Source organism: Oncorhynchus keta, chromosome 31, assembly GCF_023373465.1.
Source record: "Oncorhynchus keta strain PuntledgeMale-10-30-2019 chromosome 31, Oket_V2, whole genome shotgun sequence".
Lineage (NCBI taxonomy): Eukaryota > Metazoa > Chordata > Actinopteri > Salmoniformes > Salmonidae > Oncorhynchus > Oncorhynchus keta.
Genome location: NC_068451.1, coordinates 1,035,790 through 1,107,878, shown reverse-complemented (window position 1 = coordinate 1,107,878; position 72,089 = coordinate 1,035,790). Strand labels below are relative to the sequence as shown.

The 72,089-nt window shown below is 43.9% G+C and overlaps 1 protein-coding gene across 1 annotated transcript; it reads right to left on the bottom strand.

Moving 5' to 3' along the window:
- Nucleotides 1-32,371: 32,371 nt before the first annotated feature.
- LOC127914228 (piggyBac transposable element-derived protein 4-like) lies at nt 32,372-50,076 on the bottom strand. Its single transcript, XM_052489077.1, has 3 exons — nt 49,497-50,076; nt 48,887-49,054; nt 32,372-32,538 (listed from the first exon to the last, which is right to left on the bottom strand). The coding sequence occupies exons 1-3, from the start codon at nt 50,074-50,076 to the stop codon at nt 32,372-32,374; spliced, it is 915 nt and encodes a 304-aa protein (XP_052345037.1).
- Nucleotides 50,077-72,089: the final 22,013 nt, after the last annotated feature.

The following is a 72,089-nucleotide window of genomic DNA, read 5'->3' as shown; positions in this document are numbered from 1 at the left end:
CAGCAATAACCTCAACCAAACATTTTCTGTAGTTGCGATCAGACCTGCACAACGGTCAGGAGGGATTTTGGACCATTCCTCTTTACAAAACTGTTTCAGTTCCACAATATTATTGGGAGGTCTAGTGTGAACCGCTCTCTTGAGGTCATGCCACAGCATCTCGATCAAGTTGAGGTCAGGACTGACTGGGCCACTACAGAAGGCGTATTTTCTTCTGTTCAAGCCATTCTGTTGTTGATTTACTTTTGTATTTTGGGTTGTTGTCCTGTTGCATCACCTAACTTCTGTTGTGCTTCAATTGGCGGACAGAAAGCCTTACATTTTCCTACAAAATGTCTTGATAAACTTGGGAATAGATTTTTTCCATTGTAGATAGCAAGCTGTCCAGGCTCTGAGGAAGCAAAGCAGCCCCGAACCATGATGCCCCCTCCACCATAGTTTACAGTTGGGATGAGGTTTTGATGTTGGTGTGCTGTGCCTTTTTTTCTCCACACATTGTTTTGTGTGTTCCTTCCAAACAACACAACTTTAGTTTAATCTGTCCACAGAATATTTTGCCAATTGCGCTGTGGAACATCCAGGTGCTCCTTTGCGAACTCCAGACATGCGGCAATGTTTTTTTGGCAGCAGTAGCTTCTCCATGGTGTCCTCCCATGAACACCATTCTTGTTTAGTGATTGACGTATTGTAGACTTGTCAACAGAAATGTTAGCATCTTCCAGAGATTTCTGTAAGTCTTTAGCTGACTCTCTAGGATTCTGCTGAACCTCATTGAGCATTCTGCGCTGTGCTCTTTGCAGTCATCTTTGCAGGATGGCCACTTCTAGGGAGAGTAGCAACAGTGCTGACATTTCTCCATTTATAGACAACTTGTCTTACCGTGGACTGACTTTTAGAGAAACTTTTATAACCCTTTCTAGCTTTATGCAAGGCAACAATTCTTAGTCTTAGGTCTTCTGACATCTATTTTGTTAGAGGCATAGTTCACATCAGGCAATGCTTCTTGTGAATAGCAAACTCACATTTTGTGAGTGTTTTTATGGGCAAGGGCAGCTCTAATCAAAATCTCCAATCTTGTCTCATTGATTTGACTCCAGGTTAGTTGACTCCTGACTCCAGTTAACTTTTGGAGAAGTCATTAGCCTAGGCGTGCACATACTTTTTCCAACCTACACTGTGAATGTTTAAATGATGTATTCAATATAGACAAGAATAACCAAATCATTCGTGTGTTATTAGTTTAAGCACACTGTTTGTCTATTGTTGTGGCTTAGATGAAGATCAGATCAAATGTTAGGTCAAATACTGTATATGCAGAAATCCAGGCAATTCCAAAGGGTTCACATACTTTTTCTTGCCACTGTAGATGGGGTTTATACATGCTCTGATCCCTTCAATTTAATGTATATTGTTAAAAAACCAGATGGGTAAATAGATAAGAGGATAAAGAGGATAACGGATATTAATTTGATCCAGTTTGCTACAGCAGGAAAATATTCCTGCAGCAAGTTGAAATGTGAATTAATATGTGGATTATAATTCATGGACATTTTTGAAGGAGTTGAAACATTTTTCGTTAGGGCAAAACAATTCTGACATTTCGAAGTAGAAATTACAAACCTTAGAAGCCTTTAAAATACCTTGAATACACTACAAGTTTGCATTTCCTGCAGGAGAATTCTCAGCAACAAAAGAGTGATCAAATTAAGATTATACATCTGTACCCTCGGCCGCCGCCACCGGCCGCCCCCACTGCTTGTGTTGCGTGCTCAGTTGTAAGTATTACTGTCCGCCCCAGTACCATGGTGAAACAAAAACAATAACAAAGGTGATGGGGCCAACATTAAAAACTTATGGCTGCAATCCCATTAACGGGATCGATATGACAACAGCCAGTGAAAGTGCAGGGCGCCAAATTCAAAACAACAGAAATCTCATAATTAAAATTACTCAAACATACATGTATCTTATACCGTTTTAAAGGTAATCTTGTTACTCCCACCACAGTGTCCGATTTCAAATATGCTTTACAGCGAAAGCACCACGAATGATTATGTAAACACAGCCATTTTTCCAGCCAGAGATAAGAGTCACAAAAAGCACAAATAGAGATAAAAAATTTATCACTAACCTTTGATGATCTTCATCAGATGACACTCATAGGACTTCATGTTACACAATACATGTGCTTTGTTTGATAAAGTTCATATTTATATAAAAAAAATCTGAGTTTACATTGGCCTGTTACGTTCACTAATTCCAAAAACATCCAGTAATTTTGCATAGACACATCGATTCAACAGAAATACTCATCATAAATGTAGATGGAATTATTGATATACCTCTCCTTAATGCAACCGCTGTGTCAGATATTTTAAAAACTTTATGGAAAAAAGGAAGCCATGAAATAATCTGAGACGGCGCTCAGAACAATAATCAAATTAGCCGCCATGTTGGAGTCAACACTCCCAGGAATCCTAGTTCCACAATAAATGCTTGATTTGTTAATGTCCGTTACTTATGTCCAAGTAGCTACTTTTGTTAGCGCGTTAGGTATACAAATCCAAACGCTCGTGCAGGTCAAGCATTACTTCGGACAAAAACTTTAAAAAGTGATATTACAGGTCGAAGAATCATTTCAAACTAAGTATAGAATCAATCACCAGTTAAGCATTAGGGGGCACTAATTAACATTTTTGGATGAAAAACGTTCCCGTTTTAAACAAGATATTTCGTCATGAAAAAATGCTCGACTTATGCATGTAATTGACAGCTTTGGATAGAAAACACTCTGACGTTTCCAAAACTGCAAAGATATTGTCTGTGAGTGCAACAGAACTGATGTTACAGGCGAAACCCAGATAAAAATCCAACCAGGAAGTGCCGCATTCTTTGAAACCGCCTCATGCCAATGATTCCTTATATGGCTGTGAATGAGCTACGAATGAGCTTACGTTTTCCACGTATTCCCCAAGGTGTCTACAGCATTGTGACGTCTTTTTACACATTTCCATTGAATAATAGCCGTAAGGGACCATATATAGCAAGTGGTCACATGGTGTCTCCCGCAGAAAATCTTGCGTAAAATACTGAGGTAGCCATTTTTCCAATCGCTTTTTATGAGAAACCAATTGACTCGACGGATATATTATCGAAATATATATGTTAAAAACACCTTGAGGATGGATCCTAAACAATGTTTGCCATGTTTCTGTCGATATTATGGAGCTAATTTTTAAAAAAGTTCAGCATTGTAGTGGTAGCATTTTCCGGTCGATTTCTCAGCCAAGCATGTTAAACAAACGGGAGCTATTTCGCCTACAAAAATAATATTTTTTGAAAAAAGGAACATTTGCTATCTAACTGGCAGTCTCCTGAGTGAAAACATCCGAAGTTCTTCAAAGGTAAATGATTTAATTTGGTTGCTTTTCTTATTTTTGTGAAAATGTTGCCTGCTGCCAGCAGAGCCTAGCATAGCATTATGCCATGATAAACTTACACAAATGCTTGTCTAGCGTTGGCTGTAACGCATATTTTGAAAATCTGAGATGACAGTGTGATTAACAAAAGGCTAAGCTTGTGTTTGAATATATTTCATTCATTTCATTTGCGATTTTCATGAATAGGAAAACTTTCTAAGGGTATTTATGTCCACTGCATTATGCTAATTAGTTTGAGGCTATGATTACGATCCCAGATTGCTAGTCGCAAGAAGTTAAGATGTTTTTATCATAAATCTTCAATAAAGTTCCATCCGGAGAATTTCTTTGTGTCTAGACGAGCAACAGAACGCAGGTCGATATCATGTGGAATGCGCGTGACCAGGAAATGGCTCTCTGCCAAGTAACCTGACTCATTCAGCTCTTATTCAGTCCCACAACACAGTAGAAGCCTCATTCAAGTTTCTAAAGACGGTTGACATCTCGTGGAAGCCCTAGAAAATGCAACTTCATTCATAGCCCACTATGAATTCAATAGGGCCTGGGTTGATAATCGACCAACCTCGGATTTCTCACTTCCTGTTTTGGATTTCTTCTCAGGTTTTTGCCTGCCATGTGAGTTCTGTTATACTCACAGACATCATTTAAACAGTTTTAGAAACTTCAGAGTGTTTTCTATCCACTAATACTAATAATATGCATATATTAGCAACTGAGACTGAGGAGCAGGCCGGTTACTCTGGGCACCTTTCATCCAAGCTACTCAATACTGCCCCTGCAGCCATGAGAAGTTACTAAATACAGAGCACACAACACAAGCAGTGGGTTGGCCGCGGGTAGTGGATTCCTACTTTAAGCCATGCGAAAATATCCTGGAATTTCACTGAATGTCTCACTGGATGTTAACTACTATGCAGTAGAGTATTTTGGTGCAGGCTAAATACGTTCACCTACCATTACTGAAAGTCTTTTAAAAATGTTTTATTACAATACACTATCAATTTTTCCTGAATTAACAGTACTTGACCACTAACACAAATTGTGCAACTTCCCTCGAAAGGAGACATATTTGTGCTTATTGACTAGAACTTTTTTATGCAATTATTACTTCATGTTTGTGGTAATGGCATGCTCTAGTTGTTTGCCCTTTGGGCAGAAAGTAAAACCCATCATCTAACAGCAGTCATCCTACAATCAACTACAAATGGAACTGTCAATCTTTCCTCCCATAACCATTCTGTACAATATGTCAACTCTGAGTATGTCTCTACTAGCACACATACAGTGCCTTCAGAAGGTATTCACATCCCTTGACTTTTTCCACTTTTTGTTTTGTTAGCCTCACATGAGATTTTGAGTCACTGGACTACACACAAGACTCCTTAATGTCAAAGTAATTAAAGATGAAAAGCTGGAAGGTCTTGAGACAGTAAGTATCCAACCCCTTTGTTATGGTATGCCTACATACGTTAATGGACTCACTTTGTGTGCAATAATAGTGTTTAACATGATTTTGTAATCACTACCTCATCTCTCCACACATGGTTGACAGGGGTCCCTCAGTCGAGCAGTGCATATCAAACACAGATTCAACCAAAAAGACCAGGGATGTTTTCCAATGCCTCACAAATAAGGGTAGATGTGCTATTGGTAGTTGGGTAAAAACAAATAGAGGAATTCAATATGTGGTGAAGTTATTAATACACTTTGGATGTTGTATCAATACCAGCAAGGAAGGAAACCACTCAGGGACTTCACCATAAGGCCAATGGTGACTTTAAAACAGTTACAGAGTTTAATGGCTGTGATAGGAGAAAACTGAGGATGGATCAACAACATTGTAGTTACTCCACAATACTAACCTAAATCACAGAGTGAAAAGAAGGAAGCCAAAACATGCATCCTATTTTAAAACGGCAAGGACTAGGCAGTTTTAACAAATAAAAATAAATGGAATAGAGCGAAGCACAGGCAAAATCCTGAAGGAAAACCTGGTTCAGTTTGCTTTCCAACAGGCTCTAGGAGACAAATTCACCTTCCAGCAGGACAATAAACTAAAACACAAGGCCAAATATACACTGGAGTTGCTTAACAAGACATGAAAGGTTCCTTAGTGGCCTAGTTACAGTTTGGGCTTAAATCGGTGTGAAAATCTATGGCAAGACTTCAAAACTGCTATCTAGCAATGATCAAAAACCAATTTGATAGAACTTGGAGAATCTTTAAAAGAATAACGTGCAAATATTGTACAATACATGTATGCAAAGCTCTCAGAGAATTAGCCAGAAAGATTCACAGCTGTAATTGCTGCCAAAGGTGAGTCTTACATGTATTGAATAAGGGGTGTGAATACTTATGTCAATTAGTTATCTCTGTATGTCATTTTCACTAAATGGCCAAACAATTCTAAAGACATGTTTTCACTTTGTCATTATGGGGTATTGTGTGTAGATAGATGAAGATGCAATACAAAAAAAGCTAATGCACACTCACCCACACATGACACAAACACACTGTTCATCACAAAAAGGTTGCACAGAAGCTGTCATCCTCTACACAAAGGTGTGTTTGTCCTGCCCTATAGTATGACATAGATGGTTTGTAGAGAAAAGCATTAGAATCCCTCCTAATTCTACTTTTCAATACCCAGAGTGTCACTTCATGGGAATACAGTTCGCTTTTGATTCAGCATCTTCCTGTATGTAAGGATGTCTTCACTGAGTCATATGATGCAATACAAAAGCCAATTACTTTGACAGGCCTAGTTCTGCCATAACACCTTTAATGTACAGTATGTGTGTGTGCGTGTGTGTGCATGTATGTGTGTGAATTAGCTGTGCCTAACGGAGTGCTGAGTCACCATTGCAGCATGGTAACGAGGCGTCTGGAAACCTGACGTCACACTACCCCTCGCTCTCCCTAGCGACACGGAACGTTTGTTCTTACGTAACATACGCAAGGACACGCTTCTACAGCACTCTCACACGTGTGTTGACGTGGGAGTGTGTGTGTTTGCGTGTGGATGTCTGTGATAGTATTTGCATTTATGTTTTCCTCCTAAACACGTGGGTAATTCTTAGAATCAAAACTGTGGTGGTCAGCCATCTGCAAGAGTTCAAGAGAGCATCTCGCTAAACATAAAACAATCAAGCTTTCAGCTGATTTTTAAGGAGCTCACCTATGAATCTTCTGGGTGAGCTACATACCAAATATTGAAATGGCAAAACACAATGAATAAAAAACAAAAGACCAACAATGACACACACGCACATTCATATGCACACACACAACCACATGTCCTGACACTCTCCTCACATCCCAAGCCCAGACTCCCAGTCCATAATCCCTATGGAAAGCTCTCCACAGAGTAAAGGAGATGCTGGGGAAGGAAGAGAAAGAAGAAAGCCTATGCATTCCACATACTAAGCCAGCGAGAGGGGAAGTCGTGAAGGAATCCAAGAGCAAACATTTTGGAGTTTGTTTGCTGTTGACATTAGGCCCACTGTGTGTTTGGCCCCTGCTCTGCGCCTGGACTGTTTCCTGTCCAGCTGACTCGTGCAAACAGCAAGGGTCTTCTCTCCCCCCATCCCTCCATACTCAGTTCCATCCTTCTGTCTCTGCAAAAAGACACAAGCGTTGTGAATTTGTAATATGTTCAAAATAATTTGTCACACTAATCAAATAAATTACTTTTTGAATGAAGTGTGAACAAGAAACACACTTTCTCACATAAAGAAAAAGCCCTGGAAGCATACAGTAACATATGCATGAAAAGTATTATAAGCAAGGTCTAATTTTCAGGTCAAATGAGCACAACAATATTGACCCATTCTCTCTCGGGCCCACGCTAACCCAGTAAGCCGTTGTGTTTGGCCCTATCTCCTACTCGCTGCAGAGCTCTCTGTTGTCACCCTCATACGGCTCAATCTCTTGCTACTCCACACCTTGCTTTCATTAGTAATTGGGTCGGAAACAGATCGCAGGGCCTGACGTGTGTGTGCCTGTGTGCCCTGGAGGGGGGTTGTGGAGGGTGGGGCGGTGTGTGTGTGTGGTGCATGCGGGCACATCCGGCACCAGCCAGAGAAACGTGACCGACACAGGGCTGCTTACGCAGGTCTTTACCTCCTGTCTACTCCTCTGGAGGCTCAGTAACAGGTGAGGCTTTGAAGTGCCCCCAGTCGGATGTCAATGTGTTTCTCGTTACACATACAGCAAATTTTAATTGCCAGTCAGACACACACCACAAAGTGACCAATAAACAAGGTTTTGGTACCAGGGGACAGTTTGGGGTCACTCCAGTTTATGCCTGTCCGCATACAGTCTGGACTCTGCGGAGTGTCGCCATGGTAACTCTGACAACATCGGGCCGATCCCTTATTTCCGGTGTACACCAGTGAATCCGTTAAATGATGAAGTCATAAATGTCAGAAAATGTCAGCAGGACTAAAAACATGTTTATGCTAGCAGGAAGGGGGTTATGTAAGAGCACCCCATTTACAGTGCTGTTGTGTGTTGTCTAAGCGGTCGCCCTGGACAATGGCTCCTCTTGAAACATTTAGGATGTTCCAGGCCTTTCCATCCCATCCCCAAGCCCCTGTCCCTCCTTCCTTACCCCCCTGTATCCATACCACCCAGCCCTAAAGCAGCTGGAACCCCTGATCTCTAACCAAGCCTTTGAGCTGCCACCTCCTCTCAGAGGCACTATTGATGATGATGGTGTAGGTAGTGACAAACATTTGGGGACAAATAAGTGGACTGTAACAGGACTTGTTACGTCACATTGCTAGCCAATGTACAGCATGCATGAACACAAACACAGTCACACACACAAACACACCCCAGGCACAGACAAATTAATGGATAAACACGCTCACAAAAAGTAACTGCGAGCAAAAACCCCACAAAGCTCTTTCCAAACTCAAGTCTCTCCTCATTCCACCATTAAACTCCACACATACACACAAAACAAGCACGCAAGCATGCACACACAATCCCTCTCCCCCTCTTATCTGTCAAACAACATATCTCCATTGAGCCCCACCTGGCTATGTACTTATCTGGCTTCCTTTGTAACTATTAGGGTCAGGGCCATCTCATGGCTGTTGTTTTGTCTTGGCCTGGCCTAAGTGATGCTGGCTCATCTATCCCTCTTTCAGAGAAGCCAGTCAGGGCCCTGGCCCCTGTGGCCCCTATACATGTAGCCCCTGGCAAGGATAAAGAGAGAGGGGTCGTGAGTGTCGGTAGTATCCCCTCACAGGGCACGTCCTGGGACATAATTCACAGCTTTGTCCAGGGTTTAACTGGTCCTGTAATTAACCCTCCCCTTCTCTTCACTGCGCCGCAGGCTGTTGAGGACCAAAATGTAACAAAAGTCCACACAACCAAAGCACTGTCAACGGACGGTGTCACCCCTCTGAAAGACATTCCAGTGACCTGATAGACACAAAATGACAAAGAGTATGCCTTCAATCGGCAGGCAACATACACACAATGGACAAAACAAATACCACACACAAGGCAAGCACACATGCCAACAAACATGTCTTTAACACATGGACAGATAGACATACTTATCCATGTGGAGAGTATATAGGTTCTCAGAGTCTGTGTGTGTGTGTGTGTGTGTGTGTGTGTGTGTGTGTGTGTGTGTGTGTGTGTGTGTGTGTGTGTGTGTGTGTGTGTGTGTGTGTGTGTGTGTGTGTGTGTGTGTGTGTGTGTGTGTGTGTGTGTGTGTGTGTGTGTGTGTGTGTGCAAAAAAGTTCTGCACTCAACAATTGACCATTTTGCATTGTAGATCATGATGAAATTGTGCTTACACAACAATTAAGAAGCCATAAGGTTGAGTTGCTGGTTTGGCTCTCCATCCGACGGAGGACTCCAGCTGTATGTCTTAGCATGGGCTAGCTAGCCTGAGTACCAGTCTGTTTGTACCATCATGCCAACTCCTTGTCGTGCCAAACAAAACTTGCCAATGACAGCAATGGTGTTGTCAATAGCACAAATATATCTGGAACATTCCCAAAACTCTCGCCAAACTTTAATGTTCAGGGTAGGCCACAGACATTGCAAGGAGGCCTTACTAACTTTTGAGGGTAAGAATGCCCACTGGGCACATACTGGTTGAATCAACATTGTTTACACGTAATTTAATAATGTAATTTAGTAATTGAATGGTGTTTACATAATGTTTATAATGTTTACATATTTTGCATTACTCATCTCATATGTATATACTGTATTATATCCTATTCTACTGTATCTTAGCCTATTCCACACTGACATTGCTTGTCCAAATATTTATATATGCTTAATTCCATTCCTTTCCTTTAGATTGTGTGTGTTGATAGATATTACTTGTTAGGGTGGGGGTGTCTGGGGAGACGGGGTCTTTTTCACTGGACCCCCCAAAACACCCCCTTGGTTCACACCAGGACACCATTTACAATAGGGTTCAAGAGGTCAAGGGTCACACAGGGTCATATGCTTAATGGCTATGCTGTTACTCCAACCCTCAACAACTCAGCAAATCTGTACATAGACTGGGGAGAAGAAAGTGTCAGAGAGAGAGAGAGAAAGAGAGACGGGAGGAGTGAGAGGGGATTGATACAATTTGGTTGGATTAATGTAACATATGGAATTGTTTTAAGATGGTTAAGCTATTAGAATTAGAATTTTAGGACCCCTTTTAGTATCCTCTCCCCCCAGAAAATTGGGGGCATAAAATATTGAATTTGGTCTTTATTACTATAGCCCATATAAACGCATTGAATAACACATTCATAAATGGAAAAAAAGACAGTAAAACAAAAATTCATAAGGAATAAGGTTAAGTTTCTGTCCTATATCTAGAAGATATAAGAAAGCTCAGGAAATATGACGTTTTTTGGGGGGCACATATTCAACCCCTTATTTTTGTTGGCACAAAACTACCTCCGTACTTCCATTCATTTGTATGAGATACCTTCAGACGAGTCCTGTGGCACTTGTGGAAGTCGTAGAGGCCAAAGACGCTACAGAGGATTCCGTGAGAAGACCGATTTTCGGGATGACTCATGGTCTGACAAACACCCCTGTAGCTCGGCCATCTTCCACTGCAGATGCGGAAGGCCGACATAGGCAGATGCGGTGGATTGAGAAAATGCCCAGGCAAAACAAACTGGGATCTCTAGCTTGAACTGATGCATTTTGAAAAAGCCACATCAGTGTTAATTACAGTAGTGATCATTTATTTAACTACACTATCATGTCACAATTTGTATTTTCCTAAGAAAGACCGGGCAAGACAGAAAGAGAAAAACAGACAGCAAGAGAGAGGTATCTTAAGACACAGATGGAAAGAGTTTGGCTCTTCAGGCCTCCAGCTGTGCTGTAGATGCTGTTGGAGAGTTGGGTCGATTGAAGCCAGCCAGGCCACCCTCTGTCTCTCTGTCTGCATGTGGGTCTGTCTGTCAGACTGGGAGGTTCCAGTAGGTTCCCTGCGGGTCTAGTTGTTCTGGATTATGGTGTTCCAGCGAGCTAATCTTCTTGGCTAGCTGACATGTGAGCCATGTTCCTCTGTGGGACATTTCACAGAGAGGGATACCACTGACCCAAGACACTGAACCCCTGCCATTACGCAACAAACCCTAGCCCACTGGCCAGCCGGTCAGGATGTAGCAGGCTCCTGTCCCAGTACTGCTACCGCTCGTTAAGCCTGTTTATTAGACAACAAATCTCAGCGCTATCTCTGCTCTCTGTAATTCACCCTAGTAACAGGACAAACAAGGGCACCAATACAGTGGCGATCTGGAGTATGAACTTAGTCAAACTGAGTCCAACAACAGTAATACCTATTACGAGACCTGAGTGTGTGTGGATTGTGTCATCAATGTTGTCATCATGTGGGTGGACCCTGATTTATAGTTGCAAGCAATGGAAAGTGTGAAAAGAGACTTGAATCTCTTGGGCCAAAGAGTCATGTTATATTCATCCAGACACAGACGCAAACTGAGTGAGAGAGCACATTGTGCACACACACACTCTCTCTCTCTTTCTCTTCCACAGCTTCTAAGGTGTTGCATAACTCTCTCTAAACACACTCTCACTTTCACTTTAACTTTCACACACACACACACACACACACACACACACACACACACACACACACACACACACACACACACACACACACACACACACACACACACACTCACACTCACACACACACACACACACACACACACACACACACACACACACACACACACACACACACACACACACACACACAAACACACACTAACACACACTAACACAGGCTTCTCTGGCCCCAGCGGTTCCCTGATTAGTGAGTGTGACGTAGGAGGGGTGTAATGGGAAAGGCTGTGAGTCACAGCTGGTGGGAGAATCACTCTCTCTGGCCTAGGCCTGCGGACAGGATCCCCTCATCCGGTGGACCAGCTGCCAGGCTTCATTGGAAACATTAGTCAGTCTGCTGTAGGCAGTATACACTGCTGTTCCAATCTGGTCTAGTGGGAGATTAGAGCTTTGTAGCCATACAGATCACAGGGAGGGTCTCACCACAGAGACCCTCCTCTTCCCCTCATCACACACACAGGGGTGATTCTTAACAAACGTATGCAGACTCACGCTGGCTTGCGTAGATGAGTACACCTGCTCAGAGATTTGTATCTGTTGCAGTGGATAGTGTTGGATGTCAACATGATAACATAGTCGTATACAATATAAATTCCCTCCCACACTTATTGTAAAGTATTGTTAAGTGTTTCATGATTCAGCTCCTAGACAGTCAGTGGGTGGTCTGGACCTAGTGGGGAGTGTAAAGCTCTCACAGTCTGACTTCAGAATTCAACTTTTATCCACGTTCTCCAAATGTCACATTTCTACGTTGCTCCAAATGTCAAGTTTTTGTTGCTCTTGTATCGTTCCCATTTCTCCAAGTTAAGGGTTAATAAGGAACTCATTCCAAATGATTGAGGTAAGAGTAAAGGTTTGGAATAGTGTTACAATATATATATATATTCCACCTCCCCCGTACAAAACACGCTAGCAAAGACCAAGCCTACTTACTTGATGGTAATATCGCTCACTGTTGCCCCTAGTGGCTGCTTTTGAAAGCATTTCCTTTCCTCAGGACATGGATAGACGTCCAATTTCGACATCAATCTTGAACGACCTGGCTGGTGGGTCATTCCATGTAATTTCATCAAGCAATGACACCCACCATCTCAGATTGTTCTGAAATCGTTTCTGTAGTTAGAAACAGATACGATTAGCATTCCTGAAACATTATCGGAATCTTCTTTTTTGTGCTTTTTGAGTTGGAATGACACACAAGGCAAGCACACATGCCAACAAACATCTTTATGAGTCTTTAACACATGGACAGATAGACATACTTATCCACGTGGAGAGTATATAGGTTCTCAGAGTTTGTGTGTGTGTGTGTGTGTGTGTGTGTGTGTGTGTGTGTGTGTGTGTGTGTGTGTGTGTGTGTGTGTGTGTGTGTGTGTGTGTGTGTGTGTGTGTGTGTGTGTGTGTGTGTGTGTGTGTGTGTGTGTGAGAGAGAGAGAGAAAGAGGGTGCAAGAGAAAAGAACAAGGAACAGAGAAAGAGGGAGAGAGGGAGGATTGTTCTGACTACAAAATATTGAAATCACACAACTGAGGTGTAATTGATCAGGGTGAAAGGGGATGGCAAAACATAGATGAGGGAGGGACGACGAGGGTGACCCAGTTGACAAAGAATGTTCTTCTTCTTTATTCCTCCTCTACCCTGGTTCCCTCTCACCCAGTGGTCTCAGCTGTTGTTTCACATTGTGAGGTGTTTGGTTGGGTTACTAGTTAGGATGTTTATGAGGGGTTGGAGGGCAATGGTTCAGAGAGTTCACATTGAGTTAAGTTGTGTCTCAAAGGGTCAAAATGCCGATACACATTTAGCTCCCGGAACAGACTTAGAGTACAGAAACCAATGTCCTAGAACCACTTCAGCATAACAAGTAAACATGATAGTGACCTTGTGCAAGTACTCAACCATTCACCCAGTCCCAGCTTCACTATTCTGAGAGAAGTGAGACCACATGGTACCTTTACAAAGATATAAGGAATAGCCAACACTTGTCCAACAACAGCAAACAATTTGTCAATGGGGACATGTTGGTAGAATTAGCTAGTCATGCTAGAGTACCTTGCCTTTATCCTCATCTTACACTAGGAAGGGATAATCGCTCAATGTTTGTGGAATAAAATGAAATGGAACGGCTTGAGTTAATTTGGCACCTAGTGGAAGAAAGGCATGTGTTTCCAGGCGTTGTGTGTGTGCGTGCATGTAATATATAATAATATATGCCATTTAGCTGACGCTTTTATCCAAAGCGACTTACAGTCATGTGTGCATACATTCTACGTATGGGTGGTCCCGGGAATCGAACCCACTGCCCTGGCGTTACAAGCGCCATGCTCTACCAACTGAGCCACAGAAGGACCACGTGTCTGTGTGTCTGTGTCTGTATCTGTGTGACTGTAAGTATTCTGAAGCCCAGTAAGTTCAGAGGTTACAAGTCTCCCCCTGCCATACGCAGACAAGACCTCAGGATCAGTTTGTCTAATTGTTTAAACTGTAATGACCTAGCTGAGTCTAGTTTATAGTCCCTCATTGTCAGAGTTATCTGGGGTGAACACTGTTTATTCACCGGGCCCTGATACCGAATGCCGTGATCAGCCCCCTAAGCAGTCAGTGCAACCAAACACTCATAATGTTACTGTATTCCCTCTCCAAGCATAAATACCATGCATTCCAACACCCTCAATGGCCCATTCCACCAGTCCACAAATCCAGTTGAGTGAAATATGCAAATACCTTGTCTTCCGCCTTCTCATCTCACCTACACAGACAGACTGATGATGATCTATACTCTGTTAGAGTTTATGAGGAAAGTAGGTGTGGCTCCAGTGTACACGAGGGGGAAATTATGTGTGTGTGTGTGTGTGTGTGTGTGTGTGTGTGTGTGTGTGTGTGTGTGTGTGTGTGTGTGTGTGTGTGTGTGTGTGTGTGTGTGTGTGAGTGCTGTGTATGTGTGTGAGAGAGTGTTGTGTATGTGTGAGAGTGTTGTGCATGTGTGTATGCGTGTGCATGTGTGTAAATGGACAGAGGTCTGCCGGGGCACTAAAGAAACGCCTCAAGTGCCACAGCAAGACCCTCCTGAAACGGTGTGACATCCAGCCCTCAAACATGGAGAGCCTGCTTCTCAGCGCTAACTGTGTGTGCACAAGCAGCTTATCCCACATGAAAAAATACTATAGTTTTGTATGGTATAAATACTCTATTATTACTTTATTTATATACTATAGTATTCACTGTAGTGTTTATGCAGACTTTACTGTAGCATTAACGCAGTGTTCTTGCTTTTGTTTTTGCGCAAACATTTCCGTAAATAAAATGATCTTACTCATAGAATGATTTTCAGCTTTCCACCATGAAACATCAGATTTTATTATTATTATTATTATATTTATAGGTACAACTCATTAATTGTGTACATGATTGTCATTGCACAGTAGAGTAATATGGATAAATATTATTATTTACAAAGTTATCAAAGTACACATACATTTATTTTTAGGCCTACCATATATACGTATATACAGTGATCAAATATAGTAAATACTATATATAGTACAATATGATAATATTACTTATGGGACAGTCTATTGCAATGTAGTACAAAATTATATAGTACAGTAAGTGTTATTACAGTTTTTCTTAATCACCTACAAGCATTTTTTAGACCAATGTAGTCGATTTTCAGAAGTCTGCCAAACAGTAAATGCATTTTTTTTTTTAACTAGTTGCCTTTTTAAAAAAAAAATACAATCATCAAAACTATATTAAAATATCAAAATTGCAAATACATTCATCAAGAACATTCAAAAGAACTTGATTGCCTGCAGTGAGATTAACGCAACCTGACTTAACGCTTGAATCCAAGCAGACAAAAAAGAAAGTTAGTCTGTATTTTAAAAATCCCAGTAGAACAATACATTTTCTTTGCGGTCACTAAATCATGATGATCAAAATTGTAAGTACAACTATCCAAAGGGGCAGAATGATGGGCATTTGATTATTGCTATTCTGCTATAGATATTTCAACACAGATCACGAAATTGCTTGTATGCTATTGATAAAAACTGTAATGACTGAAAGTTACTACAGTTTGTAGTGTATTTTACGGTATACTACAAAATTCTATAGTAAACACTACACGATCAAGATATACTACAGTGTATAGTGTAGTATTCTACACCATAATACTGTTTCTATAGTAAACTGTAGCATTTTTTATGTGGGATCTGTCAGACACTTTCTAATGGGACTCGCACAGTATTAACTACTAAGCTACAAGGATAATAGACAAAATATGTTGAAGCTATTGTTAATTATCATGATTAAAGGGATAGTTCTGGATTTACAGTACTTCCCCAGAGTCAGTATACTGTTTGTATGTCTCTGCATCCAGTATGAAGGAACTTACAGGTAGTTTCGGGAGCCAATGCTATCTTAGCACAAAGATTGGATGTCTTCGGGATCACTTCCAGTCTTTGCCCTAATGCTAGTTATGAACTGCTTGTCAAGAGGTATACTTAACTTTCTCACGTACAAAGAAAAAGGTTCATACAATTTGTCACCTGCAGGAAAATAAATATTGACCTCTGAATCAAAGGAAAGAATACTGGGTTGACAATATTCCAACAAGTTACAAGCACAGCAAAAATGATTTCCATCTAGGATCGTTTTGACATACCAACCTCTGGTTGGCTTTCTGGCTTTCAACATGTGGGACATCTTTCGTAATCTTCTGGTGAAAAATTAATCTACTTGGCTACCTGGGGCGGCAGGTAGCCTACTGGTTAGAGTGTTGGACTAGTAACTGCAAAGTTGCAAGATCAAATCCTGAGCTGACAAGGTAAAAATCTGCTGTTCTACCCCCTGAACAAGGCAGTTAACCCACTGTTCCTTGGCTGTCGTTGAAAATAATAATTTGTTCTTAACTGACTTGCCAGGTAAAATAAAAAATCTAGGGGCTTATGTGCAATCCTCTCTTATCATCTATAAAATATCGATTTGTGACACCTCACCCCCATTGTTTCTACAAATCATGTCTGTTTTTGGGCTAACTGTTTCTAGAATTATGAATTGGGCTAAGAGGAGTTGAATGTATACAATTATAACAACTACCATACATGGAAATCACATCCTCTACCTTTTCCATCTCTTCCTCCTCTTCCTTCCCTTCTCACCCATCATATTTTAGTGGTGGCCATTAGTGTCAGTAATGTAAACCCAGTGTTGGGTAGCTGTGGGGCTTGGGCTGTCTCTGTCCAATCCTCCTCACCCACACACAAACACAATGAAGTCTCCACTCAGCAGGCTCCATAAACATCCCAGGTGTGTAAACATGCCTCATCATGGTCCCCAGAGCACCCCAGGAGACACTGGGGCCTGCCCCGCCATGCAGTTGGGCAAAGCCTGCTTCCTTCTGTCCTCCCTAATCCAACCCATCCCATCCTGGATGGCACTCACCCTTACCCCAGATGGCCCACACATTAGCTCTCCCTGGAGTGGACCATGGTGGCTTGATGGGTCATGGTGATAGTGTTGTTGCTCTCATTGACCATGAATCATTGCCTTCTTGACCATCCCGCTACTATTATTTATTTAACCTTTGTTTATAGTTTTTTACAATCACTTTGGCACTAGTTTCACTTTGGCACTAACCTTGTGGTTATTTTTTAAACTCTAGACACAAAATTTATAACAGTCATCACTTGTAACACAGGCTGTCCAATGTTCAAAACATTGCCTTGTGCATTCATATCTTTAAATAAACCTTCCACTTGCAGACTCATTGGTTTAAATAACTAATTTATCATGAAATACCACAGGAACATTCATTTAGATCACCCACACACAAGATACCGATAGTTTCACTGTGTAAATATTGTAGTACAACATTTGTGATACGTGTTTCATTATGATACTACACATAAATTCATCACTGCAAAAGTACTAAGAGAAAACTACAGACACAGTGGAATCATTGAACAAAATTCTGACATTTATTGATGAGATACAAAGATGGGTTTCTTTGAATCAAATGAAAAATAATTAGCTATTAAAAAGAAAAAAACGACAGTAAAACGTCAACAGCAGTGTTCCTCACCTGGCTTTCTGTAAAAAGCTAAACAAAGGTTTGATTACTGTACTTCTATATTTCCATCAACCCTGTCTTGTGAATTTGGCCACAGGTTCTCATCCACATCACAATGGATGTTTTCGTTTGCCAAACAACTTGGGAAGAGTCTTTGTGCATGGCGAATCCAGGCCTAACACCGGTCTGCCGTGATGTCATTGCATGAGTCATCCATGGCCTGGAGAAGGTCATATACCTTCCACCTGCATATGAAGAAAAATTCCTCAATCGGGTTAAGGAAAGGAGAGTATGATGGTAAGTACAGGGTGGCAAATTGTGGATGGGCCTGAAACCATGCTTACACCATTTGAGCATGGTGGAACCTGACATTATACTACACAATCGCATAGGTCATGCCATCAGCTCTACAGACCTAATTTAGCTCATCAAGGAAGGTTACAAAAAGAACTGCATTATATGATCCGATACGAGGTCTGCGTCCCACCACCGCACACATGGTAATGTTGGCACCACGTTGTCTCGGTACTTGGTTTCCCGCTGGCCAAGGAAATTCCGACCTCTCCTCCTTGTCTTGGCCAGGTTGAAGGTTGAAGGTTGAAGGTTTTCATCAGCACCCAGCTCCATCACCCGCTAAAAATACATTTTGGAAAGAGAATTACTGATTACAATGATGTAGAATTTTGGGGAAATATTTCACAACATCAACACAACATCTTGAAGCTGAACTTACCTGAACATACTCAGTCCTCAGTTGCTTCACTCTGTCTGCATATCTTTCAAAAGGCACACTGTATAGCTGTTTAAGAGACATCTGGTGCCTTTTCAGCATGAGCGCAATAATTTTCTAACTTATGGCTTCCACATTGTTTAACATGTCGTCATTGTCCAAGATGTGCTGCAGAATTTCTGTAAGGCAAAAATCATTTCTGGCCCGAACCAAATTGACCACAGCCTGCTCTTGTTGTCAGTCAGAATTTTGCCTCTGCCTCCCCTATTTGGCCTAGGATCAATTCTGCAGAGAAAATTACAGTAAGAACACATTTAGTCACATCACCTACTCTGTGGTACACATTGGCACGCAGCATACAGTCATTTGACAATTGAGAATAGCCTAATGTTTAGTGCATGCTGAAGATGAACCGGATCTCATTGTGGAAAGTTCTGATGATTGAGGCCATGATTGATCTTCTGAGGTTTGGTTGAATCATTGTAGCCGCCTCAGTCATTGTCATGCCATGATTTACGACATGGTCTACAACTATTTCTCAGATTTCATTGGACACTCTTTGCTGTTGCTGCCGCTGTCTTGGTTCGTGGCCTTGTCCTCTACCTCTCAAACGAGGCCCACAACCACTTCTCAGAAGGGGTGCTTGTCCCCTACCATTCCTTTCACCACCACATCTTCCTGGTCTTCCTCCTCCCACTGCTTGACCTGGATCACCTGCCAGCTCCACGTTATCACTATGTTGTTGTAGGTAGATACCACTCATTTCACTATATACTCGTACCACAATGTGAAATCAATCATCAGTAACGAGTTGGCAGTATTGGAAAAGCAATTACAAGGGCCTGCATACATACACTCACTAGACACTTTATTAGGTACACCTGCGTGTTCACGCAAATAGCCGGGCTCCTTTCGAACAGCGAATCATGTGGCTGCCTGTGGCTGCCTGAATCCCAATATATATAGTATATAGAGTAGAGCACTTTAGTTGTTGTTCGACCAAACATTAGAATGGGAAAGATGCGTAATCTAAGCAATTCTGACCGTGGTATGATTGTTGGTGCCACACATGCCGATCCAGCATCTCAGAAACAGCTGCCTTCCTGGGATTTTTATGCACTATAGTCTCTAGAGTTTACAGAGAATGGTGCGATAAACAGAACACATTCAGTGAGCGGCAGTTCTGTGGGCAAAAACACCTTGTTTAATGAGAGAGGTCAGAGGAGAATGTCCAGACTCATTCAAGCTAACAGAAAGGCCATAAATGCTCAAATAATCGCTGTTTAAAACAGTGGTGTGCAGAAGGGCATCCCTTAACGTACAATACTGTGAATAATTCAGGCTGTGGAGGCAAAAGGGGGTCCTACCTAGCACTAGATAGGTGTACCTAATAAAGTGGCCGGTGAGTGTACAGTAATGTCAAATCTGAGAACATGGTCTGGAAAAGTGATTACATGGGACCATAGAAACAGTGTCTGATAAAGAATGATGATGAAATAATACATCCATAGATAATGTAGTCCAATTGGTTCATGTTCCACAGTAATTGCTGTCAATGGATCTCGTTATCCTGAAGCTTTCATGATCTATGTGTGGAATATTGTTTGTCAGTCTCCATAAAACTATGCATTAAGAGTAATGCAATAGTTACTTATCATTTTGAGCAGTTGGAACAATTGATAGTTAGATCATTGTAATGAAATTAATAGACAGTCATCTCAGATGTAATGAGTGAATTGCATTTTGAAATGGTAATACTTTGATGTTAAACCTGTTAATGGTACAGGTTCCCCAGGGGGGCTCAACTGTAATGTTGGCGCACAGAATGCAAAAATATTCTTGGAAATATTTAACCTCCACACATTAACAAGTCCAATAGCTCAAATGAAAGATAAACACCTTGTTCATCTACCCAGCGTGTCAGATTTCTAAAAGGTTTTACGGCGAAAACATAGCACATATTTATGTCAAACCACCACAAAGACACAGACGATATACAGCCATTTTGTCGAACAAAAGATGCAAACACAAACGCAGGATTAAAAGAAAAATAATTCACTAACCTTTTGAAAATCTTCATCAGATGACAGTAATAGGACATGTTACACAGTACATTTATGTTTTTTTCAATAATATGCCATTTATATACATAAATCTCTGTTTACATTGACGCCATGTTCAGAAAAGGCTCGAAAATGTCCGGAGAAATTATAGATAGCTACACCAGATAACAGAAATAAACATCATAAACTTTGACTAAATATACATGTTCTACATATAGTTAGAAAGATACACTGCTTCTTAATGCAACCGCTGTGCCACATTTATTTTTAACGTTACAGAATTAGTTCACTATGCAATAATCTGAGACGGCGGTCAGACGTAAGCAATATTTCTCTGCTATGTTGGAGTCAACAGAAATACAAAATTACAACATAAATATTCCCTTACCTTTGATGGTCTTCGATCAGAATGTAGTGGAAGGAGTCATACTTACCTAATATATCATTTTGTTTCAGTTCGTGTGTCCTTATAGTAGCATATGCTACGACTTTCAGCTGAAATGCATCCAAAATGACTTCTGGTCCCGAACAGTTGCGCATCAAAACTTCAAAATTACATATTATATGTCGACTAAACTGGTCAACTAAGTGCAGAATCAAGCTTTAGGATGTTATAAATGTACAAACCAATTCTCAATTCAACTGGACAATCATACTCCTTCTCAGGCATTCTGGAACAAAGGAAAGCCTGTTCCCAAAGCGCGCTCTAACGCCCATGTATTTTCTCGCGACACCCACTCTTTCGCCTCCCAAAGGGTCAAAGCTTGCGGGATTTGCACAATTAAACGCTCTACCGAATGAGGACATCTAGTGGAAGACATAGAAAGTGTCTCCAGATCCATAGCTGGTTGGGAAGGGTGGGGGCGATGACGTCAAAGTTGCCCCAACTTTCAGTATTCCAAAACTAGTTTGGGAGATGGCCTGCCCTGTGAGTTCTGCTATACTTACAGACATAATTCTAACGGTTTTAGAAGCTTTAGAGTGTTTTCAATCCAATAATAATTATTATATGCATATATTAGTCATTTTGGACAGATTTTTTTTCAGTTTACTATGGGCACGCAATTCATCCAAAGGCGGCAGTATTATCCCTAACCTTAAGTTGTGTCATTTTGAACAGGTGATTTTAGTTCAATGAAGGTTCTGAAATTAGTGCCAAATTGATTGTAAAAAAATTGTAACTAGGCAAGTCAGTTAAGAATAAATTCTTATTTATATTGACAGCCTTGCCCAGCAAATTGTGCACCGCCCTATGCTACACTCAATCAGATGCAGGCTGGATTTGAACCAGGTACTGCAGTGACACCTCTTACACTGAGATGTAGTGTCTTAGACCACTCGGGAGCCCTAAATTTTGAGGTCACAGAGGTGAGGGGTCATAAACCCAGACCTGTCAGTGAACACTCACACCCAGACACCAATAAATGTAAGATAGTCTGGCCACTGTCTGGAGGACATGACACAACACACTACCACAGGATACCTTCATTCAGACAGACTGATGAGTTTAACGTGTAACTGCACTCCAGTGCTCAGGGATGGGCAGCGTAAGGTAGATACATAAAGATGGCTGGTCTACACTTACCTTACTGCATAGTGTTTTATGGCAGCTGACAAACACATCTGAAATCTTAATAGTTTGGGAAAATCTCCATCAAAGTAGTGAGAAATGGAGCCTTTAAATTAATGACAGACGAAGAAGTAACATTTCAGATGGGGAAATTCTGCAGGATATCACATCAATTATGTCTGAAGTCTGAGTCAGCAATTTCCTTCGTGGGGTTAAATAACAAAGAGGGGTAATAAAAAATAGTTTCCCAGTGGTAGGCTGCACCTTGATACTACTTCCCTTGGGCAGAAGACTGACCAGTGAGGTCATTTCCTATTCCCCTGTGAGTGAACTCTCTTTCTACAAAGTATTTGATTGGTTAATGTTTGAAAAAGTAGTCTTCTCCTTCTCTGTGATTGGTGTGTTACAGCTTCTGCCTCGCAGGCCTGTACACTGATTGCATTGAATTCAACTTTTCACGCGAGATCCAAATATCTCTAACTCTGGCATGAGGTTTTTCATGCGTGTGATGTCAGAATGCTCTCACTGTTACAAAATGTGATTGTTACGCAACAGGACAGTTAGCCGCGCTGCCCTTAAACCAAGGCACGCTGCCTACTAATTATCTATAGGCTATGTTTCAACTCGTCAATTTCTAATTATTTTCTAACAAGTTTTATGTTCTAACAACAGTTTGAATTGAGGTGTGTTCCGCCTCCTCGTTAATTCGCATAAGAAGTAGCCCATTTCACTGTTGCGGACAGACTTCCCCCTTCGACAAGAGCCCAAGCACTTCCCAAGTGTTTCCCAGATCAAGTATGAAGATATTGTGCATCTCTAGTCAAAAAAGGCACAAATGTTTTCCCCCAGCACACTTCCTGGCTGGGGCCTGCATTGCCTTCATGGTGTTTTCTTACAAATTGAACTTGGGACATGTGTGCATTCCTATCAAAGTAAGTGGCTTATTTTCTGTATCTCGTGTTGTCGCTTCTGCTGTAACACACCATATGGATGTATGGATCATAATGAATTTACTGTTTTATTCACATGTTTTCAAGTACATAGATTGTAATGGACACATCATGTAAAATACTTTTTTGAATGTTGTACTGATTATGATGAGCTAATGCAAAGCTATTTGCCGGCTATGTGTGGCACCATGTTTGTTGACATCATACAATGCATTCTGGTTGTCACGTAAGTGTCTGTCAGACCAAAGATGTTTATAACAAGGGATAGTTCACTCGACTGACTTTTGGTGCTCTGTGAAGTCTGAAATATACTAGGCAAAATCATGACGTCAATGATCTTCAGGTCAGAAAGTCAGAGCTCTAGAAGGAGGCCAGAGTTCCCGTGTTGGAATTCTGAATTGGATGACCGTTCAAAACCATTTTTCCTAGTCAGAGATCGTTTTTTCCTTGAGTTCCTAGTTGTCTTGAATGCACTGAAGTCAGTAGCCTGTGATTTCTCAGTTCCCAGTTGTTTTGAACGCAGCATCAGATTGTTACTTTGGTACCTCAGGGTTGCCAGCTCAGATCCCCCTTCCCAGGGGTTGTTTTTATTTAGCGGATAAACTTATTTTGTGTTGCCCCATTTATAAATCCCCCATCATAGTAATATTTCCTGCATCATATCCCCCCACAATACCTTCCCCCATTTCTATCCCACATGGACTTGAAAACCCCCCACAAATGAAACCCCACTAAAATGTTTTCATTCCATATTAGCTTTCACACAAATGGTTAGGCTAGGCAGTAGGCTTGTATTTGGTGTGATGATCTGTGAGGTGAAAACATTTTATTTGCTTTGTGAATTTTCAAAAATGGTAAATGACTTGTCAAGTAATGTTCTCCGGTTCTTGTATATACCATAACAAGACATCAATTAATTGTAATAAACTGAAAAGTGACTACACTAAGTTCATATTTTCAGGTAATGAGAACAGCCATCTTTTACTTATTTGCATTTTATAGTGAATGGCATTCTGGGATTAGGATGTTTTTGCCAAATCAAACTGTAACGGTCGTCGTTGTCAGGACCCGGTTACGAACCCGGGTCTCCGGAGTGAGAAACAGTCACTTAACCAACTGAGCCACGAATAGTTGGCAGAACCCAGAAGATGAGGCAGACACAGCAGTACTTGAGACGGTGTATTTAATGAAGTAAAACGTGAAGTTCTTCAGGAAAACATGTAACTCCACAACCTCAAAAGGAATTCCACAAGAACAAAGGTAATCCTCCAAGACAAAAAGGTAAATCCACAAGGTGGAAGGTATAGCACAAAAAGCCTAAAAAAATACTCAAAAACAAACAAGAACAAAAAACAGAATTCCACAAGAGCGACCACCGGGATCAACAAGAGTTCACAGAGTACTAGGGCTGGGTGCTAACATACAAACACAGAACAAAGGACTGAGGAAAACAAAGGGTTTAAATACAATCAGGGGAAACGAGGCACAGGTGCAAATAATAATGGGGATCAAGGGAAAACAAAAGGTCAAAAGGCACAATGGGGGCCTCTAGTGACCAAAAACCGGAACTACCCTGGCCAAATCCTGACAGAATCCCCCCCCCTAGGAACGGCTCCTGACGTTCCTACCAGCTCTCTCAGGGTGGAGGGCCCTGAACTGACAAATGAGGTCAGGGTCCAGTATGTCTTTGGCAGGAACCCAGGAGCGCTCCTCGGGACCGTAGCCTTCCCAGTCCACCAGATACTGCCAGGACCGCTGCACCCGGCGGGAATCCAGTATCCGATGGACGGTATAAGCCGGCTGGCCTCCAATGACACGAGGCGGAGGGGGAGGTCTGTCTGCCGGGACAAGGGGAGAAAAAACAACAGGTTTTAATAAGGAAATGTGAAATGTGGGATTAATCTTAAGGGATCTGGGTAAGTGTAGGCGATAAGATACTGGGTTAACTCTCCTGGCAACCTTAAAGGGACCGATGTATTTTGGGACAGCTTGCGAGACTCCACCCGTAGTGGTAAGTCTCTTGTGGAGAGCCAGACTCTCTGGCCGGGCGCAGGGTAGGCCCGGGATGGCGACGTCTGTTGGCTTGTTGTTGGTACCTCTGTGAGGAACGCATAAGATTAAGACGGGTCTTCCTCCACATAAGCCGACAGCGTCTGACGAACTTCAAGGCTGAAGGCACTCTGACTTCTGCCTCCTGGTCCGGGAACAATGGAGGGGCATAGCCAAACTGACACTCATGCGGGGACATACCAGTGGAGGAGGAGCGCATGGTGTTGTGCGCGTATTCGGCCCAAACAATGAAGGACGACCATGTGGACGGGTTGTTACGAGTCATACATCGGAGGGTGGTTTCCAGCTCTTGATTCATCCTCTCTGTTTGGCCATTGGACTCCGGATGGTACCCTGAAGATAGACTGGCAGAAGCCCCCATGAGTTGGCAGAAGGCCTTCCAAAACCTTGAGGCGAACTGGGGACCTCTGTCAGAAACCATATCTTGAGGAATGCCGAAGACTCGGGACACATGATTAATTACCAACTCAGCCGTTTCCTTGGCAGAAGGTAACTTAGTCAGAGGGACGAACCTGGCCGCCTTTGAAAACCTGTCGATTATGACTAGGATAGTAGTATTGCCATGGGATGGAGGAAGGCCAGTAATAAAGTCCAACGAGATATGGGACCAGGGTCTGTGGGGAACAGGTAAAGGGTGAAGGAGTCCTTGCGGGCGGAGGTGAGAAGATTTGCCCTGGCAGCACACGGGGCAGGCATTGACGAAAGTGGCAACGTCTTCTCTTATGGTAGGCCACCAGAACTTATGCTGGATGAACTCCAAGGTGCGACCTACGCCCGGGTGACAGGTGAGGCGAGAGGAGTGCCCCCACAGAAGGACCTGAGTCCTCACTGCCTTGGGGACAAACAACCGATTGGCAGGACCTCCTTTCGGGTCCGGTTCAATAGCTTGAGCTCGTCTCACGGTATCCTCAACTTGCCACGATCTTAGCAGCAGGAAGGACAGGCATGCCCGTGTCATCTCGAATGGCAGGAGCGTAGACTCGGGACAGGGCATCCGGTTTGAGATTCTTCGACCCGGGCCGATAGGTGAGGATAAACTGGAATCGATTGAAGAAAAGAGACCATCTAGCTTGTCTAGAGTTCAACCGCTTCGCCTGCTGGATATACTCCAGATTTTTGTGGTCCTTAAGCACTTGAAACGGGTGAGAAGCCCCTCGAGCCAGTGTCTCCATTCCTTCAATGCCATCTTAACCGCTAGGAGTTCACGATCCCCCACATCGTAGTTCCTCTCAGCCGGGGTAAGCCGGTGTGAGAAGAAAGCGCACGGATGAAGCTTCTTGTCTTCACCCCTCTGAGACAGGACAGCTCCAACACCAACCTCTGAGGCGTCTACCTCCACCACAAACGGTTCATCCGTAGTCTGTAGTATCAGGATGGGAGCAGAGAGGACGCGCTGCTTGAGTCCTTGGAAGGCCGTCTCAGCTTCTCTTCCCCACAAAAACCTTGCATTGCCACCCTTGGTTAAAGCTGAGAGGGGCTGCCACCAAGCTGAAGTTCTTGATGAACTTGCGGTAAAAGTTAGTGAAGCCCAGGAAACGCTGAACTTCCTTAACGGATTTGGGGGTGGGCCAATCCGCTTACCTTCCTGGGGTCCATTTGGACTCATTTACATTTACATTTACATTTAAGTCATTTAGCAGACGCTCTTATCCAGAGCGACTTACAAATTGGTGCATTCACCTTATGACATCCAGTGGAACAGCCACTTTACAATAGTGCATCTAAATCTTTTAAGGGGGTGAGAAGGGTTACTTTATCCTAGCCTAGGTATTCCTTAAAGAGGTGGGGTTTCAGGTGTCTCCGGAAGGTGGTGATTGACTCCGCTGTCCTGGCGTCGTGAGGGGTTTGTTCCACCATTGGGGGCCAGAGCAGCGAACAGTTTTGACTGGGCTGAGCGGGAACTGTACTTCCTCAGTGGTAGGGAGGCGAGCAGGCCAGAGGTGGATGAACGCAGTGCCCTTGTTTGGGTGTAGGGCCTGATAAGAGCCTGGAGGTACTGAGGTGCCGTTCCCCTCACAGCTCCGTAGGCAAGCACCATGGTCTTGTAGCGGATGCGAGCTTCAACTGGAAGCCAGTGGAGAGAGCGGAGGAGCGGGGGTGACGTGAGAGAACTTGGGAAGGTTGAACACCAGACGGGCTGCGGCGTTCTGGATGAGTTGTAGGGGTTTAATGGCACAGGCAGGGAGCCCAGCCAACAGCGAGTTGCAGTAATCCAGACGGGAGATGACAAGTGCCTGGATTAGGACCTGCGTCGCTTCCTGCGTGAGGCAGGGTCGTACTCTGCGGATGTTGTAGAGCATGAACCTACAGGAACGGGCCACCGCCTTGATGTTAGTTGAGAACGACAGGGTGTTGTCCAGGATCACGCCAAGGTTCTTAGCGCTCTGGGAGGAGGACACAATGGAGTTGTCAACCGTGATGGCGAGATCATGGAACGGGCAGTCCTTCCCCGGGAGGAAGAGCAGCTCCGTCTTGCCGAGGTTCAGCTTGAGGTGGTGATCCGTCATCCACACTGATATGTCTGTCAGACATGCAGAGATGCGATTCGCCACCTGGTCATCAGAAGGGGGAAAGGAGAAGATTAATTGTGTGTCGTCTGCATAGCAATGATAGGAGAGACTATGTGAGGTTATGACAGAGACAAGTGACTTGGTGTATAGCGAGAATAGGAGAGGGCCTAGAACAGAGCCCTGGGGGACACCAGTGGTGAGAGCGCGTGGTGAGGAGACAGATTCTCGCCACGCCACCTGGTAGAAGCGACCTGTCAGGTAGGACGCAATCCAAGCATGAGCCGCGCCGGAGATGCCCAACTCGGAGAGGGTGGAGAGGAGGATCTGATGGTTCACAGTATCGAAGGCAGCCGATAGGTCTAGAAGGATGAGAGCAGAGGAGAGAGAGTTAGCTTTAGCAGTGCGGAGCGCCTCCGTGATACAGAGAAGAGCAGTCTCAGTTGAATGACTAGTCTTGAAACCTGACTGATTTGGATCAAGAAGGTCATTCTGAGAGAGATAGCGGGAGAGCTGTCCAAGGACGGCACATTCAAGAGTTTTGGAGAGAAAAGAAAGAAGGGATACTGGTCTGTAGTTGTTGACATCGGAGGGATCGAGTGTAGGTTTTTTTCAGAAGGGGTGCAACTCTCGCTCTCTTGAAGACGGAAGGGACGTAGCCAGCGGTCAGGGATGAGTTGATGAGCGAGGTGAGGTAAGGGAGAAGGTCTCCGGAAATGGTCTGGAGAAGAGAGGAGGGGATAGGGTCAAGCGGGCAGGTTGTTGGGCGGCCGGCCGTCACAAGACGCGAGATTTCATCTGGAGAGAGAGGGGAGAAAGAGGTCAGAGCACAGGGTAGGGCAGTGTGAGCAGAACCAGCGGTGTCGTTTGACTTAGCAAACGAGGATCGGATGTCGTCGACCTTCTTTTCAAAATGGTTGACGAAGTCATCTGCAGAGAGGGAGGAGGGGGATTCAGGAGGGAGGAGAAGGTGGCAAAGAGCTTCCTAGGGTTAGCGGAAGATGCTTGGAATTTAGAGTGGTAGAAAGTGGCTTTAGCAGCAGAGACAGAGGAGGAAAATGTAGAGAGGAGGGAGTGAAAGGATGCCAGGTCCGCAGGGAGGCGAGTTTTCCTCCATTTCCGCTCGGCTGCCCGGAGCCCTGTTCTGTGAGCTCGCAATGAGTCGTCGAGCCACGGAGCGGGAGGGAGGACCGAGCCGGCCTGGAAGATAGGGGACATAGAGAGTCAAAGGATGCAGAAAGGGAGGAGAGGAGGGTTGAGGAGGCAGAATCAGGAGATAGGTTGGAGAAGGTTTGAGCAGAGGAAGAGATGATAGGATGGAAGAGGAGAGAGTAGCGGGGAGAGAGAGCGAAGGTTGGGACGGCGCGATACCATCCGAGTAGGGGCAGTGTGGGAAGTGTTGGATGAGAGCGAGAGGGAAAGGATACAAGGTAGTGGTCGGAGACTTGGAAGGAGTTGCAATGAGGTTAGTGGAAGAACAGCATCTAGTAAAGATGAGGTTGAGCGTATTGCCTGCCTTGTGAGTAGGGGGGGAGGTGAGAGGGTGAGGTCAAAAGAGGAGAGGAGTGGAAAGAAGGAGGCAGAGGGAATGAGTCAAAGGTAGACGTGGGGAGGTTAAAGTCGCCCAGAACTGTGAGAGGTGAGCCGTCCTCAGGAAAGGAGCTTATCAAGGCATCAAGCTCATTGATGAACTCTCCGAGGGGACCTGGAGGGCGATAAATGATAAGGATGTTAAGCTTGAAAGGGCTGGTAACTGTGACAGCATGAAATTCAAAGGAGGCGATAGACAGATGGGTAAGGGGAGAAAGAGAGAATGACCACTTGGGAGAGATGAGGATCCCGGTGCCACCACCCCGCTGACCAGAAGCTCTCGGGGTGTGCGAGAACACGTGGGCGGACGAAGAGAGAGCAGTAGGAGTAGCAGTGTTATCTGTGGTGATCCATGTTTCCGTCAGTGCCAAGAAGTCGAGGACTGGAGGGAGGCATAGGCTGAGATGAACTCTGCCTTGTTGGCCGAGATCGGCAGTTCCAGAGGCTACCGGAGACCTGGAACTCCACGTGGGTCGTGCGCGCTGGGACCACCAGATTAGGTGGCCGCGGCCACGCGATGTGGAGCGTTTGTATGGTCTGTGCAGAGAGGAGAGAACAGGGATAGACAGACACATAGTTGACAGGCTACAGAAGAGGCTACGCTAATGCAAGGAGATTGGAATGACAAGTGGACTACACGTCTCGAATGTTCAGAAAGTTAAGCTTACGTAGCAAGAATCTTATTGACTAAAATTATTTAAATGATACAGTACTGCTGAAGTAGGCTAGCTGGCAGTGGCTGCGTTGTTGACACTACACTAATCAAGTCGTTCCGTTGAGTGTAATAGTTTCTACAGTGCTGCTATTCGGGGGCTAGCTGGCTAGCTAGCAGTGTTGATTACGTTACGTTGCGTTAAAAGAACGACAATAGCTGGCTAGCTAACCTAGAAAATCACTCTAGACTACACAATTATCTTTGATACACAGACGGCTATGTAGCTAGCTATGTAGCTAGCTACGATCAAACAAATCAAACCGTTGTGCTGTAATGAAATGAAATGAAAATGTGATACTACCTGTGGAGCGAAGCGGAATGCGACCGGGTTGTTGAGTGCGGAAGTTCTATTCAGTAGACGTTGGCTAGCTGTTGGCTAGCTAGCAGTGTCTCCTACGTTAAGGACGACAAATAGCTGGCTAGCTAACCTCGGTAAATTAAGATAATCACTCTAAGACTACACGATCTAAACTACACAATTATCTTGGATACGAAGACAGCAAAGACAACTATGTAGCTAGCTAACACTACACTAATCAAGTCGTTCAGTTGAGTGTAATAGTTTCTACAGTGCTGCTATTCGGTAGACGGTGGACGTTTGCTAGCTGGCTAGCTGTTGGGCAGATAGCAGTGTAGACTACGTTAGGACGACGAAATACGAAGTTGCAATAGAAGTGCTGACTGTTTCACTTTGTTGTCCTCTTTCTTTTCCTTTTTCTTCTGTCCTTCTTTTGTCCTTATTTTGTCTTCCTTTTTTCTGTTAACTAGATATTTTTTGTTGTTATTCTTTGTAAGCTAGCTAGCTTCTTCCAGGAGAGTCCCTAGCAACAAGTAAACAATTCTGCTAGCAATTCAGCTAGCTAAGACAACTGTACAATTTTATGAAAAATAGTTACTTTTTCAAAAGCCTGTCTTTTTTGGTTTGTTCCTTGTTTTGTCTTCTATTGAGTCTTGCAGTTCTCTTGATTTTTTTCGATGTACTTCACTCTAAAAAAACATTTAAATCTCAATATATACAGGAGCTCATTTTCAGCAGCTGCTCAATTTAGAACTCCGGAACACAACCACAACAAAAAGGACTCGACCGGGTTCCACTACAAATCCCAGGAATTGTACTCGGTATGAATGGAATTCACATTTTCCGGCTTAACGTACAGATGGCTGTCTAGGAGGCGTTTGAGTACTTGTCTGACATGCTTTGTGTGTTCTTGAAGAGAGCTCGAAAAGATGAGGATGTCATCCAAGTAAACGAACACAAATATGTTAAGCATATCCCTAAGCACATCGTTTATGAGCGCTTGGAACACCGCTGGGGCGTTGGTCAGGCCGAAGGGCATCACCAAGTATTCATAGTGACCAGTAGGCGTGTTGAAAGCGGTCTTCCACTCGTCACCAGGTCTGATCCGCACAAGATGGTATGCGTTCCGCAGGTCAAGCTTAGTGAAAACAACTGCTTCCTGGAGCAGCTCGAAGGCTGGGCCATAAGGGGTAGCGGGTAACGGTTACGGACGGTTATGGCATTGAGTCCCCGGTAGTCGATGCAAGGACGTAATCCACCGTCTTTCTTGGCCACAAAGAAAACCCTGCTCCCGCGGTGGAGGTGGATGGACGATGAGGCCTGCTTCCAGAGCGTCCTTGATGTAGGTATCCATAGCAGCTCGTTCGGGTGGAGATAGGGAAAAGATCCGACCCCTGGGGGCAAGTGCCCGGAAACAGTTCGATGGGGCAATCATAAGGTCTATGGGGTGGTAGCATGGTGGCCCTCTGTTTGCTAAATACCAGTTTGAGGTCATGGTAACACTCGGGAACTCGGGTCAGGTCGATGGATTCTAAAGACTCGGGAGTAGAACTCGGGAATTCGGGAAAATACAAGTAGCTTGGCACGTAGGACCCCACTGCTTGATAGTGCCCACAGACCAGTCGATGTGAGGGTTATGGCTGTGAAGCCAGGGGTATCCAAGGACGAGAGGGAACTCGGAACAGGAGATCAAATGAAAGTTCATCAATTCCTGGTGTTGTGAAACTGAAAGTCGCAAGGAGGTAGTGACATGAGTGACAAGTCCAGATCCCAAAGGGCTTCCATCCAATGTAGTAACCCTCATGGGGTCACTTAGAGTTTCAGAGGGAACGCCATTCTCCTTCGCCCAGACACCATCCATGAAGTTACCTGCGGCACCAGAGTCTACCAAGGTTTGAAGGTGAAGCTTGTGGTTGTCCCAGGAAAGGGTGACTGGAATGAGCAGACGGGAGTTGGACGGATGGGAGGAGGTTATGTTTCCCGTTACAGTTCCCCCCGGTCTGTACGGGACAGAGCGTTTCCCTGGAGCCCGGGACACGTGGAACAGAAATGGCCCGGTTTGCCGCAATATAGACAGCGTCGCTCCCTCATCCGGCGGTCTCTCTCAGCCTGGGAGATGCGTCCAATCTGCATGGGTTCCGGTGGAGCCAGCGAGGATAAAGGTGCGGACTCGGAGCTGGGACTGATAGGGGCTAGAGGTCTACGGTTGAGTTCTCTCTCTCTCAGACGCTGGTCAATGCTTGAGGCCAACTTGATCCGGTGGTTCCCGAGTGGCCAGTTCATCTTGAATAGTGTCGGAAAGGCCTTTCAGAAAGCACACCGTGAGCACCTCGTTGTTCCAGCCACTCGCTGCTGCCACCGTGCGGAACTGGATGGCATAGTCCGTCACGCTGTGCCGACCTTGGTGGAGAGTCAGGAGCTGTTTGGCTGAGTCAGGACCACTGCTTGGGCCTTGAAACACTCGTTTGAATTCCTCAGCAAAGGCAGAGTAGCTGGCACAGCAGGAACTATGGGCATCCCACACAGCAGTAGCCCAGGCCAGGGCTTTTTCCGACAGCAGGGTGATGATATATGCGATCTTAGACCGGTCGGTGGGGAACGACGAGGGTTGCAGCTCGAAGGAGAGAGAACATTGGGTGAGAAACCCTTTACAAGCACTTGGATCACCTGAGAACCGTTGGGGAGGTGGAAGACGAGGTTCAGCCAGAGGGTTAACTGCCACTGGGACGGGAACTGTTGCCGGGGTAAGTCGATCAGATATCTGCTTTATGGAAGTCAGCATCTCCGACAGAAGATGAGAATGTCTAGCCATTAAGGCCTCTTGCTGAACCAGGGCGGCTTTGTGGCGTTGGACAGTCTCCTGGTGGTGGGACAGCATGGCAACAAGGTCCTGGGAACTGGCTGCCTCTGGGTTCATTTTTGGCTCTGTGTTTCTGTCAGGACCCGGTTACGAACCCGGGTCTCCGGAGTGAGAAACAGTCACTTAACCAACTGAGCCACGAATAGTTGGCAGAACCCAGAAGATGAGGCAGACACAGCAGTACTTGAGACAGTGTATTTAATGAAGTAAAACGTGAAGTTCTTCAGGAAAACATGCAACTCCACAACCTCAAAAGGAATTCCACAAGAACAAAGGTAATCCTCCAAGACAAAAAGGTAAATCCACAAGGTGGAAGGTGTAGCACAAAAAGCCTAAAAAAATACTCAAAAACAAACAAACAAGAACAAAAAACAGAATTCCACAAGAGAGACCACCGGGATCAACAAGAGTTCACAGAGTACTAGGGCTGGGTGCTAACGTACAAACACAGAGCAAAGGACTGAGGAAAACAAAGGGTTTAAATACAATCAGGGGAAACGAGGCACAGGTGCAAATAATAATGGGGATCAAGGGAAAACAAAAGGTCAAAAGGCACAATGGGGGCATCTAGTGACCAAAAACCGGAACTACCCTGGCCAAATCCTGACAGTCGTATGTGTGGACCAAAGCGCAGCATGGTAAGTGTTCATGTTATTTTTATTTAAACTGAACACAAAACAAAATAACAAAGAGAATGAACGAAACCCGAAACAGTCCTGACAGGTACAGAAACACAAAACAACTACCGACAACCCATAGTGGGAAGACAGGCTGCCTAAGTATGGTTCTCAATCAGAGACAACGACAGACAGCTGTCCCTGATTGAGAACCATACCCGGCCAAATACACAGAAATACAAAAACATAGCAAAAATAACAGAACGCCCACCCTAGTCACACCCTGGCCTAACCAAAATAGAGAATAAAAAGCCTCTCTATAGCCAGGGGGTGACACAAACATAAACAAACATGGCTGGCATCATAAAGAATTGAACTGCTTTTGGCTTTGCTGACACACATTTATTTTCTAAACAACATTACATTAGTCTCTTGTACTCACCAGAGAAGTAGTACATTGTAAACTAGAATAGCTGTTAGGTCGCTAACTTATGCATAGTTTTTTTGTCAGGGCAAACCTGTTATTTAGACTGGTTTATGGAATGAGTATGGCTGTAGATGTGTTCTGTGTGATGCTTGGATGATGAAGTTCATACTTATCTTAAAAATTAAAGGTACAATTGAGGAAAAAAGTTCAAGAGCTTTTATTTTCCATCAGTACAAAAACATTATCTATTTCGATATTTCGATGCTGTTCAGACAACAATGCTGTTTAGACGCGTTTGTTGCGTCATACATTCTGTTGCAACCTGTTCCAATCACATATTAGAGAGCGTACGCTGCAGAGACCATTCAACAATAATCAAACACATCTTACGCGTCAAATGGTTCAGTTAGAATCTTACTGCTAACCTGTGATTGGTCTTCAAAGACATGTGCACCATTCATTGTTCCTCCATTGGTCAGGGTTAGAGGTCCTGATCTTCAGAAAGGGTAATCACAGGTTTTAATGACAACGGTGAAGAAGTAAAACCTTAGTCCAGCAACCAGATGACTAGAAAAACACATCACGTGATCTGTTTTACGAGAAGAATCAGGCTACTGCATAGAAAACACTCATCATTTCCACACATAATCATTTCAAGCTGGAGGAAATATCACTTCAATTTCAATGTTTCTACACCCTTAAAAACGTCAAGATGGTTCCTGGTCAACCAACTGTGTGGAAACCTGAGGCAAAAACCTCATTGAACAAAGACAAACATCTCACTTTTGGTGACATTATGGCCGCCCCTTCCCCATAACGTAATGGAAGCGTGAATTAGGTGTTAAGAGAGTAATGGTTAACTGGATGACCTTGTGTAATGTGGCCCTTCAGCACACTTGCTTCGTGACACAGCATTATTCACCCCAGGGAAGGAAGCAGAAGATGTTTTCTGTCTGATACACATGACAGGCTGAAGGGGGAAACTGGATGTCAGGGGAGTCCGAGATGTCTTCATACTGCCCAGGATGACTGGACAGTCTACTACCACAATTACCACTCACCGCACTTGCACTGTCACGATTCAAAACAACTCAGAGGAAAAGAAGGGGGTACATATTTTCCTCATTCTTACTGTACATGTCTTCCATAAACATGCAATCTGTTTTCACTAGGCAATACTTATACCGGCTTATTAAAACATAATCACTAAGGGGCATGCCATGTCTGTGTTTTGACCCAAGTCCTAGATAAATGATAAGTATTTCCAATATTAGACCATTACTCTAAAGCTTATCTTGATATGACCAATGATCTATCATACATATTACACATTGTAGATTACAATTGTATGCATATGCAGGTACTGAGCAGGTCATGTTCATGATTCATTTACATCTAGCAAAAGTGGAAAACACTAGTTGAATAAGTAATTTGAGAAAATCAAAGAAAACAAATAGTTCTCTGTCAAGGATCACTGTAATAACTCCACAGGCGAGGTCCTGTATCAACACACTGTATATCAAACAAATCTAATTTAGCTCTCTCAATAAATCAACTCTTTCCGCCTTCTTTCTTCTGTTCTTCCACTGCATAATCAATCGTAGCTGTCATCGCCTCCAAGTCGGCAGCCCAGTCTGGTCCAAAACAATCTGATTCTGCACTGATCCACACTGTCCCAGTCGGCTACAGTCCCTAACCTTGCGCTCAATTTAGCCCCACTTAGTTTATTTGGCCGGGGCTACAATCCTTGGGGTCCTTCTCTGTTTGTACAAACTCTAAATTAGAAAAGTAAACAAGGCCTACAATATCAAGGAATTCAGACACATAACTAGAGAATGGTTCAAAACAAATATGATGTTGCTCCTGAAATATAGAGTCACTTGGCCCATGTCTTGGACGTAGCATGCAAGGCTGGCTTGGCGAGGTTTTCGTGTAGTGTCAGTGGGGTAAGAGAGAAAGCAACTCGGCCAAAGCCAGATGGACCACATTCTACTAATGAAGTCCAAAACTGCTCATGCTGACAGAAAGACATATTCACATTATTATTAGAAACAACAACCCATATGTCCATTTTGTAAATTGGAAAATAAACAGGCAAAATGAGATTGTCTCGTAAAAATCCAAATCTATGACAGGGTATTCATTGTGGGGTCAGGGGATGCTCGCCTCGGTGAAATGGTGTCTGGATAGACATGTCCGTTGAGTGAGCAATGAAGCAAAGAGGGCTTCACCTACACGTATGCAAGTGCGTTCAAACACACATACATGTGTAAAGGAAGTGGTTCATACAACCACGCTCAAATGATATAAGTAACCTTGCATAAGACCTTAATTACTTGTATTAGCTCCCCAATCTATTGCCTAGGCTTTAGCTCAGTAGGCTATCATAGTATTGTGACACGCAGGAACCCGTTGGTTAATATCCAGCTGTTCACACTTACACAATTGTGCATGTACAAATGCATGCACAAACCAGCAAAAGATGTACGTACCAGCATTCTAGATTAAAATTTAATTAGGTAGGGGTTGTTTTTCAATAGTAATGTTTGCATTTGTGAATGTCAGAGGATTTGTGAATGTCTCCCAGCCAGTTGTTATTTTCCAGCCTGCCTGGCTCCATGCTCTGGGCCTCAGGTAAGAGGGTTTAGGGTAAGGTGTTCCAACCCTCCTCACCTCTCCCTCTCCATGCGGTGGATAGGTGGAGGCTTTTGTGTGAGCCCACTGAGCAGTAAAGCCATTCTACAAACATCGTGAGCTGCTGGTTGCTGAGTGATGGAAGCCCCAACGCCACTGACCCCTCCATGCTAGAATCTAACAACGGGCCTCTCAATCTAACACTGGGCCTCTCAGCCACATGTTCCCCACCACTAGATCACTGACCAACCAGCGACCACCACTGTTGCAGCTCTCCAAAAATCATTTCCAACCTAGCATGATATCCTTTTTCATGTCCCACCTACCCGCCCCTTGGATAACCTTGCCATGACTGAATTAGGGGAAATGAACCTGGTCTGAGTTTGGGGGTCTGAGGCTTGGAACATGACTCTCTATGTGACATGGCCTTCCTGGCTGCTTTATATTAGCACTCTAAGGCCTTTAAACAGAGTATTGCACCACCTCACTTTCCTTCTTTACTCTCAAAACATTTACATACCAACAGGTCCATAAGCCCACAGCAATCCTTTTGTATTCACTTCCATTCTTTATCAAATAACATTTTATTTCTACCTCTCCGCCTCTCTTTTGTCATTCTGTCCCTTTCATTCAGTTTCTAACTCTCCATTGGGCTGTTTATTGAGTCGTTAATGCTGTCAGGCTACAGAGCCGAGTGCCCTTGTGTTATTGTTGCGTCAAGGGCTGGGTATGTTCTGGTGGGTGTGAGAGAGGAAGATGGTGAGCTCTGTCTTGAGGGGCAGCACACGGGGAGTTCTGCACTACAACCATAACAGCAAAAAAAACATCTGATACGCTGTGACTCAAAGCAACACCATAACGCAAGCATTTTCTTGTGACCAAAAGGTATGGTAAGAACAACAAGGCCCAGATGTTTTCCTCAATTTGGCTAGAGTGTGTCCAGTTGGCGGTAAACAGGTACTGTGTAATGTCATAACTTGCCTGTGGTTTTTCAATAGGTGTGGGTGAACAGGCATTGTCTGGAAATGTCTTCTTCCTTTCCCAGCATCTGATGTGTCCCGCTATTGATGGCAATTTTAGTATAACCACTTTGGGAACGTTAAACTCAGCCCCTGTGTTTACCAGAACCAACGTGCTTGTGACAGTAAACAATACACTGTCCCAGTTGAGAGAAACCAAAGATGAAATAAAAGCAATGACTCTACCAGTGAGCTTATGATACAGTGCTTTTGATAGTGCCAGGTTTGTCATTACTACGCCTCACCACCGGTCCATTTTAAGGACTGAATAGTGCTCTTTCCGCATTGTCAACAAATAAAACACGAATATGTTGTTACCAAGTAATAACAGTGATAACAATGGTTTTGATGTTCATGATACTGATGATCAAATCACATTTTATTTGTCACACGCGTCGAATACAGCAGGTGCAGACTTTTCCGTGAAATGCTTACTTACGAGTTAAAAAGTAAGAAAAATTTGAACACATTTTTAAAGTAAGTAGTAACACAATAAAATATTAATAACGAGACTATACTGGGAGTACCGATACCGAATCAATGTGCAGGGGTACGATGTAGTTGAGGTAATTGAGGTAATATGTTGTTGTGACTATCATTAATCTGATGACTGTTATTTATTTTATCAACTAGCTAACTATGCAATCTGGTTTCTGAGCTAGTCACGGGTGCACCTCAGCCACGCTCAAGGTCCTAAACGATATCATAACCGCCATAGATAAAATATAGTACTGTGCAGCAGTCTTCATCGACCTGGCCAAAGCTTTAAACTCTGTCAATCACCGTATTCTTTTTGGCAGACTCAATAGCCTTGGTTTCTCAAATGACTGCCTCGCCTGGTTCACCAACTACTTCTCAAATAGAGTTCAGTGTGTCAATTCGGAGGGCCTGTTGTCTGGACCTCTGGCAGTTTCTATGGGGGTGCCACAGGGTTTAATTCTCGGGCCAATGTTTTTCTCTGTGATGTCGCTCTTGCTGCGGGTGATTCTCTGATCCACCTCTACGCAGACGACACCATTCTGTATACAACTGGCCCTTCTTTGGACGCTGTGTTAACAAACCTCCAAACGAACTTCGACGCCATATAATACTCCTTCCAGGGCCTCCAACTGCTCTTAAATGCTAGTAAAACTAAATGCATGCTCTTCAACCGATCGCTGCCCGCACCCGCCCGCCCGACTAGCATCACTACTCTCGACGGTTCTGACTGAGAATATGTGGACAACTATAAATACCTACATGTCTGGCTAGACTGTAAACTCTCCTTCACATAAAGCATCTCCAATCCAAAGCTAACTCTAGAATCGGCTTCCTATTTCGCAACAGAGCCTCCTTCACTCATGCTGCAAAACATACCCTCCTAAAACGGACTATCCTACCGATCCTTAACTTTGGCGATGTCATTTACAAAATAGCCTCCAACACTCTACTCAGCAAATTGGATGCAGTCTATCACAGTGCCATCTGTTTTGTCACCAAATCCCCATATACTACCCACCACTGCGGCCTGTATGCTCTCGTTGGCTGGCCCTCGCTCCATATTCGTCGCCAAACCCATTGGCTCCAGGTCATCTATAAGTCCTTGCTAGGTAAAGCTTCACTTATCTCAGCTCACTGGTCACCATAGCAACACCCACCCGTAGCACACGCTCCAGCAGGTATATTTCACTGGTCATCTCCAAAGCCAACACCGCCTTTGGCCGTCTTTCCTTCCAGTTCTCTACTGCCAATGACTGGAACGAATTGCAAAAATCACTGAAGTTGGAGACTTATATCTCCCTCACTAACTTTAAGAGTCAGCTGTCAGAGCAGCTTACCAATTGCTGCAGCTGTACATAGCCCATCTGTAAATAGCCCATCTGTAACGGTTCTCTTGGTGTGAAGGAGAGTCGGACCAAAATGCAGCGTGTAGATTGCGATCCATGTTTTAATAAACAAACGTAACACGAATCTAAATACAAACACTACAAAAAAACAATAAACGTAACGAACACCGAAACAGCCTATACTTGTGTAACCTAACACATAGACAGGAACAAGGACACTAAGGACAATCACCCACGACAAACTCAAAGAATATGGCTGCCTGAATATGGTTCCCAATCAGAGACAACGATAAACACCTGCCTCTGATTGAGAACCACTCCAGACAGCCATAGACTTTGCTAGATCACCCCACTAGCTACAATCCCAATATATACACACCACATACAAAAACCCATGCCACACCCTGGCCTGACCCAATACATGAAGATAAACACAAAATACTTTGACCAGGGCGTGACACCATCCAACCAACTACCTACCTCATCCCCATATTTGTTTTTGTTTTTCTGCTCTTTTGCACACCAGTATTTCTACTTGCACATCCTCATCTGCACATACAGTGCCTTGCGAAAGTATTCGGCCCCCTTGAACTTTGCGACATTTTGCCACATTTCAGGCTTCAAACAAAGATATAAAACTGTATTTTTTTGTGAAGAATCAACAACAAGTGGGACACAATCATGAAGTGGAACGACATTTATTGGATATTTCAAACTTTGTTAACAAATCAAAAACTGAAAAATTGTCTGTGCAAAATTATTCATCCCCTTTACTTTCAGTGCAGCAAACTCTCTCCAGAAGTTCAGTGAGGATCTCTGAATGATCCAATGTTGACCTAAATGACTAATGATGATAAATACAATCCACCTGTGTGTAATCAAGTCTCCGTATAAATGCACCTGCACTGTGATAGTCTCAGAGGTCCGTTAAAAGCGCAGAGAGCATCATGAAGAACAAGGAACACACCAGGCAGGTCCGAGATACTGTTGTGAAGAAGTTTAAAGTTGGATTTGTATACAAAAAGATTTCCCAAGCTTTAAACATCCCAAGGAGCACTGTGCAAGTGATAATATTGAAATGGAAGGAGTGTCAGACCACTGCAAATCTACCAAGACCTGGCCGTCCCTCTAAACTTTCAGCTCATACAAGGAGAAGACTGATCAGAGATGCAGCCAAGAGGCCCATGATCACTCTGGATGAACTGCAGAGATCTATAGCTGAGGTGGGAGACTCTGTTCATAGGACAACAATCAGTCGTATATTGCACAAATGTGGCCTTTATGGAAGAGTGGCAAGAAGAAAGCAATTTCTTAAAGATGTCCATAAAGAGTGCCATTTAAAGTTTGCCACAATCCACCTGGGAGACACACCAAACATGTGGAATAAGGTCTGTTATCAGTGGTCTTGTATGTCTTCCATTTCCTAATAATTTCCTAATTTCTTCAAACCAAGCTGCTTACCTATTGCAGATTCAGTCTTCCCAGCATGGTGCAGGTCTACAATTTTGTTTCTGGTGTCCTTTGACAGCTCTTTGGTCTTGTGTCACGCCCTGGTCGAAGTATTTTGTGTTTTTCTTCATGTATTTGGTCAGGCCAGGGTGTGACATGGGTTTTTGTATGTGGTGTGTAGCTTAGTGGGATTGTAGTTTAGTGGGGTGTTCTAGGAGAGTCTATGGCTGTCTGAAGTGGTTCTCAATCAGAGGCAGGTGTTTATCGTTGTCTCTGATTGGGAACCATATTTAGGCAGCCATATTCTTTGGTTGTATTGTGGTTGAGTGTCTTGATGTCCTTGTGCTGTTTAAGTTGACACAAGTATAGGCTGTTTTCGTTTCGATTATTGTTTTGGAGTGTTTGTTTATTCGTGTTTACGTTGTTTAAATAAACATGGATCGCAATCGACACGCTACAGTTTGGTCTGACTCTCCTTCACCACATGAAAACCGTGACAGAATCACCCACCCTACTCGGACCAAGCGGCGTGGTAAACAGCAGCGACGACAGCTGCAGGAAAATCATTTACATTTACATTTAAGTCATTTAGCAGACGCTCTTATCCAGAGCAGCAGCTGTAGAAGGAACAGCAACAGCAAGGTCAGGATTTCGGTACATGGGAGCAGAATCTGGACTACACAACTTGGGAGGAGGTAGACAGGTGGGAGGTCGACCCAGGGAGAGTGCCGGAGCCCGCCTGGGATTCGATGGAGCAGTGCAAGGAGGGCTACAGGAGAATGATGTTGGCGACGCCAGCACGGCAGTGCGACAGGTACGAGAGGCAGCCCCCAAAAAAATGTTTTGGGGGGGGGGCAGATGAGGTATGGTACTAAGCCAGGTAGCAGACCTGAGCTCACGCCTCGTGCTTATTATAAGCAGCGCATTACTGGTCAGGCACCGTGTTATGCGGTTAAGCGCACGGTGTCGCCAGTGCGTGCCCATAGCCCGGTGCGCTATAGGGCAGCCCCCCGAAAGTGCCATGCGAGTGTGGGCATTGAGCCAGGGCGTATGGTGCCTGCTCAGCGGGTCTGGTCGCCAGTACGCAGTTTTGGTCCAGGTTATCCTGCGCCGGCTCTGCGTGCTGTGTCTCCGGGGCGCTGGGAGGGTGCAGTGCGTCCTCTGCCTGCACTCCGCTCGTGCCGGGCAAATGTGGGAGTGGAGCCTAAGGGAGAGGTGCTTGTAGTAAGCACTAGATCTCCCATGCTTACCCACAGCCTGGTTCAACCTGTGCCTGCGCTCTGGAGGGTCCGGGCTAGAGTAGTTGTCCAGCCTGGGGCAGTGGTGCCAAGGTTGCGCACCAGAGCTCCAGTGCTCCCCCACAGCCCGGTCCTTCAGGCTCCTCCTAACATCAAGCCTCCTGAAGGTCTCCCCAGCCTGGTGGTTCCTGTGGCAGCCCCACGCACCAGGCTGTCTCTCTGTCTCCTCCCTGCAGGTGCTCCCGCCTGTCCGGCGCTGCTGCCGGGGTCTCCCGCCTGTCCGGCGCTGCTGCCGGAGTCTCCCGCCTGTCCAGCGCCAGAGCCCCTCAGCCCAGAGCTTCTGCCCCTCTGTCCAGAACTTCTGCCCCTCTGTCCAGACATTTACTGAGTGGGGTCCACGTCCCGCGCCGGAGCCGCCACCATGGACAGACGCCCACCCGGACCCTCCCTATTGATTTGAGGTGCGTTCGGGAGTCCGCACCTTAGGGGGGGGGGTTCTGTCACGCCCTGGTCGACGTATTTTGTGTTTTTCTTCATGTATTTGGTCAGGCCAGGGTGTGACATGGGTTTTTGTATGTGGTGTGTAGCTTAGTGGGATTGTAGTTTAGTGGGGTGTTCTAGGGGAGTCTATGGCTGTCTGAAGTGCTTCTCAATCAGAGGCAGGTGTTTATCGTTGTCTCTGATTGGGAACCATATTTAGGCAGCCATATTCTTTGGTTGTATTGTGGGTGATTGTCCTGAGTGTCTTGATGTCCTTGTGCTGTTTTAGTTGACACAAGTATAGGCTGTTTTCGGTTTTCGTTTCGTTTATTGTTTTGGAGTGTTTGTTTATTCGTGTTTACGTTGTTTAAATAAACATGGATCGCAATCGACACGCTGCAGTTTGGTCCGACTCTCCTTCACCACATGAAAACCGTGACATCTTGGCCATATTGAAGTCTGACTGTTTGAGGTTGTGGACAGGTGTCTTTTATACTGATAACAAGTTCAAACAGGTGTCATTAATACAAGTAACGAGTGGAGGACAGAGGAGCCTCTTAAAGAAGAGGTTACAGGTCTGTGAGAGCCAGAAATCTTGCTTGTTTGTGACCAAATACTTATTTTCCACCATTTGCAAATAAATTCATTAGAAATCCTACAATGTGATTTTCTGGATTTTTTTTCATTTTGTCTATCATAGTTGAAGTGTACCTATGATGAAAATTACAGGCCTCTCTCATCTTTTTAAGTGGGAGAACTTGCACAATTGGTGGCTGACTAAATACTTTTTGCCCCACTGTATGTGTTTTCAGTTCGTCCCATTTCTTTTCCAGCGATTGAATGTTAGCTCGCAGAATGGAAGGCAAGGGCAGATTAGCCACTCATTGCCTGATCCACCCTGATCTTTTGCCTCGATATCTCTGTTTCCTTTTCCAGCGAATCACAGGGATTGTGGCCTGGTCTGCAGTATATTCCTCGCGTCCGACCGTCTTTTCGGTCATAAGAGATAGTAGTAGCAACATTATGTACAAAACAAGTTACGAACAATGCGAGAAAACAAACAAAATAGCATAATTGGTTTAGAGCTGATAAGACTGCAGCCCATGGTGCCATTACTGTTCACTATTCACTACTCACAAAGAGTCTGTGAGATGGAGAATTAGAGAAAGAGAGTCAGAAAAACAGATGACCACAGAGTCATTGACAGACATGAATCAGGTTTATTAGGTTCATGATAAATGAACAACCGCAGCAGCAATGATCTATCAGTCACTGGTACTGACTAACAAAAGCAATATACAGCTTTATTTTAAACCAAGCATTTCCCCTGAGACACATGAACATTGCACGAAGGCACACACACGTGGTCACTCTAACAAGATGACTCTTGTTATCTTTATGTATGTTGAGTCACTCTTTCTTTCCCTCTCTCCTTCTTATTCCCCACAAACTTACTAGAAAACGATTACGCACACACACACACACACACACACACACACACACACACACACACACACACACTATCACCACTTAACGGATTTGACTTCTTTTTGCATCATGCTTGAGGCAATCCCCACGTTCATTCAGTCGTGGAGGAAGTGATAATGACACAGTGGCTTGAATGAGTGTGAATGCACATAGACACAAACTAATTGGTCATTGGTCTCAGACTCCCCTGTGATGTCATATCCTGGTGGTTGCATAATGTAGTAAAATCCCAGCTTTCCCCTCTGTCACTGGCAAACTTGTTGGTTGTTGGTCATGCAGTGAGACATAGCCGAGACCACCACAGATTCACCTGTGATATCACATCCTGGTGGATGAATAGTCAAATCCCAGCTCCTCTCTGATGTCAGTGGTGTCATCGAAAATAAGACCCTTTCCGCATTCCCACTCAATTAATGATCGAAATATACTTTGTCTCGCTGAAAACTAGCTGGTATTGGCAGAGGTTTGGAACTCTGTTATTGGTCTATTAACCAATTCACTACATGGTGATATCACCATGGAAAGCAGAACTCCCTCCCATGCAAACCTGCTGATTAGAAGGTGCTGTGTAGAGTAGATTGTATTTTCGACTAGCAACTATCAGGAAATAACACAGTTTCATCAGCTGTTGTAAAATATGATATAAAACACAGGAAAAACTGAATTTTGGCCATTCATCTTTCACTCATGCCACTCTCTGTTTTCTCGGATGTCCCTTGTCAGTTCATCTGTCTCTCAGCAGACAGACAGACACACGTGCACACACACACACTCTCTCTCCCTCTCCCCAATTCTATGTATCTCTCTCTCTCTCTCTCTCCCTCTCCTCTGCTTTCTATTCTCCAGCTTCTCATCCTTAATCTTTTAGTTAGTCTCTTATTCCAGGGAGGATTGGAGCGCAAGTGAAGCGGATCACAGCCAACAGGTCACATTCAACACACATCCTTCTTTACCTCTCACTCTATAATCACCTATTGCCTCTCTCCTCCACTTCTTCCAACATATCAACCTCTGCCTTTTCCTCTCTCTCTGTCTGTGGCATTGGGAGGGGTTTCTACAATAAAATAATCAAAGCATGAGACTGAAACAATGAGAACTGTCCGCAGATTTCCAGCTATTTATCCCACCATTTAAAAAATATATAATTTGGGTTTTGTGTATGAAGTCAATTGGCAAGCACCTTCGCCCACTTCTCCAGTTGTTCAAACTGCAGAGAAAGGAGAAGGAGAAAAGAGCCACCAGTTCCTGAAGAATGTCTCTGAGGGCATATTAAGGCATGTTTCTGGGGCTTCCTCGCAAGGAGGGCCCCTCTTTTAACCAAAGTCCTCCCACCCTGAGACGATTTGTGTGTGTGTGTGTGTGTTTGAGCCCCTCGCGTACTCTCTCTCCCCAGTATGGCACCATGCAGAGAGTGTCACAACGGGGAACAAATCAAAACTCAATTTGATACTAATCCATCTAATTGAGGAGCAAGATCCTAAGGTAGATGTTTTCTTTGATCTAGGAGGAGAAACAGGGTGGGGGGGTAAAGATTAGGACTGCTTAAGCTATTTACGTGCCATAGAGAGAAAGGGGGATCTTCCCTAAATTCATATGTTCTTTCTATGCTTCCTCATTCTTTTCTCTTTTTTTTCTCCAAAACTTGAGGAGGAGGGAGGAGGTGCAAGAGGTGGTGTGGCAGGCAATGGCGAAATTTGTGACAGCGACCTCATGCAGACACACATGCACATGTACACGGACATGCACACACACACACAAACACACACAAACACACATACAATGCCTTCAAAGTATTCATATCCCTCGACTTATTCCCAGTGGTGGAAAAAGTACTAAATTGTTGTAATTGAATAAAAGTAAAGATACCTTAATTGAAAATGACTCAAATAAAAATACTACTTGAGTAAACGTCTAAAAGTATTTGGTTTTGTAAATATACTTGATTATCAAAAGTAAATGAAATTGCTCAAATGTACTTATGTATCAAAAGTGAAAGTATGAATAATTTCAAAATCTTATATTAATTAAGCAAACCAGACGGCACCATTTTCTTGTTTTTTAATTTACGGATAGCCAGGGGAAAACTCCAAAACTCAGACATAATTTACAAACAAAACATTTATGTTCAGTGAGTCCGCCAAGTTAGAGGCAGTAGGGATGACCAGGGATGTTCTCTTGATAAGTATGTGAATTGGACCATTTTCCTGTCAAAATGTAACGATTACTATTGGATGTCAAGGAAAATGTATGGAGTAAAAGCACATTGCTTTCTTTAGGAATGTAGTAAAGTAAAAGTTGGCAAAAATAGAAATAATAAAGTATACCCCCCCCCAAAAAAAAAAAAAAACTTAAGTAGTACTTTAAAGTATTTTTACTTAAGTACATTATTCCACATTTTGTTGTGTTACAGCTGGAATTCAAAATGGATGACTAGATATTTCCTCACCCATCTACACACAATACCTCATAACGACAAAGTGAAAACATGTTTTTAGACATTTTTGCAAATTTATTGAAAATTAAACCGCAAAAAAAGATTTACTGTACATGAGTATTCACACTCCTGAGTCAATACATGTTAAAATCCCCTTTGACTGCGATTACAGCTGTGAGTCTTTCTGGGTAGGTCTCTAAGCGCTTTGCACACATAGATTGCACAATATTTGCATATTAATATTTAAAAAATATTAAATCTCTGTGATGGTTGTTGATCATTGCCAGAGAGCAATTTTCAATTCCTGCAATTGATTTTCAAACAGATTTAAGTCAAAACTGTAACTAGGCCACTCAGGAAACTTCAATGTCATCTTGGTAAGCAACTCCAGTGTATATTTGGCCATGTGTTTTAGTTTATTTTCCTTCTGAAATGTGAATCTGTCTCCCAGTGTCTGTTGGAATCAGACTGGAACCGGTTTTCCTCTAGGATTTTATTTACTTTTATCCTAAAAAACTCCTTAGTCCTTGCCAATGACACGCATAACCATGACATGATGCAGCCACCACCATGCTTGAACATGTGAAGAGTAGTACTCAGCAATGTGTTGTGTTTGATTTGCCCCAAACATAACGCTTAATTTCTTTGTCACATTTTTGCAGTTTTACTTCAGTCCCTTGCAAACAGGATGCATTTTATGGAATATTTTTCTCTTTACAGGCTTCCTTCTTTGTGGGGTAACTGCAATGTTGTTTATCCATTCTCAGTTTTCTCCTATCACAGCCATTAAACTCTGTAACTGTTTTAAAGTCACAATTGGCCTCATGGTGAAATCCCTGAGCCGTTTCCTTCATCTCTGGCAACTGAGTTAGGAAGGACTCCTGTATCTTTTTAATGACTGGATTTATTGATACACCATCCACAATGTATTGCATTACTTTACCATGCTCAATGGAATATCTGCTTTTTAAATGTTTTACCCATCTACCAATAGGTGCCCTTCTTTGCGAGGCATTGGAAAACCTGTCAGGTTTTCGTGGTTGAATCGGGGCTTGAAGTTCATTGCTCAACTGAGGGACCTTATAGATAATTGTATGTGTGGGGTACAGAGATGAGGTAGTCACTCAAAAATCATGTTAAAACACTATTCTTGCACACAAAGTTAGTCCATGCAACTTATTATATGACTTATTAATCACATTTTTACTCCTGAATTCATGTAGGTTTGCCCTAACAAAGGGGTTGAATACTTACTTACTCAAGGCATTTCAGCTTTTCATTGTTTTATACATTTTCAAGAATTTCAACAACAAAAAAATTACAGTTCAGTATTATGGGGTATTGTGTGTGAATTGGTACTGGGTGTCGTGAGTGTGAAGTCAGGCGCAGGAAAACAGAGTTCAATATAGTGCTCTTTTAATGCACACACGGTGAACCACTGCCACCCCACTAAACACTGGGTGAGGTACACACACGTGAGGTAACGTTACTCATTTTATAACCTTTATGGTGTTATAGTCAATCGTGCTTATGTAGCTACATTATTCTATTAGCTCTGTAAAACAATGCTAGTTGCGTCAGAGAACTATTAGCTTGTGTTGTATTTTGAAGCTACCCTGGCCTTATGACTCCCAAGTGGCGCAACGGTCTATGGCACTACATCTCAGTGCTAGAGGCGTCACTACAGACACCCTGGTTCAAATCCAGGCTGTATTTATTGCTATATCCTTATATTGTATTCTAATGAATAATTCCTCTTTATTCTGTACTTTCAGAAACCAAACATTATTTGCCAATATCATAACTGGAGCTGGACATCTTTGGAGCTGAAGATTGAGGACAGTTTTTGTATGCTAACGTACACTCCTTAACAGTTTTACTGGATGAAAACACAGCAAGAAAACACATATGCCAATATGTAATAGTCATCTATTTTATTGCAGTACTGGTAGTTGGTTCAACAACTTGTTTTAAAAGAGGACAAAAAACTGAATATGCATAACCCATATTTAATATCCATGCAGTGACTGAACAACAACCGCATTTCCACCCCCATCTCTAAAGGCATAGTATCATGGCAGGTCACCTGTCAGGTCAGTCAGTCACTTATTGCTGCAGATGTGCTCAATAATGCTTGAGCATGTGATACTCCTCATAGCATGGCGAAATACATAGAGGTGTATCACATGCTAAACACATGTATTTTGTCATCTTCCTCTGCTTACTTCTCCTGCCGCCAGACAGGCAGACTTTGCAATGCCTCCGTGTGCGACTACCTTGAGAAGCAGTTTGAGGGACTTTGCAGGGAAAATGCCGTGCAGTGAGGCGTAGGGGATTGTCTGCAGCAGGACGGCCCCCAGTGGATTGGCGCCGAGGGGTGTGGTGCTCCTCTAGCAGCTCTCTCATGAGGTTCTCTCTGTATTTTTGGTAGGTAATTACTTTACCTATGAGGGAGTGGGGAGGATGAGGAAAGTTAGAGGATGATGAGGCAGTGGGTAGGTGGGTGAGATATTGTCACTATAGTTGCATAATGGATTTGTATGTGAACTGTACATCCAATTTCAAAAATACCTTGTTCAGTAATCATCTCACCTGTTAGTTGGCGGTGAACTATGCTGCCGTTGAGGACAGCAGTGTCGATCAGATGGAAAAATATCTTCTTCTACCACTTGGTCGTTTTCCGAGTGCATTCCACAAAGCTATTTATCATGTCAGCCTTATCCACTGCCCCCGTGTTGAGGTTATAGTCAAGCACACAATCTGGTTTGATCAATCTCTCTCCGGTCAGGTGGTCCACCTTCCCTGTGGCCGACATGGTTGCTGTATCGACAGTGGAGAGGACATGGACGTCTCGCTTGTCATGCCACTTTACTGCCAGCTGTTGACCGTTCTCCTGGAACTCCACCTCCCCTCTCTGCATCTCACTGCATCCGAATAGCGGCATCCCCTTCCGGTTCGACCTGACTGTGCCACAGGCCCCTGTGCTGTTGGAGAGCAGATGCTGGAAGAGTGTGGGACTGCTGTACCAATTGTCCACGTACAAAGTGTGTCCCTTGCCGAGATGAGGAGCCAGCATGGTCATCACCACGGATCCTGACACCCCAAGCCCCTCATAATGTTTGATGTCAGTGGTGGACCCTGTGTAAACTATAATGTCCTGGACAAATCCTGTCTTCACGTCGCACATGACAAAGAACTTGACTCCAAACCTGTGCCTTTTGGAGGGAATATATTGACGGAACGCCAGCCTTCCTTTCCATAACATCAGGGACTCATCAATGCATAGGTCCTTGTATGGCACAAAGACCCGACCAAATGCTGATGTCAGGCTGATAAGAACATTTCTTATTTTGTATAACGGGTCACTTAGGATGGCAGTAGCATTGTTGAAGAAATGCAGGCATCGTAGCAGAACTAGGAAGCGGTCTTGGGAAAAGAGGGTGCCAAAGAAGGGAGTTGCAAACATAGGATCTGTGCTCCAGTATTCTCTTAGGGAGTTCTTCTTTACTATCCCCATGAGAAGGACTGTCACCAGGAAGGTATACATTTCACTAATTGTGGTTGTCACCCATTTAGCGAGTTTCCCCCTCACTCCTGGCTCTCTCTTCTTCTGTAGCTCTAAGGCATAGCGATTGGTCTCTTCAATTATGTCTCCCACCAGCTCCTCTGTCAGAAACAACAATAGAACTCCTGTACTTTATCCACTGTCGGTCTGCCTCCATCACCACCAGCACCTTCAAAGGGACCTGGTACTTCCTCAGTGGACAAGGGAAATTCAGATTCAGGGTTCTCAATGGCTACAAGGTTGGGGTGCAGCTCCTCACTGTCAGAATCTGATTCCTGACTTTCATACTCAGACTCATTGTCAGAATTTTAAAAAATCTCCAGAATTTCCACATTTGTGAGTTGTCTCCTTTTGAAAGACATTGTTAATGCTACAGCTTAGCTCACTAGCTACATACATAAACAACAACACTGAATGGCGCAGAGTGGGAGGTTACGTGGTTGACTGCCGGCACGCGCCACTTGTATCAATAAATCACTATCAGAAAATGTTTTGTGTGGCAATTATTTGTGTATTTATGGTTTTATTCACATGTTTTTAATTCTAGGTGACAAATCATGCATTCCGATTCTTGCACAGATTGTAATGGGCACATATCATGTGTGTAAAATACTTTTTGACGGTTGTACTGATTATGATGAGCTAAGCTAATTCCAGCTGTGTAGCCATGTTTGTTGACATACAATGCATTCTGGGATTCATGTCTGTTTGACCAAAGATGTTATAACAAAATCAGGTGAGTAAGAGTTCACAAATTTTTTGAGGACTTCTGGAAATTAATGGTGGGATGTGAACGACGGTAGATGACACACCCCTTCAACATGCATACTATAAACAGACCAAACTCATCTCGTCTTCTCTTATTATCTTCGGTTTCTGTGAGGAAAAAAATGCATGGCTGCGCGCTGAAACGAATCGTCGGATTACTTTCGATTTCTATAAAGTGTTTTACCTAGTTACTTCGATCAATGGTGAGCTCACCCGTGATGTGATTAATTCTATATTGCTATTAGCTAATTCATATTGTAGTTTATGTCAGCCGAGAGTTAGAAAATATGACTGCTTGTGTTGGGTCAATCTTTCCTCAGCGCTAGGATAAATGTAGCCTACATTTTTCCGGTTTGGATGATTGTGTTATGCAATATTTACTTCTGTGAATATCTGAACAATGCATACAAAAATAAACTGCTGACATTCTGGACATAACTTTGTAAGGACTGTGTTTGTGTAAATAGTTTCTGAAAAAAGTGTGGCCAGCTCAAACGCTGATTGTTGCGTCATTCGAAACTGCTGTTCTAAACGAGCATTCTGAATGAGTGTTCTAAACACACGGGTGTGATCGTACGCTTCAGGGACCACTGTAGAACGATCACACCTGTGTGATGGTACGTGTGAAAGGGTTAAGGAGAACTTTATCTATAATTCCATGCTTAATTAACACTTGTATCATTTATCAATGTTTATGATGAGAATTTCTGTTATTTGATGTGGCTCTCTGAACTTTTACCGGATGTTTGTTTGAGACAATGCATTTCTGACCATAACGCGCCATTTTTGGATATAAATATGAACTTTATCGAACAAAACATTAATGTATTGTGTTACATGAAGTCCTATGAGGGACATCTTATGAAGATCGTCAAAGGTTAGTAATTAATTTTATCTCTATTTCTGCTTTTTGCGACTCCTCTCTTTGGCTGGAAAAATGGCTGTTTTTCTGTGACTAGGTACTGACCTAACATAATCGTTTGGTGTGCTTTCGCAGTAAAGCCTTTTGAAATCGGACACTGTGGTTGGATTTACAAGAAGTGTATCTTTAAAATTATGGATAATACTTGTATGTTTGAGGAATTTTAATTATGGGATTTATGTTGTTTTGAGGTTACACTTCCACCATGTTCGTTGTGCAGACCCATTGCACATGCTTTAATGTCAACTGTATTGATGGCCAAGCAGTATTGTTGGCCAAGCAGTACTGTCCAGCCCTGGTGGTTTATGGGATGGGGAGGCTGGGGTTGTGTTGATGTCATGCAGCCAAACAGATGTACAGGTTTGTGACTCAGGGAGGTCCTAGTGAATGTGATTAAATTCTGAGTCTGTTTGATAGGTCAGCAGTCCCGTCAAGTTGGTCCCTGACCCTGCTCCAGGGATGACTGGGTACGTGTGGATGGGGCACTGCCAGCAAATATAGGCATGGGGCCACCGTGATCTGCTGCTGAACTCCCCACAGCACCATGGGGCCTGAGCTGAGCACGAGTCACACTGCCCCTATGCTAAGAAGCTTAACGCTCTGAGACAATGGAGGCCTGCTCTACCGAGACAGTGAAACCATATATACTAATGGTCAAACATGACCACATGGGCAGAGAATGTTTAGGTCCAGGTGTCTTCGTCAAGTCAGTGATACACACATACACACACAAATGCATGCACGAACACACACATACACTTACACTTACACACACATACATGTGCATTTACACACACATACACTTACACACAGACACTTGCACATACTCACATATACACGTGCACAAAGAATATGTCCAACACAAAAGGCTGATAATTGGCTGAAAGAAAGAAATTGACAATAAGGAGATTATTCAAGCTGTTTTGTTAGACTTCAGTGCGGCTTTTGACATTATCGATCATAATCTGCTGCTGGAAAAACTCCTGGGTTATAGCTTTGCATCCCCTGCTGTATCATGGATCGACAGTTATATGTCTGACACAACACAGACGGTACTTTTTAATGGAAGCCTCTCCAACATAATCCAGGAAGAGTCGGGCATTCCCTAGTGCAGCTGTCTTGGCCCCTTGCTTTTTTCAATCTTTACTAAAGACCTGCCACTGGCCTGTGTGGAAATTGAGCAACTTGAAGAGACTAAACCGTTTGGTGTAACCCTGGATTGTAAACTGTCATGGTGGTCAAACATAATGATTCAACAGTGCCTAAGATGGGGAGAGGTATGTCCGTAATAAAGTGCTGCTCTGCTTTCTTGACATTTCTATCAACAAAAGTCCTACAGGCCCTAGTTTTGTCAGACCTGGACTACTGCCCAGTCATATGGTCAAGTGCCACAAAGAGGGTCATAGGCAAATTACAATTAGAACAGATCAGCACGGCTGGCACTTAAATGTACATGGAGAGCTACATCAATAACATGTATGTCAATCTCTCCTGGCTCAGAGGTTATTTTGACTGTGTCAATACTTGTCTTTGTCTGTTCAAATGACTAGCACACAGCTCCCAAACCCATGTTTACCCTACACGACATGCCACCCGGGTCTCTTCACAGTCCAGAACAGACTCAGTACTACACAAACCCCTGCACTGTACTACACAGAGCCATGACAACAGGTAACCCCATTACACATCAAGTAAATCATGCAAGCAGTAAACTCTGATTAATTGATTGAATTACACCTTATCGAACAACGCGGAATGTAAAGAGACACACACATGCAGGCACACGCATGCATACGCACACACACGCTAGCACACACACTCTACAAACATGTATGTTTGGTGGTATTATAAATGTTGTGTTGTAGATACAGTGGGGCAAAAAAGTATTTAGTCAGCCACCAATTGTGCAAGTTGTCCCACTTAGAAAGATGAGAGAGGCCTGTAATTTTCATCATAGGTAAAAAATCCAGAAAATCACATTGTAGGATTTTTAATGAATTTATTTGCAAATTATGGTGGAAAATAAGTATTTGGTCACCTACAAACAAGCAAGATTTCTGGCTCTCACAGACCTGTAACTTCTTCTTTAAGAGGCTTCTCTGTCCTCCACTCGTTACCTGTATTAATGGCACCTGTTTGAACTTGTTATCAGTATAAAAGACACCTGTCCACAACCTCAAACAGTGAGACTCCAAACTCCACTATGGCCAAGACCAAAGAGCTGTCAAAGGACACCAGAAACAAAATTGTAGACCTGCACCAGGCTGGGAAGACTGAATCTGCAATAGGTAAGCAGCTTGGTTTGAAGAAATCAACTGTGGGAGCAATTATTAGGAAATGGAAGACATACAAGACCACTCATAATCTCCCTCGATCTGGGGCTCCACGCAAGATCTCACCCCGTGGGGTCAAAATGATCACAAGAACGGTGAGCAAAAATCTCAGAACCTAGTGAATGACCTGCAGAGAGCTAGGACCAAAGTAACAAAGCCTACCATCAGTAACACATTACGCCGCCAGGGACTCAAATCCTGCAGTGCCAGATGTGTCCCCCTGCTTAAGACAGTACGTGTCCAGGCCCGTCTGAAGTTTGCTAGAGAGCATTTGGATGATCCAGAAGAAGATTGGGAGAATGGCATATGGTCAGATGAAACCAAAATATAACTTTTTGGTAAAAACTCAACTCGTCGTGTTTGGAGGACAAAGAATGCTGAGTTGCATCCAAAGAACACCATACCTACTGTGAAGCATGGGGGTGGAAACATCATGCTTTGGGGCTGTTTTTCTGCAAAGGGACCAGGACGACTGATCCGTGTAAAGGAAAGAATGAATGGGGCCATGTATCGTGAGATTTTGAGTGAAAACCTCCTTCCATCAGCAAGGGTATTAAAGATTAAACGTGGCTGGGTCTTTCAGCATGACAATGATCCCAAACACACTGCCCGGGCAACGAAAGAGTGGCTTCATAAGAAGCATTTCAAGGTCCTGGAGTAGCCTAGCCAGTCTCCAGATCTCAACCCCATAGAAAATCTTTGGAGGGAGTTGAAAGTCTGTGTTGCCCAGCAACAGTCCCAAAACATCACTGCTCTAGAGGAGATCTGCATGGAGGAATGGGCCAAAATACCAGCAACAGTGTGTGAAAACCTTGTGAAGAGTTACAGAAAACGTTTGACCTCTGTCATTGCCAACAAAGGGTATATAACAAAGTATTGAGATAAACTTTTGTTATTGACCAAATACTTATTTTCCACCATAATTTGCAAATAAATTCATTAAAAATCCTACAATGTGATTTTCGCATTTTTTTGTCTCATTTTGTCTGTCATAGTTGAAGTGTACCTATGATCTTTTTAAGTAGGAGAACTTGCACAATTGGTGGCTGACTGAATACTTTTTTGCCCCACTGTATGTAGTGATGTAATTAAGTACTGTTTTATTGTATTGTTTTTACCTTAATTGGTTTGGACCCCAGGAAGAGTAGCTGCCACCTTGGGGCGACAAGTACCCTAGTGGTTAGAGTGTTGGACTAATAACCAAAAGGTTGCTGGATCAAATCCCTGAGGTAAAAATCTGTTGTTCTCCCACTGAACAAGGCAGTTCTCCCATTGTTCCCCAGTAGGCTGTCACTGCAAATAAGAATTTATTCTAAACTGACTTGCCTAGTTAAATAAAGTAAAAATTAATTTTAAAAAATGGATCCTTCTTAAGTACAAACACATTGCAGCAAAGAGGGGCTTCTGTTTCAATGTGGCAGCAGGTAACATGATAGTATTCCTCCTGTTCAGATGGCGTCCTGACAATAAGGATAATGTTTGCATCAGAAAGAGATTAGCTGTGCTGCTCACCTTAATGCCTGACACCATACATGCACTCTTTCCCTTTGTTACTGCCACTGTCAGGAGTGCGACACTGCCCTCCGTCTGTCATGGTATAGAACTACACAATATTCACCCCTTCTCTCTCTGCACACAATAATGAAAGAAACTGTTTATTTCAACCACAATTGGACCTGAAACATACAGCACAGTATATGGATTCCAACAACTGTCTGCTACAGGTGTCCATGTATCTGCCCCAAGGCGGGTGTATCTGTGTTTGGCTGTGCAGGAGGCTGATGCCCCCAGGGATCCAGGGCTTTCCCATGGTGAGAGTCCCCCTCCTGGGTATATATTTAGCCATGGGATCACCTCTCTCATGGCTCTATTTATCTACCCGCTAATCCGTGCTGTGTGTTCTCTCTGTTGGTTTACTCTGGGGGCATCCATGATAACTGTTACGGAGGGCAGTCCTATGTGTGGCTGCTTGGTCGATCACTACTCTTCTCCCTTATCTGATGTTCTCAAATCTCCCTCTCCTCTCTACTTGGAGCCTTCCTAAAACATGATTGTCCTGAGTGTGGCGGTAGGTAGGGAGAGGAGAGGTGAGGGAGTTTGATTACGCTGGAATGCCAAGGGAGATCCGGCCGCTCTGGTTCTGGTCAGTCCACTCTACCCTGAACGGAAAAACGAGCAAAAAGAACATACACACATTCACACACACACACTCACACACATGCATGCACAAACACACACCACACACACACACACACTCCTCTCTCTCCCTCTCCCTCTCTCTCTCTCGCTCTCTCGCTCTCTCGCTCTCTCTCTCTCTCTCTGGGGCTGGCAAGTCACTCCAGTACTTTTCCATCCACTGACAAAGCCCTGGATGGAGAGAGAGTACGAGAGGGTGGGGGAGAGAGGAAGAAAGAGGGGGGAGGGAAGTCTTAGTGAGCTTGTCACATTTTTTTTATGACTCTGCCCAGCACCAGCAGACTTCTTTATCCGAGTTTGCTTCACATAATGCTGTTAGTCTGCAGTCTGTGCGCCGGATTGTCCATTGTCTTGTCTCATTGCCCAGATTCACACCACTTAACTGGTGCACTACATCCCTATGACAGAACAGAGACTAAAACTAGACACAAACTTAGCGAGTATACAATAACCAAGCAATGTAAGTGAAGTCACCCGTCTGAGTGGATGTACAATAAGCGACAACTACACAGCAATATACTAAGTTAGCCAGTCATTCACCTCTCTTTACTCTCTGACTGAGGTTCTCCACACCCCAGTGTCCAGGTTCATGTGAGGTTGAAGAGGATAGAGTATTTGGAAATGACACAACTCTGTCTGGGTAATCCAACGACAACTGGAGAACATAAATCAATGGTTGTGACTTGTACTGTGTGCTAATGGTGAGAATGTATCTCAATACGGCTAAAAGGTTTAATGGCAAATATCTGATATCAGATATCTGGTAAAACTGAAAATGCCATAATGTGATTTTTGGTGGATGATCAAGTTGTCAATCTAACCAAACAGTCCTGATCACTTAACATTAGAACGAGGGTTCTACATGGAACCTAAAAATGTCCTACCTGGGGCCAAAAGGGTTCTACCTCAAACCAAAAAAAAAGTTATTCAAAGGGATACCCTATGTTCACACCCTTTTAGATTCTAGATGTACACTCTTTTTGAGAGAAAAAAAAGCTGTTATCACCTGAAGCTGTCACGTCCACTTCACATAGTCTCTTGACATTTGCTGGTGTTGAGTAAAGTTTTTACTATCAAATAAAACAGCCCTTGATACACAGGATTCCATCTAACGGTGTGAGGTAAACGAAAAATGAAAAATAGCCAAGCATGCCAGGTGGACTGTTTCCGGGCTCTGGTTTCACACAGAGAGGGAATGAATATGTCGGTGTTGAAAGAAACACACAATTTATATGTTGAGAGGTTGTCAAACCCTGCCTGGTGCTCTTAACCTCTCCCAGATGTCAGAGAAGAGGGGGAGAGGGAGATGACTGGAGGCGGAAGGGGAGGAAGAGGAGTGGAGAGAGGGAGTGGGGAACGGAGGGAAGAGGAGTGGAGAGAAGGAGTGGGGAACGGGAGTGGAGGGGAGAGTGGGGAGAGGGAGATGGGTGAGAGATATCTGGTTATCTCCTAAACCCCTGGGAGTGGAAAGCAGGGTAGGTGGGCTTTCCATGGAAGAGGGGTCATAGGGGGACATGCTCCAGGTGTGTATGCGTGTTTGGTTCCTAAGGGTTAACTACACCCCAGGGAGATATCAGAGGTACCCATGAGTCCAGAGGCTCCAGAGAGCCTCACAGGATCAACATTGGTAGAGAAAAAGTCCTACAGCTTCATTGGAGTCGGTCCTTGTCACCCACAACTTAAAGAGGAGATGACACAACGAAAGTGATTCCAATGTGACAGGAAGAAGTCGCCAGAGGTAACAGATATGTTATTGCCATAAAATTAAATAAAACTAACTATGCACAGCTGCTCAGAGCCTGAAGATGGAGGGATGGAGAGAGAGGTTCAGTGTGGGAAAAGGAACAAGAAAGAGAGAAACACTGAGGCAAGGGGATAAGGGATACTGCTGACTGTAGCAGATGTCACCAAATGAACACAGGAAGAACCAAGTGACCCATAATCATGTAGGACACACACACACACATCTGGAAGAGGAAGAGTTTGAGTACCCCTGGGGAGTGTTGAGGTCCACCAACGCTGACGTCCCAGGAACCGCAGAGAGATAGCAATGTCGCTCTGTCACAATCTGGTCTGCTAAGTTCAATTAGCTCTTTTTTCCTTACAAGCCTCTGCTGGAATGTAATTTAGGGATTAGTAGAACGCATTGTGTCTTTCATAGAGCACATAATGAACAGATGGTATGGGACAGAGTGACAATCATTACGGTATGAGGAGCCCTAAATGTAAGACTATGGATATTAGATATATCATCATAAACAATATAATAATTCCATAATTCTATTGTAGTGACCCTTAGGTAAAATAGTTACAATCTCCCCCAAGTGGGTAATCCTCTTGGTGCAGTGGTTAGTGACTTTGCCTATGGGCTGCGAGACCCACATGGGGTGTTGCACTGTCACTGTTGGCTGCAATCTGTATAACATATTCTAACTCATATAGGATGTTCACTTAGATCACTCTGTTGCTTTTGACCATCTCCAGACTAGTGGATATTAAATCCATCAACAAGCCAAACCCCTGTGATGCGTGTCTATCATCATGTAACCTCCCTGTACTCTGTCCTATTTCCCTTGTGAGTCCCTGTACTAACAGTAGGTACAAAATACAGTCAGAGAAGCTAAGCATGCAGGATAAATCAGCATTACAACGTTTATATAAAAAATATATATATATATACAATAATCATTTCTATGCTCTGCTGAGATTGTTGTCCAACATCGGGTTCAAAATCGTTAATTCTGTCATTTTTTCGTTTGATACAGTTTGAGAAAGCAAAAACAATATAAAGTGAAGCACCAGGAAATCAATATTTCAGTCAAAGGGGGGGGGTTTCTGTCAATGCAGCTGCCAAACCAAACATTGTTTGACAGAACTGAACACCAATGAAAATAACTGTTTCCTTTCCATGGTAAAACAGAGAGCGTGAAAGAGAGCTGTGCCATTCATTAAACGTGTGCTATTGAAAATATGCATCATACTGAATCAAGCTGAACTAATGAAATACTGCTCTGTATCTATAACATATCATAATTACATTGATCCCATGACAGTAATTGTAAAAAAAAAAAATGATATATTGAGTTGAGGGAAGTTCAAACTCTCGTGCTGTGGTCTGAGCTTAACCAGAAAGAGATTCCCTGTCTGGGAAGATCAATTCCAGGCGGAATTTTAGGTGTAAATTTATTGACAACAAATATCTCAGATCTCTCTCACTCGTCTACAAACTTAACTGTCTCCCTATTGACAGAAAAATGCATGTTCTCACATACCTCCTTTCCACAACATTTACCAAAGGGCTTTAAAGCTCATCCCAAATTGATATTGTTATTTGTAGCAATAGTAATATCATTCTACCATTTTTGCTCAGAATGAGACGAGGCACCCAGAAAACTGAATTTCCAGCGGAGACAGCAGCAGCTTTGAGCTGTTAGCACGGTTGGCCGGTTGACATGCGTGCATGCCAGGAGGCAGATATTACAGACCGACCAACTTTTTGCTGCGGAGATGTCTGGTTGGGAAGAATGGACGGGACTTATAGGCAGCTCAGCTGGGTGGGCAAGGGGCCAGCTGCAGCTGCAGCTTGAGCTCACAGTGAATACACACAATGCATGCATACCTAGAGATATGAATACACACACACGTGCACACACACACACACACAATACACATAATTACAGATATGCACACACACACACATACGTGCACTCACCTACACAAGCTCACACACACACACACATATGAATGCACTCACTCACGTGCACACACATACAGATGCATGCACTCACTCGCTCACGGGCACACACATGCACACACAAACAGACAGGCACATCATTCCATATTTTGCTAAAGAAGGGCAACAGTGCGACGCAGACCATACAATACATGACATGGCCTTCTGTACTTGACAAATATCAACATACCAAACGCCCCACAGCTCCTGGATGACTTTAGCCTTGGTGGAATGAATCATGGACATGCTGTCCTGTCTGAGAAGAAACTATGTGAATGTAAAATAATGTGATTAGCCAAAAGAAGAGTAGAAGAGGAAACCGATAAGGCTCCGAACAGCATGGCGTCACATCGCAATAGGCAGACTTGTTTTGGTAATATCACAATATTATTTCGATTTTTCTTCCAGGCTTGTGCCTAAACACACATGCATTTGGCATTCTGTTACCCATGTAAAAACATACAGAATATATTGAGCTGAATAAATGGAAGGTGAAGGTGTGGAATTCACTGAGTGTTTCTTTTAATGGAGCAAGCACATGGAGAGCTGCTAGAGGTCCCATGTATCTCATGTAACGTTCTCCTAAGGAGCTCCTTCAAGTTAACCTCGATATGGAACCAAAGTATACAGAGATGGAATTTCGTACCATTTAGAGAATGGTTTAGAAGAGTCATCTGGATTTATAATGGTGAAAGGGGTACAGATACAACAAGGACCTTCTGGACTCTCTCTTGAAAATGTTCATAGAATGTTTTCAGTGAAAGTATCTTAGCAATGGTTTTATGGACACATAAATGACTAAGCAAAACCGATTGAGAGGTCATTTCCCAGCAACATTGGACAGACCGCAGCTCTTCTGTTGTTGTTACATAATGCATTGTCTCACAGTTTCAATGTGGTTTTTAGTCATTTTAAAGTATATTGAGTTTGTTTTCCCCCTCAAAGAAAATATTTATAAAATATATTGGACATATGTTTGACACCCCTGAAGTTGAGTGTCTCTCTCTGGTTTTGTGGTGCATTGTCCTCATGTGTCTCTCTATCTGGCTAGCCCTGATGGCAAGCCGCCTGTTGTACAGATGTTCTCAGACTAAATATTTGGACGTTTCTAGAGAAAACTATCCAAATGCAGCGAAACAGGGGCTAGGCTGCAGCCCTGGTCTGTGTAGGGCAGCTTTGAGAGGGGAGACTTCAACCCTCTATCCCAATGGAAAAAAACAGGCGCTAACTGCAGAGCTGAGCTAAGTTGTGATCAGAACTACATGATATCTTCTTCACATTAGCATGCTGACCCGAACCATAATGTGCTGGCTCAGATATTCTTTCCAGCACAGTTCCAGCAACCAGGACAGCACTGTACAGCTTGGTTCGCTTTGGCTCATCTCAGTAGTGGGAAAAAGGTACGACTCTGACCACTGTGCAAGTTCTCCTGAGGTGGGTCTCTGCAGGCCTGGGGTCTTTAAGTTCTGGGGTCTTTAAGACCTGGATGGAAGCAGACCTTTTGTTTCTGTATGTGTATCCTGCTGCTGCGCCCCTCTGTGAGATCTACTGATGAGATCCAGATGCTTGGGCGTCCCCCCACCAACCAGCCCCTCGCCCCTCACTCCACTCCTCACTGTACTCTCCTCTCCCCCCAAGGTCAGCCGGGAGGGCCACAACAGAACACACTCCCATGGAATACAAGTGAGTGTGTGTGTGTGTGTGTGTGTGTGTGTGTGTGTGTGTGTGTGTGTGTGTGTGTGTGTGTGTGTGTGTGTGTGTGTGTGTGTGTGTGTGTGTGTGTGTGTGTGTGTGTGTGTGTGTGTGTGCGCGCGCGCCCGTGCATATGAATCTGTGTCTGTATCTGTGTCTTTGTGTTATTGTTGTTTTGTCTTCTAAGGATGGTCCGTCTGGATGACTCAGTGCCATCCCGTGCTTGACCAAATGTGCTCACCGACTGTGTTAAGGCCACAGGGAAGCTTTTTAGGGTGGATTTCCAACACTTGCCTCACCCTGGTCCTGTTTTGCAGCTGGAAACCCACAGACATTAAAAGGATGGGTTGCCATGATCTCATGTAAACGTGGATTGTGGAGTGAGCGCAGAGGGTGTGTGATGGGCCCTTTGATGTTTCACTGTGTTGTTGTTCTGTTTGAGTCAGGGATGCAGGGAAGCACACATGGCAGGCTCATGATGAGGCCTGATAGAGTTCTCTTCAGGGCCAGGGCCCCTCTATCGTCTCATCTCTTCTCATTTGCCCTCTTCTCCTCTTCTCTCCTCTCCACTCTTTTTCCTCTCCTCCTCTACCTCTCTGGTGCCTCCATGTGGGCTTCCCCCCAAAACAAGCAGCATCGGGGGCCACCTCCCTTTCCACAATGCCCTGCTGCAAATCAAGCCCAAGCAGCTGAACATATCCTCCATGTGGAGCTGGCAAGGGGAGGGAAGGAAGGAGAGAGGGAGGAAGAGAGGGAGAAAAAGAGATGGGAGGGAGAAAGAGGGGTAAGCCTCACTCCACATCAGCCGGAAAAGCCTTAGTGAGGAGATTCCAAGTCTTTGAAGTGCTTCACACACATGTTCACACACACACACACACACACACACACACACACACACACACACACACACACACACACACACACACACACACACACACACACACACACACACACACACACACACACACACACACAGTGCAGATGTGTCATTGTGATTTACTTTCTGTTCCTATTGGCTCCCTGAGCCTCTCAGTGCAGTCATATGGCCAAACGCAAAGCAGAGTGTACTTTTGATAAGGATCCGTGTCTTGGATATCACGCAAAAGTAACAAAATGCTAATTAGCGTTTTAAGGGATTTTTACTAGGTCTCCTAAAAAAAACGAGCTGACAGGTATAGACATTTTGCAGCCTGGGCCCAGAACCAGACAAGCCAGATGCTTCCAGATGACAGGATATTTTAAATGTAGGGCCTCTGAAAGCCATCCAAGGTTGGTTATGATTTCCTTTTACATAGATCATGTGATGTCTCGCAGCGCAGTGAGCCAGACAGCAGAGGAAATGTGCTGCTCAACATCTGATCCTGGTCCTGCTGCGTCATCGGCCGGATGGTAAAGACACCCTGACAATAAACACATAAATACAATAGCATGAAATATACACCGTCTGTCAGGCCCTTCAAAGATTAGTGTCACACACACACACAGGCTGTGGTAGACTGACCTTTCAGAGGGTGTGTATGCGTTCCTAAGTGTGTGTGTGCATTTGCAAGACAGAGATAGAGAGCGGAGGTAAAGGGTGAGAGAGAGAATAAACTGTATAAAGCATCTGTGTGAACATAAACAGGTAAAAAAGTAAGTTGGGTCTTTCCCAAAGTCAAGCATTTCTCTCAAACAGGGAACCTTGACAAAATTCTACAGAAAACAAACACATAGAATCAGGGGGAATATCCGGATAAATCAATGTGGGCGCATGAACAGAGAGAGAATATAATGTAATCATAACATGTTTCATATTGATCTGAATTTTGCATTACCCCAGGAGGTGTAGAGAGTCCATTTGATTTCTGGTGTGTACCTCTGCAGCACGTGTTGGTCTAACATGAGTGTCACGTGTGATCCTGGAACAGTGGGTCCTTAGCAATGCAACCACCAAATTGAATTAGTAACATACACAGCCCTGGGCTGCAGGCTAGAGATGGGGGGGGGAGGGGGTAACTCAAATACCCACTATTGTATTTTGATTCTAGGAAGCAACCTGCCCTCATTCTAAGGTTGTGTTGTATTTGAACACATTCAACAAACACAAAAAAAAAGAGAATTGATATAGAGGCTTCATGTCAGGTCCACGCCGCTCCCCTCTACAGTGCTCAACGTCGCCGGTCTGCTAACCACCTGTCCTGGCAACCAGTCATTACGCACACCTGGCAACCCTCATTACGCACACCTGGCAACCCTCATTACGCACACCTGCGCCCCATCATGGGGCACACCTGGACTCCATCACTACCCTGATTACTCCCCCTTTATCTAGCACTTTCTAGCATCACTCTTCAAGCAGTTTTGTTTCAGTTTCCATGTCCAGACAATGTTTTTGGTTTGTACTTGCCATTGTTATTAAGCTCACTATCTGCACCTGCTTCCTGATGCCCTGCGTCTACGTTACAGAATACTGCCTCAGAAATGATGGAAGCAGCAGATGATTACATGTAAATGTAATGTAATGTATTACACCATCTTCCAGACGGTCGAGGAACAGGGTCATCTACTCGCCCAACACCACGACCAGCTGGCTCTACCATGTTCTCCACCACCTCGACACCACCTGCGAGGTTCTCCAATCCTCTGACAGAGGGCCTCCTACCATGGGTCGTCACAGTAAGCCAGTCCCCGAGCCTAGCCAGCCGTCCACCCAGGTCAGCGTTGCCCGCCTTTCCCTTCCGGAGAAGTATGGCAGTACTCCATTGAAATGCCGTGGCTTCTTACTCCAGTGCTCCCTCTATTTCGCCTATCAGTCTGGGAGAGAGGAGAACATGAATTGGTTTCTTATGAGAGGTTCATGGCTCTGTTCTGGGTGGTCTTCAACCATCCTCCAGAGGGCAGAGAGGGAGGTGAACGACTTTCAACTCCAGCAGGGTGCACAGACCGCTGCGAAGTATGGTACCCTCCAGTGGGTGGAGTGAGCCGGTGCTCTGCACTCTATTCTTCAGTGGACTGCGCGAGGAGGTCCAGATAACCTTCTTCAGGAGTGTCGGTGTCCACTTCACCACTCGCCTCCGTCCTTTGGCTGTCCGTTGACATCTGCCAGGCTCCGGAGAGGGAACCTCCGGAGCACATCTACATCCACACGGGTCAGAGATGAGTTGCTGACCTGGACACACACATTCCTTGCTGTTGGCCACCCAAGTATCACCCTCACCACTCAATCCTTTTCTGAGAAATACTGGTGGCCCACTTTGGTGCAAGACGTTGCACACTATGTCAACTCATGTTCAATATGTACTCAATCTAAATCTCCCTGGCACGCTCCAGCAGGTACACCTTTCCCTTTCCCATGCCTCAGCGTCCGTGATCTCATCTGTCCCTTGATTTCGTCACTGATCGCCCCTCTGATGTTTTCACCACCATTTTTGTTGAGGTCATTCTCAAAATAATGCTGTTTCATCCTTCTCTTTGGTCTCCCCACTGCTCTCCAGGTCGCTGAGGCAATGTTCCAGCAGGTCTTCTGGCACTATGGCCATCCGGAGGATGTCGGCTCTGATCGTGGACCCCAATTCACATCACATGTATGCAAGGCTTTCATGGAGAAGCTCGGCGTGACGGTCAGCCTCACATCCGGGTACCGGCCTCAATCTAACGGACAGGTGGAGAGGATGAACCAGGTGCTGGGGAGGTTCCTGAGGAGTTACTGCCAGGACCAGCAGGGAGAGTGGGCTCGATTCCTTCCTTGGGCTGAATACGCCCAGAATGCATTGTGACACTCCTCCACCGGGCTGACTCCCTTTCAGTGTGTTCTGGGTTATCAGCCGACCCTGGCTCCATGGACTCCCAGCCAGACTGAAGCTCCTGTGATGGATGAGTGGTTCAGGCGTGCAGAAGAGGTATGGAACGATACCCACGTGAGACTCCAGCGCGCCTTCTGCCATCAGAAAGGAGCAGGCTGATCGCCATCACACTACAGCGAGGGGGGAGGTACTGTCACATTTACGTACTCTCAACGCTTGACGTCGCTGGTCAACTAACCACTGGTCCTGGCAACCCATCCTTATTCGCACCTGGCAGCACTCATTATGCACACCTGGGCCCCATCATGAGGCACACCTGGACTCCATCACTACCCTAATTACTCCCGCTTTATCTATCAGTTTCCATGTCCAGACACTTCTCTTGTTTTGTACTCGCCATATTCATTATTATTAAATTCACCATCTGCACCTGCTTCCTGATGCCCTGCATCTACATTACACTACATTTGACCCAACAAAGCCCCACTCCCAATGCAAAACACAGACTGTGCTCTTTTGCATCATGAAAATGTCACCCATCATGGCTAATACATATTGTCCAACCAATTACATTTCTTTCACCCTGAAGGCGGAGCACCCTCAGAACAAGATTTAGTGATATCAGGAACACTCTAATGAGCTGTCCATGGTGTCCACCATATCTGTCAATGTAAAACAACATCAAGCACTCATTTTCATTGCCACCATATAGAGAATGGTTGAGTAAAGATCTGGGGAGACTTTGCTGTGTGAGCGATTGCCTTCAGTCGACGGTAAGTCATCCCCAAACACTCATGATGGGGCAGCTGCTTCCTGTCTGGTTGAAAACCTTCCTCCACCCTCAGCCTTGGGTTCCCACAGACAGTAAATCTCAGTTCTTATCCCACCATATAGCTTATACAGTTAACCCATTCTACTACCACATGCACAGGGACTCATACTTATAGGACAGGATTTTTTTTAGAGAAGCACTGGGCAGTTATACATAAAACGTTGGGTTAGGGATTAGGGACATGGTCAGGAATGAAGTACCCTTTCAACTCCCAAAGAGTTACAGGATTTGAGACAGTTTAGTGTACGTTAACTCTTCCATAGGCAATAGGTTTAGGGTTATGATTAGCACTAGTATTCATTCAAGTCTTCATTTTCACCAAGGTTGAAGAATATTGCCCTAAGCATACAGTCAACTCCTTAGAAATGGAACGGCTTGGGACTGCCGTGACAGTGCACTAAACCAGATGTATTTTTACTGCAGTTATGCAGTATCCATAGACAGTAAGGTTACAGCAGTTGGTAGGACACCAGGATGTGCCCTGGCCAGTGAGACCGTGGCTGGACATGGCAAGTGACCTATTTCCCCACCCAAGAGACAGCTGTTGTTGCTGCAGTAAGAGTGCCCCCTACCGAGCGTGTGGCCCACTGCAAGTGCACAACCTTTTCATCACTCCTAGAGAACACCAAATTATCTGTAGGATTGCTGCATGCACGCACGCACACATGCACACCAACACAAAACCTCTTGTGTCACAATAGATACACGTGCATTCTATGCTCAATCCCTCACCATCCATATAGTTACACCATTCCTTTCTGCCCAAACATTGAACACACGTGAAGTTTTCCACTCAACCAATACTTCCCACCCCCGCACAGTCAGTATAGCATTGTCACAGTAGAAACACAAGTTGTCTCTTCCCTGCACTACCAAAGAGGCACGTAGTGAGTGCCCAATCAATAGTAGCAGTTCACATCTGACAGCTTTGACATTAGGAACGATACGTAGTCTACCAGCCCATGATGTCAACAGAGATACAGAGCATGTGTTGGGGGTGGTCTGCTGGGGCACCCCAGAGAGATCCAGGCCCCTGCTTTCCTTTTGGGTCAGTAGGGTTGCAATCACCCATGTCCCCATGCCAGTCCCCCGAAGCAGTGAGTCGTGAAGTGATGATGTCACACAAAGAACTTTCTCCTCTCACCCTCCAGCTGAGGGGTGTCCCCCATTGCCCCCTGGCAATGCCCCCCGCCCCTCCAACGTCCCCCTGTAATCTTGGCATGAGCACCACACGGACGGCTCATGGCTGGCGAACTATGAAGAGCCTCTGCAGAGACTTCCACCAATGAGAGAAAGAGCCTTCTCAAAACCCAAACTACTGTATAAAAGTGGCAATGTAATAATAATAAATATTAATACATGGAACTTATATTGCGCTTTCGAGGACCCAAAGTCATTTAAATGTAATAACATCTCTGAAGTTAACGAGGTGTGTAAGAGACTGAGGTTTTCTGATCATCAACCTCTCCGTGTGTGATGACTGGGATTAAGGACTACTAGAGAAGTGGGGCAAGATTTAATGGACAAAAGGACAGAAGGAGAGATGCATGACAGAGGATGGATGCAGTGCCACAGAGGGTTATTAGCGTATATCTCTGTGGATGTCTTGTGAAAGAAAAAGCTAACGTGAAGCAGCTGTTTTCGCTCATGTTCATTTGCACATGGGAGAACTAACGGCTGCTATAAACTCCCAGAGGAAATTCAGTTAACTCCATCCTGCTGCTCTCCTTTTCTTAATCAAACAACCCTTGCAAGCAAGGCCTGGTGAGATGCTGTGCTACCAGCTGTGTGTGTGTGTGTGTGTGTGTGTGTGTGTGTGTGTGTGTGTGTGTGTGTGTGTGTGTGTGTGTGTGTGTGTGTGTGTGTGTGTGTGTGTGTGTGTGTGTGTGTGTGTGTGTGTGTGTGTGTGTGTGTGTGTGTGTGTGTGTGTGTGTGTCCTTGCATTTGTGTGCATGTCTGAGTACAAGTGCGTGTGTGTATCTGTGTGTGTATGTGTGTGTGTGGGTTGGTGGATAAGGTACAATCTCTGGTCTTAATTCCGAGCAGACCTTGTACACTAGAGCACACATTTCCCCAAGGTTCAGTAAGAGAAAAGTATCCCACCTGCCTCATGAAACTGTGCCTGTGATTAGAGACACTATTTAACTTAAGCTGGGGAACAACGTTCAGGGCGGCAGGTAGTCTAGCAGTTAAGAGCATTGGCTCAGTAACCGAAAGGTCACTGTTTCGAATGCCCGAGCCAACTAGTTGAAAAATCTGTCGATGTTCCCTTGAGCAAAGCACCTAACCCTAGTTGCTCTGGATAAGAGTGTATGATAAATGACTCAAATATAAATATATCAGCCACCAGGTACTAGCACCAGGCCTGGCTCAGCAACCATACTCACACATTATGACATCATCAAAGTCATACAATTGACCTCCATCTGAGAAAAAAAAAACTGATGATCCTTACCGTATCATTCTGCCTTCACATTAAAATTTCCAAAAACAAACATTACAAACCATTTTTTGAAATGTATTGAGTCCACGAAGGCTCAAATGTTGGGCCTCTCTTAGATGTATTGGGTAATGGTACACCACATGTCCTCACCTTGGCACACTCCTCCTATGAACTAACACAACGACGTAGTAGAGCGACCAACACCCATAAGCAAATCCAGTTTTACTGTCAACATTGTCCAATCTAATCTTGATTTAATCGTAAAAAGTATTGTGATGATATGCAGAAAAATGAATCCTCAATCCCATGAATCTCTAATTTCATGAAAAAAATCGGTCCTACAACACCAAGCAACAAACCCAAGTCTAGTTTCTTCACATTATCTGCATGTGATAAACCTGTCAAGGGAAGCACATTTCTTCCCAGACAGTTGGTACCAAAGCCTTAAACTAATGAGACTATTTTCATCCATAGGTCATTCCCATTCTTCATCACTTACCCCTCCTCGGGGGGTTCCCAGCTGAAGTCTTCATGATTAGGACGCTCACTTCAGTTGCTCTCTGAATCAGTCCTGTGGTTTTTAAGGACCTCCAAAGGCCACCTGCTGTCTGTCTGTCTTTGTGTCCAGACAGGTTGCACTGTGTAGTCACAATCAACCCTGGCTTTCAGAACCACTTCTCTTCACTCTGCTTTAAGTGTTGGTTACTGTAATCTGCTATTGGTATTTGACACTGTGCTTGATAAATATTCATGATCAGGAAGGAATTGTGAGGTCATGTTTTGTTTTGTATAAGCACATTGTGTGTGTTCCTGTCCTGGTGATCAGAGGAGGTAGAAGAAGGGCCAAGAGAGGACTCTTTGGGTGCCATGGTAACACACAGGAAGTGAGGCGCAACACAACAGAGGCCAACAAGCCTGACAACACTGACAGAATGAAAACAGTGACGTCACACACTTCCTTATCGAATCCCCTGGGATTTATTAACGTATTAACCTTAATCAAAACTATTGTTTGTCTGTACAGTATGTCCCATATATTTGCATATTACAGTAAGTATGGTTCTAAGAGTAACTTCGTTACACCTAATTTGCATGAGCCAAAGGAAAACGTATTATTTAAAACTCTACAGTTGATGACCTAAGCCTAAGATTTATGTTAGACATTTATTTTGAAAACTGTTTATTCAGTTTAACACACATAATAAGACAACACAATAAACAATATAAATAATATTCTCAACTAGAAAAAAATTATAATAACTAAAGATACTGTACTTTGGACAATTTAAACACACTGGGCAGAAGGTTAGAAAGGTAAAAAGGTTAAAAGGCAAGCTGTCGTTAATACAAGAACAGAGCGGTCATCTCACCATTGTTCCTGTAAACAGACGAGGGATAGGGGTGGAGAAATTTAACCACTCACACTCACAGACAGTCATGGCCATAGACTGACTGTCCATAGGACCAACAATGTAATTTACAATGCTTTTTTATAAAAAAAAAAAATACAACGTAAGAGTAAAGAAAATAAAAAACTGGGCAAAACAAGCTCACATTTTAGGCTCTGACAGGGCAAGAGGAATAAGACATCTACACGTCACATTCACGAAGACTCGATATGCACACCACCAACCTCAATGTCCTCAGAACAAAAAGTCACAAAGCAATGCTCCTCCAACCAGTAAATCACAGGGGTGTCAAATAAAGACTTATTTTTGTTTTAATAAGAATGCCATCAGAGGGCGGACTGTTCAAAGTAAGACCGGAATGGAGCCCAAGCATCATAAAACATTTTGGAGAATCATTTCAAAGAGCACAGCACATCTCCCACCCAATATTTATAAGATGGAGGAACTGCCATCTTCCAGTTCTGGCGTATTAGCCGTTGTATAAGCAACAGTGTCCGACTGAATTCTTGACAGCGGGATACCTTTGGGCAGTGGGGTACCTAAAGATTTTATACCAATCCGTGGTACCTTGCCGTCCCAAATAAAATACATGAACGTTTGATCCATTGAATTAAAAAAAGATTTTGGATTAAATATGGGTAAACATTGAAATAAATATAAATATTTTGGGCAACACATTCAATTTAATGATATTAACCCTTCCAAATAAGAGAAAGAGGTAGAAAAAGTGTCCTCCAGAGAAACAATGTTTTCCTTAATCAAATCTGAATATTTCCTTTAACTTTAACTCCCAAGTAGGTGAATTGATCCCGAACAATCCTAAACTGAAAGCTTGTAAATGAGCACATTAAAGCAGCCTGATTTACAGGAAAAATCTCATTCTTGCCTAGATTCAGCTTGTACCCTGAGATTGATAAGGCATGTGGTCAGGGTCTCAGGGTTGGAGATAAACAAAAGGAAGTCAACCGCATATATTGAGACATTCTGTTCTAAGTCCGTCATGAGTATACCTGGAATAGCATCATTAAATCTTATTGGTCACATACACATGGTTAGCAGATGTTATTGCGAGTGTAGCGAAATGCTTGTGCTTCTAGTTTCGACAGTGCAGCAATATCTAACAAGTAATATAACAATTCCACAACAACTACCTAATACACACAAATCTAAGTAAAGGAATGGAATAAGAATATATAAATATAAATATATGGATGAGCAATGACAGAGCGGCAAAGGCAAGATGCAATAGATGGTATAAAATACAGAATATGAGATGAGAAATGTAAATATTATTAAAGTGCCATTATTAAAGTGACTAGGATTCCATTTATTAAAGTGGCCAATGATTTCAAGTCTGTATGTAGGCAGCAGCCTGTCAGTGTTAGTGATGGCTGTTTAACAGTCTGATGGCCTTGAGATAGAAGCTGCGTTGATGCACCTGTACAGACCACACCTTCTGGATGGTAAGTGGGGTGAACAGGCAGTGGCTTGCGTGGTTGTTGCCCTTGATGATCTTTTTGACCTTCCTGTGACATCGGGTGCTGTAGGTGTCCTTGAGAGTAGGTAGTTTGCTCCCAGTGAAGCGTTGTGCAGACCGCAACACCCTCTGGAGAGCCCTGTGGTTGTGGGCGGTGCAGTTTCTGTACCAGGCGGTGATACAGCACGACAGGATGCACTCAATTGAGCATCTGTAAATGTTTGTGAGGGTTTTAGGTGACAAGCAACATTTATTCAGCCTCCAGAGGTTGAAGAGATGCAATTGCGCCTTCTTTACCACACTTTCTGTGTGGGTGGACCATTTCAG

Bases quoted from the DNA above. Each gene is read 5' to 3' on its own strand.
- LOC127914228 (XM_052489077.1), bottom strand. From the start codon at position 50,076: ATGTTTGCAACTCCCTTCTTTGGCACCCTCTTTTCCCAAGACCGCTTC. The intron at 49,055-49,496 runs GTCAACAGCTGG...ACTCCCTCATAG, and splicing joins GGTGGAGTTCCAGGAGAACG to GTAAAGTAATTACCTACCAA. The intron at 32,539-48,886 runs GTAGTCGCACAC...CTCTCCACCAAG, and splicing joins CCCTCAAACTGCTTCTCAAG to GTCGGCACAGCGTGACGGAC.